At 54.8% G+C, this 51,867-nt stretch overlaps 1 protein-coding gene, 2 long non-coding RNA genes and 1 other non-coding gene across 11 annotated transcripts; 2 read left to right on the top strand and 2 right to left on the bottom strand.

Moving 5' to 3' along the window:
* Positions 1–2,765: 2,765 nt before the first annotated feature.
* Positions 2,766–11,931, bottom strand: LOC140641101 (uncharacterized). 2 transcript variants are annotated; one of them, XR_012037620.1, is made up of 3 exons: positions 10,803–11,931; positions 7,414–7,528; positions 2,766–5,665 (listed from the first exon to the last, which is right to left on the bottom strand). It is a non-coding gene; the product is annotated as an uncharacterized lncRNA (long non-coding RNA). The 2 variants fall into 2 exon arrangements; XR_012037621.1 differs by lacking the exon at positions 10,803–11,931 and adding an exon at positions 7,654–7,917.
* TRNAK-UUU (transfer RNA lysine (anticodon UUU)) lies at positions 4,642–4,714 on the top strand. Its single transcript has one exon. It is a non-coding gene; the product is annotated as a tRNA-Lys (tRNA).
* On the top strand, positions 8,213–47,748 carry FLT4 (fms related receptor tyrosine kinase 4). Of its 2 annotated transcripts, XM_072840415.1 has the most exons (31): positions 8,213–8,342; positions 21,615–21,711; positions 22,276–22,520; positions 22,724–22,836; positions 22,954–23,116; positions 23,312–23,451; positions 23,772–23,940; positions 24,208–24,325; positions 27,001–27,155; positions 27,242–27,404; positions 28,958–29,084; positions 30,146–30,254; positions 31,237–31,599; positions 31,892–32,038; positions 32,139–32,270; positions 32,437–32,543; positions 32,841–32,976; positions 33,428–33,532; positions 33,816–33,929; positions 34,086–34,174; positions 34,317–34,467; positions 34,980–35,074; positions 35,438–35,560; positions 36,601–36,712; positions 37,996–38,095; positions 38,440–38,545; positions 39,096–39,241; positions 40,345–40,465; positions 41,527–41,612; positions 45,863–45,976; positions 46,699–47,748. In XM_072840415.1, exons 1-31 carry the CDS (start codon positions 8,276–8,278, stop codon positions 46,802–46,804), a joined length of 4,119 nt encoding a protein of 1,372 aa, XP_072696516.1. In that variant the 5' UTR covers positions 8,213–8,275; the 3' UTR covers positions 46,805–47,748. The 2 variants fall into 2 exon arrangements, with proteins under 2 accessions (XP_072696516.1, XP_072696517.1); XM_072840416.1 differs by having other exon boundaries at positions 45,863–47,748.
* On the bottom strand, positions 28,162–33,945 carry LOC140641100 (uncharacterized). 6 transcript variants are annotated; one of them, XR_012037615.1, is made up of 5 exons: positions 33,402–33,945; positions 32,406–32,610; positions 31,930–32,220; positions 28,956–31,586; positions 28,162–28,742 (listed from the first exon to the last, which is right to left on the bottom strand). It is a non-coding gene; the product is annotated as an uncharacterized lncRNA (long non-coding RNA). The 6 variants fall into 6 exon arrangements; XR_012037616.1 differs by lacking the exon at positions 28,162–28,742 and having other exon boundaries at positions 30,831–31,586; positions 32,303–32,610; positions 33,402–33,942; XR_012037619.1 differs by lacking the exon at positions 28,162–28,742 and having other exon boundaries at positions 30,831–31,586; positions 32,418–32,610; positions 33,402–33,937.
* Positions 47,749–51,867: the final 4,119 nt, after the last annotated feature.

Here is a 51,867-nt window from a genome sequence, read left to right on the forward strand (position 1 = left end):
CATTTAATGTTGTTATTAATATGATGGGTTTATTTATTTGCCATTTCAATTTCCTGTTTTCTATATATCTCATGTCTTTTTTGTTCTTCTATTTTCTTCTATTTCTCTTCTATTCTTTTACTATTTCTTTTTCTATTCTCTTTATTTTCTTTTTTAAAATGTTTATTTATTTTAGGGAGAGAAAGGGAGAGAGAGAGAGATCATGAGTGGGAAGGACAGAGGGAAGGAGAGAGAATCTGAAACAGACTCTGCACTGAGTGCAGAGCCTGACTAAGGGCTTGATCTCACAACCCTGAGACTGCTACTTGAGCTAAAACCAAGAGTCGGACACTTAACTGACTGTGCCACCCAGGTGCCTGTAAGTGAATATTTTCTTATCTAACATTTTAATTCCTTTAATGAGTTGTCAAACTACTTTTTTGTTATTTCCTTCGTTATTGCTCTTGGGCTTACACATACATCTGAACCATCAGAATCTACTTATCTTTTTTTTTTTTTTATGATAGTCACAGAGAGAGAGAGAGAGAGGCAGAGACACAGGCAGAGGGAGAAGCAGGCTCCATGCACCGGGAGCCTGATGTGGGATTTGATCCCGGGTCTCCAGGATCGCGCCCTGGGCCAAAGGCAGGCGCCAAACCGCTGCGCCACCCAGGGATTCCTCTACTTATCTTTTTAAAAATATTTTATATTTATTTGAGAGAGAGGGAGCACAAGTGGAGGGGAGAGGAGGAAAAAAAAAAAGGAGAAATGAGCTTTCCTGATGAGCAGGGAGCCCAATGAGGGGCTCAATCTCAAGACCCTGAGATCATGACCTGAGTCAAAGGCAGACACTTAACTGACTGAGCCTTCCATATGCCCCAAATCTACTCATATTTATACAAAATTAATTCCAGTAAAATATGGGACTGTTAGTACTATATAGCTCATTTCCTTTTTCCCTCTTTTTTGTGGTATTATAGTTATACATATTTCATCCCTGTTACAAATACAATACAATGTTAAAACTTTAAAGTTTTAATTAGAACTTTACATAATTTTGTCTTTTATTTTTTAATTAAATTTTTTATTTTAATGCCAGTATAGTTAACATACAGTGTGATATTAGTTTCAGGTATACAATATAGTGATTCAACAATTCTATGCATTACTCAGTGTTCCTTATGATAAGTGCACTCCTTAATCCCCATCACTTATTTCACCCATCCTCCCATTCTTCTCCCATATGGTATAGTCATCAGTTTGTTAAGACTGTATTACTTGATTTATCTCTTTTTCCTTTTTTTCCTTTGCTCATTTGTTTTGTTTCCTAAATTCCATAATTAAATGAAATCATATGAGATTCCTCTTTCCCTGACTGGCTTATTTTACTTAGCATTGATTCTGTGTTGCTGCAAATGGCAAGATTTCATTCTTTTTTAATTATTTTTTATGGTTGAAAAATATTCCAGTGTGTGTGTGTGTGTGTGTGTGTACCACATCTTATTAATTTTATGTCTTTTAAAGAAGCTGAGATACAAAATGATATCAAATATATAGTTACAGCATCTGTCATTTTAGGTTTCTTATTTACCATTTCTGGCTCTATTTGTTACTATGGCTTTGAATTACTGTCCATAGTGATGTCTTCAACCTAATATAGCTTTGTCCACATCTCCCTCCCTTGTGCTAGTATTGAAAATACGTTACATTTCTACATGTTAAGGGATCAACAAGTAATTATATACATATCGTTTTATATAATCATTTTTAAATCTGTTAGTAGTAGAAAGGAAAAGAAATATGCATTTACACTGTCTTTTATAATTACATTTATTGGTGTTCTTTGTTTTTTTTTTCATGTGGAATTGAATTATCTGTGATCACTTGCTTCCAGTCTGGAGAAATTCTGTAGTATTTTTTTGTGAGGTGGATTTTCTAGCAATAAATTCTTTCAGATTTTGTTTATCTGGGAATGTCTTTATTATGCCTTCATTTTTTGAAAGTTTTATTGTCTATAGGATTCCTGGTTGACAAGTTTTTTTCTTTAGACACCTGAAATATGTCATCCAAGTGTCTTCTGGCATCCATTGTTTCTGCTGAGAAGTCAGCCATTAATCTTATTGGGGGGGTTCCTGTATGTGATGATTCATTTTTCTCTTGCTGCTTTAAAGATTTTCTCTTTGTCTTTGGCTTTCAGCATTTCTACTAGGATATATCTGCTTGTAGATACCTTTGTGTTTATCCTACCTATCATTTTTTAAGGTTCTCAAATGTGAAGTTTTCTTTCAAATTTGGGAGATTTTCAGCCAATTTTTCTTCAAATGTATTTCTTCCTTTCATTTCCTTCTATTCGTCTGGCATTTTTATTACACGTATATTGGCACAGTACTGGTGTCCCACATTTCTATGAGGCTCTCGTTCATTTTTCTTTATTCTTTTTTCTCTCTGTTCTTCTGATTGTATGATCTCTATCCATCTATCATCAAGATCACTGATTCTTTTGCTAGTTCAAATCTAGTGTTAAGCCTACTATAGTAAAATTATTTCAATTATACTTTTCTGCTCTAGAATTTCCATTAGATTCTTTTTAATAATTTCTACTTTTATCGATGTTCTTCATTTAATGAGACATTTGTCATGATATATCCTTTATTATAAGCATGATTTAGCTGAGTTCTTTAAAGATATTTGTGGCTACTTTGAATTTTGTTAACTCAGACATCTAGTCTTTCTCACAGAAAGTTTGTACTGCCAGCTTTTTTCTTCCGAGTCAGACTTTCCTGGTTTTTTGCATGTCTTATAAATTTTTTTTGTTGGAAACTGGACATTTCAGGGAATATATTGTAGCAACTTAAGGTACTGGTCTCCACCTTCACCTTCCCCAAGATTTGTTGTTTGTTGATTTGTTTAGCAATTAACTGGATTATTTTAGTGGCCTCCATTGTTCTCCATCAGTGTAAATGTTATATTGCTCCTTAGCAGGTACAGCCAGAACATGTACAGTTACCCTGGGATGACAGGGATTTGGGCCCTTTTGATTCTTTCGTTCCCATCCACACCCAGATGCTAAGCTCCATTATTGCTGACTGAATACTCTATTGTTTTTAACAATGCTCTGGGGCTTTAATTTTTGCACAGACTGATCAAATTAAACTTGGGCTCCTTAACAGGAATAGATTTTGAAGTCAGAAATTTGTTCTGACCTCAAAGGAGCTCTTCTTGGCCCTTATGGTTTATTTTAGACCTCTAATAAATCTATGAGTGTTCCCTTCTCTTATTTTCCCCAAAACCTCCATTGTTTTTTAAATATACCCTTAGGCTTGATCTTTCTTACTTTCTGTTGTGAATGAACTTAGTTCTTTTTGGAAGAGCTTCAAAGTATTCTATCTTACACCCACCTCTCCCTTTGGGAAAAATCTCTGATCCAGACTCTAGAGTTAAGAGTGAGAACAGTAATATGCTTCTTTCTGGGAAAAATACCTGCTTTAGGAGCTTGATGCTCCACAGAAAAGGAGGGGAAGCTGCAGCTTCTGTTCTTCTTGGTTTGCCTCTCCTATCATCGGGACCCTCACTTTACAAACTAACTGTGGTGAAGGCAATCAGGGCTCCTGGATTCTCAGTGTACCATACTTGAGGTAGATCCTCTGTCTTATGAATGGGGACTGGGTAGAATGTGGGGGCTTCACCTCTGGCTACATACACTCACCCCAAACCTAGCTTCTGCAACAGGTAACAGGTACCCAGGGGCAGGATGAGAGATGTTGATGCCCTACCCCTTCCGGAAAGAAACCATGGGCCTCTGATTGAGGGCTAGAGGGTAGGGTGCCTTATACTCTTGGCTACACATGTCTGTAGTGGAATTTCCATCACTCTGAGCTTGGGGAGGGGAGGGAATATGCAGACTGTACTTTAGCCAGAGCTCTCACTGTTTTTACTGAATTTCATACGTTTTCTTGAATAAGTGTTTCTTCGTTTTCTGTATACCCTTAGGACCATTTCCAGAGAATTGCCTTTTTAAATTTTATTTAAATTCAATTAGCATATAATGTATTATTGGTTTCAGAGGTAGAGGTCAGTGATTCGTCAGTCATATAATACCCAGTGCTCATTACATCCCATGCCCTCCTTAATGTCCATCACCCAGTTATCCTATCTCCCCATACCCCTTCCCTCTAGTGACTCTCAGTTTGTTCCTTATGATTAAGAGTCTCTTAAGATTTGTCTCCCTGTCTGATTTTGTCTTTTTTTATTTATTGACCTAATTATTATTTTACAATAATTTTCACCAGTGTCTACAGACTCCTTATGTTGCTATGCCAAAAGTAGAACCTCTGATACCATTTTTTACTAGATTCCTATCTCCTTTTCTTTTTTTATTGTGTCTGGCTGAAGTTTTTGAGTATTATGCCCCTGGTCTCATTTCCCCTCTACATTGTGGTTTTTGTTGTGAGATTTGTGTAGTCTGGTGACTTTTAGCAATGCATATGTTGAAGTAGAGAATTGATTGTAAGTTGGAAGAAAATGGATAAGAGATAGACCAACACCTACTCACCTACTAGCCAACAGAAAAAGTTGGTGTGGCTATAATAATGTCAGACCAAATAGACTTTATGTTAAGATGTATTACAAGAGATAAAAGTTATAAGTATTACATACAGGGGCACCTGGCTGGCTCAGTTGGTAGAGCATGTGACTTTTAATCTCAGGGTTGTGAGTTCAAGCCCCATGTTTGGCATGCAGCTTACTTAAAAACAAAACAAAACAAAAAACGCAAGTATTACATACAGCTAAAAAGGTCAATTTAACAGGAAGTTATAACAACCTTAAATTCACATGCCCCCAAAAATATTCCTCCAGAATACATGAAAGGAAGAGTTGCCAATCACATTGTAAAGGGCATGAATACAGAATGAAATAAAGGTGGCTATCTTTGCAACCTTCCACATTAATAGAAGAAAAAACGTAATTATAATACTTGATTAATCTATTAAAAAGGAAAAAAGCACTTCATTAACTCATAGAAAAATAAATACATAAATACATGATAATGTATATTTAAATTACATAAAGCAAAAATTAACAAAACTAAAGAGAAAATTTACAAATCCAAATTGCAGATAGAATTTTAACATATCTCTTTCAGTAACTGACTGAACAGGGCAAAACCCAAAAAGTTAAAGATACAGGAGCTCTGCATAACATAATTAATCAACTTAATTTAGGTGCCATGCTACACTAAACAACCTTTTCAAACATTATTTCCAAGTAATTATGGGCTGTTTACCAAGATAGACCACATCCTGAGCCTAAAGGAAGCTTCAGCAAATTTCATTGGATTGAACTCACTGAGAATACATTCTCTGATCAAAGAATAACCAAACTAAAAATCAAAGTTAACCTAAAAATCCCCAGATATTTATAAATTAAGTAATGTATTTCTAAATAATTCATAATTCACAGAAGAAAGCACACTGGAAACTTTAAAATGTTATGATCTGAATTATAATAAACATAGCAATCAAAACTATAAAACACTAGAGATAAAAATAAAAGATTAGATAAATGGATGGACATAGTGTATTCATGATTGAAAGTTATTAAGATGGTAATTCCTCCAAATCTATTCAATGGAATTCTGTTCAAATTTCCGGCCAATTTTTCAATTCTGAAAATTCACAAGCTGGTTCTAAAATGAACATGGAAATGCAAACAACCAATAAAAAAAGTAAGACACTCTGGAAAGGGAAGCAAGAATTTTAAGCACTGAGAATATCACATATTAAAAGTGGTCATAAAACCACTTGGTATTGGACAAGAATATGCCAGTACACAAATGATGTCCAGAGACATCTCTCCATGTAAGGTAACACGGTTTATAACAAATGTGCTTCTATGATGCAGGGGAGAAAGCTTGGTTATTTCAACAAATTATACTGAATTAATTAAATAACAATATGAAAAAAATGGAGGCATCTGGTTTCTCAGTCAGTTAAATGACCAACTCTTGGGACGCCTGGGTGGCTCAGCAGTTTAGCGCCTGCCTTCGGTCCAGGGCATGATCCTGAAGTGCTGGGATTGAGTCCCACATCAGGCTCTCTGCATGGAGTCTACTTCTCTCTCTGCATGTGTCTCTGCCTGTGTGTGTGTGTGTGTGTGTGTGTCTGTCTGTCTCATGAGTAAATAAATAAAAAAGTCTTTTTAAAAAAATGACCAACTCTTGATTTCACGTAAGATCACCATCTCAGGATTGAGAGATCAAGCCCCATATGAGGCTACTCACACACCATGGAGTCTGCTTGAGATTCTCTCTCTCCCTCTGCCTCCAACCCTCGCCCTGCACTCTCTCTCTCTCTCTCATTCTCTCTCTCAAGTCAATAAATCTGAAAAAAAAGTGCTTAACTTCAACAATAATTAGGGATAAGTTAATTAAAGCTCTAATGGGATGCCACTACAAGCCAACTGGAATGGCTAAATTAAAAAAAAAAAAATCAAAACTGACAATACCACATCTACCAGTTACACTACTGTGGAGTCCAAAATGGTACAAATAACAACAACAAAAAATAGTTGGCACTGTCACAGAAATTGAAGATACACATTCTCTGACCTAGCAGTTTCACTCCTAGACACACACCTAGAAAACAGGCACATGTACACCAAGAAACATAAAGAAGCATGTTCATAGCAGCAAAATTTGGAAACTAATAACAACTGAAACTTCCATCAACAGTAAATGGACAAATAAATTGTGGTCATCTCCACAATGATGAAAATAGTGAAGCATAGATCCTCATATTGGTACAGATGAATCTCACAAAAGATGCTGAACAAAAGAATATATAGGAGTCAATTAAAACAAAGTTAAAAAAAAACAGCACATATATTTGAGTACTAAAAAGATAAAGAAAAGCAGAGAAATTAAAGCCAGGATTTGGTGGTTAGGGAGGAGTCTGTGATGGGATATCTTGGGGGCTTCTATCTGGAATGCTGATGCCATTCTATATCAACTGATGTGGGCAGTGGAGACATAGGCTTTTAAATATATATTTATAATACATTGACCTATACTTTCCATATGTGTATTATATCTTTTTTTTAAATTTTATTTATTTATGATAGTCACACAGAGAGAGAGAGAGAGGCAGAGATAGGCAGAGGGAGAAGCAGGCTCCATGTACCGGGAGCCCGACGTGGGACTCGATCCCGGGCCAAAGGCAGGCGCTAAACCGCTGAGCCACCCAGGGATCCCTGTATTATATCTTAAAATAAGTTTTTATTTTAAAGCTAAAAATGCTGGAAGAAAATAAATATATAGCTGAGAAAAAGTCTAGCTTCATTTTTTGGGTTGTCTAGTTTCTCCAACATTATTTTTTAAGTCATCTGAACTATCCCCACTGATTTGTGATTCCAACTTAAAACATATTTAATACTTACTCGCAGTTGAGAGTCAGTAGTGGTTATCGACAATCTGGTCTTGGTTTTTGGCCGGGATGAACGGACTTTTGCGTACGGGGTGGGGCTGGAGTGTGAATAAAGTAGAATAGAATTGCTGGGGAGGGAAGATGCGATAGTTATCGTCATGGGATTTATTTTTAAATAGGAAAATTCTAGAAACAGAACTGAAAAGAGAAAGGAAGTCTGTGAGAGGGTTGCCAAGTCAGAGTAAAGTGTCACCTGATACAAGAACTTTTGAATGAGCTCAGAGTAAAACTATTTGGAGGAGATCTAAGGAAGAGGCCGGGCCTGCAGGGTGGAGGTCTGTTACCCTGGGAGCCTCGCCCAAGGGTACAACTTTCATCCGCATCAAGTGGGTGGTCGCAGAGAGCTTGCCGAATGTTCTCGGAGATTTGACACACGGCTGTTTCTTAGTCGTGTTCGCCGCTTTATTTTTTCTTCTTAAACACCGATTAAAGGAAATTACGGAACGACGCGCGCGGACACGCTGGGTCTAATCTTGGCCGCGGGGGTCGCCGCCTTCTCCGCGAGCGGCGGAGGCGGGGCTGGGGCGGGGCTGGGGCGGGGCTGGGGCGGGGCTGGGGCGCTACCTGCGGGCGCCGCCCGGGGCGGTCCCGGGGTGGGGCTCGGAAGCCGGACTCGGACCCCCTCGGGCCGCCGGCGGGGCGCACCGGGCAGGCTCCCCACGCCCGGCGGCCGGGAGGTGCGCGGGGCGGCGCCAAGGCCCGGCCCCGCCCCTGGGAGGGGTGTCGCCCAGGCCCGGCCGCCCGCGGGTCCCCGCGCCCGCACTCGGCGCCCCGGGCAGCGGCAGCGCGGGTCGGAGCGAGCGGCGCGGCCGGAGATGCAGCGGGGAGCCGCGCTGTGCCTGCGCCTGTGGCTCTGCCTCGGACTGCTCGACGGCGAGTGCGGTGAGGCCGGGCGGGGCGCGGCGGGGCGCGGCGGGGCGCGGCGGGGCGCGGCGGGGCGCGGGAGCCTCAGGCCCCGGGGGCAGGGGGCCGGTGCTGGGCGCCGGGGGCCGCGGACACCGGATGGGGCGCGGCGGAGCCGGCCAGCGGGCTGGGGAAGGGCGGGCGGAGCCTGCGGACGGGCCGGGACCGCGGCGGCTCAGCGCCTTTGGAGCCGGGCCCGGCGCCCCGCATCCCCGCTGGGCCCTTCGCTCGCGCACTACCTTCGCGGCGCCGCACGGCCCTGCCCGGAGACCCGCCCGCGAACGGGACGTAGCCGTCCCCGCCGGGCAGCCCGGGTGCGCACTTCCCGGCGCCTCGCAGTCCGCAGAGGGCGCTCCCCGCAGGTGTCCACCTCCCCGGCCGGGGATTGCGGAGGCGGGGTTCTGGGGGCCGCGGAGACCCGCGCCGCAGGGCGGACTGGGCGCAGCTGCCCGTGGGAACTTGGGGATCTTGAGTTGGCGTCGCAGGACAGCGATCGGCGTGGCGTGGCGGAAGAGGCAGGATGCCCGCGCGCCCTGCACTGGGCGGGGCAGCAGCCTTGAAGGCCAAACTCAAGAGCTTGGACTCCAAGGCAGGAGCAGCCACGGAAAGCTCATGAGCACAGGAGAGGCCGGGGTAGGGTCTGTGACAGGAATAGGACCAGAAGTTGCCCCTGTGCAGGTGGAGAAAAGGGAGTGTGGGAGATGAGAAAGGGAGCAGAGAAGTATCATTGCACAGAGATGCCAGGGCGTCGGTGAGGATAAGCTCTAGTGAGCCAGGCAATCAGAGGGTAGAGAGAGGGTCATGAGTCCCCCCCCAATGGCTGGGGAGAAAGTACTGGAAGGGCTGGGGTGGAGGGGTCCTTGCTATTTTTGAACACCGCAGATATTGAATATGGCTTGACATGCTTCCTCTTTTTTAATGATCCTCACAAGGGAGTGTTAGACCCATTTTACAGAGGAGGAAGCATAGAACAGGGACATATGTAACTTCTCCAATGCTCCCGAAGGCCAGCAATAAGAGCAGTAGTCAACCCAGGTCTGTAGGATAACAGAGCTCTCTATTCTCTATGCCTTCACAGGCTGAAGGGCAGAGGACAGGGGAGATGAAGGAGGTGTGGATGAATCTAGAGGCAGGATGGAGGAGGACATCTATCTGGCTGGGGCCTCTGAGTTGGGGCAGGTCAGAGATGAGGAGCTGCCCCTTTGCCCTTCCTTGCTCCCCTGCATCCAGCCCAGGGCCAGGCTCTCACAGATACTTAGTGTGCTTGCTAAGTGACCGAAGGAGTGTGGAGAGAGAAGTGAAGTGGGTCAGGCTGAGGAGTGGGAGAACCCCCTACACACCCCTTTGAGAAGACATCTAGCAGCCAGTTGGGTATAGTGCCTGAAGCTCAAGAGAGCCTGGGCTGGGGAGCTGGAAAAGGAGCAGAGCAGAGTCCAGGATGGGAGCTAAACGGGAAGAGGCTTTCAGGGAGACAGGGAACATTCTGCAAGGTGAGCCTGGTGTTGGGTGATCAAGAGATGGAGGAGGAAACAGGGATGAGGCTGGTCCTGTGGGGGAGTTCAGGTGGTTCTTACCTAAGTCAGACAGTGAAGAGGAGGAGAGAGGATGTTAGCTGAAGGGGCCCATGGAGGAGGGTGGCCTAACTGGACCATGGCATGGCTGGTGGGAAATGTGCCCTGCATTTGTCCTGAAGCTCCCAGCCTGATGGAGGATGCTAGAGCAGAAGCATAAACACTTTAAGTGTAACCAAGTGTCAGGGGAGCCAGAGTGGGTGGCCAGGTACTGGTAGGTGAGAATTTCAGGGATGCTGAAGCTTAACCCTCAAAGGTATGCAGTAGCCCTTAACCCTCAAAGGTATGCAGTAGCCCTACATCCAGATTTCTGTTCCAGCTCTTCCCCTAAATTCCTGGCTGTGTGGCCTGGGCCCCAACTTCCTCTCCCTGCATCTCAGTTTCCACATGCATAGCAGGGCAATGGGCAAGCACTTGAGAGGCTGTGCTTGGGCTGGACTTTATGGCTTGGGTCCTATTCTAGTTCCAAAAAGTAGTTCCTTGGCAATGTCCCTGTGGAGAGGGCAGGTGGCAGAGGACAGGCCCAAGAGGCTTTGTCTTCAGGGCTTAGTCTAAAGAGAAGCTGGGTTGCCCTGGCCTGAGGACTGGCCCTTGCTGAGGCTCGTGTGGCCAGTCATTGTGCATTCCCCTGGCTCTGTTCCTCAGCCCTGAGCTAGATTCAGGTGTGGACAGAGGTATGGGGAAGGGACGGGGCATGCCAGCCAGGGTAGGCAGGATGTGGGGGCCGCCTTACTTGGTCCTGTGGGCTGCTGGTTCCAGCTCAGTCACTGTGGCTGAAAGGCTCCCTCCCAGAAGAGGACCGTGCACAGGGCACAGTGCCCACACGACCAGGCATTAGACTGAGAATGACGTGCAACAAGAGGATTACCTGGCCAGCTTCCTGATGTTCCATTCCCAACCGGCCCCAGGCAGTGGGACCCCGACCCCAGGAAGGAGACTGCAGTTCTATGCAGGTCACAAGCCATGGTGCCTGCTCAGGGTGGCTCAGGGAGGATTTGGACCAGCTCCATCCTGCAGGGATTTCCTGAGTGCCAGACTAGCAGGAACGTAGGCATGGTATCAGACACCTGTATAGTAGGGACAAAAGTGCTCAGTGACCCCTTTGAGCCCCAGTTGGTAGCTGGGGGCTGCATAGGAAGATGGCATCACTTCTAGCTGAAGGCTTCCTGAAGGGATCTGCGGACTCTAGGGAAGGGAATTCCAAGTATCGAAAAGAACTCCTCAAAAGCGCAGTCAGGAAAGTCTAGAGGGGGCCACGGGTAGGGTTGGGGAGGTGAGGCAGCTGGAGATGGAGATGGTAGGAGCCAGCAGCACACCTAATAATGGAAAGTTCTGGGCCACGTCCCCTGAAGGCACGGTCAGAGGGGCAAACAACACAGGAGCCCACCACAAGGAAGATGAAGCAGGGGAGGAGGGGGCAGAAGGTGGAGGGATTGGGGTGTGGGGTAGGGGGATGTGTGCTAGTCTGTGGCTTAAGCCACAGAATGGGTCATGAAGGTTGTTTACTAGATGGGGACCCTGGGAGGAGGAGAGTATGTGGGGAAAGATGAGTCGCTGCCCTGGGAGGCAGGTCCTCCAAGAGATGTCCAGCAGGACTTCCCGGGAGACCCCAGTTGACCAATCTGGGCCAGATAAGGAAGGAGGACACTTGGGAGCACCTGACTGTAATAAGGCAGAGGGGAATCGGGGGATCCAGGAAAATTAAGTGGGTCTCAGCCACAAGGGCTAAGGTTCTTCTCTGGGTCTAGCCGACACTCCTCCCGCTGTCACTGGAGCGTAACCGTCCCCATTGCAGGTTTCTCCCTGCCTGTCCCCCCAGCTCTCAGGGGTGCCTCCCGGGGAGGCAGGGGTCTGGAGAGCCCCCTCACACTCCCTGCCCTAACTTCAGCCAGAGGCAGCCGACGTGTCCAGCTGGAGCCAGGGATTCCTGAGTTTCGATCCTTTTCAGACACTGGCTTCCTCTGGGATCTCAGTTTTCCGGCCAGGCCGAAGGGAGAAGTCTGGGAGCAGGAAGGTGCGGGCATTCAGGGCTGGCAGCGCCCGCCCCGCCCCCGCGCCCCAGGCCACCTCTGCCCCCACCCCTCGGGCCAGGCCCCCGATGTGGGCGGCCACGAGCAGGCGCAGGGCAGGGTGGCCAGTGGGGGAGTCCCGCCACGCGGCCAGGAGGTCAGCAGGGGTTCATGGGAAAGGACTTGCCGGCCACAGGAGAGGACATCCTGCCTGCGTTTCCCTCTTCCTGCAGCAGGAGCCCACGGCCCCGATTTAGCAGCGCTGGGGGGCCACCTCTGAGCCAGCTGGACTGTCTGATAACACCGCCCGTCCTGTCTCTGGGGAGCAGAGCCCTGACCCCAGGCAGGCCCGGGGCAGCTGCCTGGCACAGCTGGCTGCACCCACAGCTGTGCTGGGGCTGGGAGCTCAGATCTGCCAGGGTGCCCCTACCTCCAGGTCAACCTCAGGGGGTACTCAGGCAGCCCCTGCTCCCACTCAGCCCCCACCTCCCTCTCTGCTTCCAGAAATTGCCTCCAAGGTGCCCCAGCGGGACATCTCTAAAACACAGGTCTGATCTTTCAGTGGCACCCCCATTGATAAGCACCAGCTTCTTCTGGGGTCCCAAGGGCAACCCTAACCAGTCCACGTAGCCTGCCCCACCACACACCCCAGACCTTAGCACATGACCTTTCACCTGCTCTAGAGACACCCTGCCTCTCACCCTGCCCTTGGGGAGGCTGCCAAGAACTCCAGGCAGAGGATGGTGCTGCTTCAAGTGGGTGGGTGAGAGGGGGTTCCATTCCCACTTACTGTGTGCCCCCAGAGCATGGAATGTGGGCTTTCAGGAGGGATTAGAGGAAGCTCTTATCCTTCCCCAACTTAAAGCACCATCCTTAGAGCTACTGTAAGTTCTACCAAACAGAGATTCATTCATATTAAGCAGCACACACGCACCCACAGATGCATATTTGAAGTGTCTAGCAGTGGAGCCTCCCCTCAGTGTAAAATGGTTAATTAAACCATTTTACCCTAGGGTTTGTGAAGGCTTTAGCTCCATATCACAGGCTTATTGTGTCCATTTTGGAGATTAGGAGTTAAGGCCAGAGGGATGAAATGGCTCACAAGGTGCTAGAGAAGCTTTGTAGGAATGTCAGGCATCAGCTATCTGGTCTCAGATGGCATGGGGGCCCAGGGGTTTGAAGGGACAGGTGGCTGTCCACATTCCCCAAGGAAGAGTCTGGGTGGGGGAGGCAGGTGCAGTCCTAAATTTCTGACCACCTCTTGGACATTTTTACCTTGATTGCTCCAGAGACCTTTCAAAAGCAGCATGCCCCACAGACACGTTGCCTTTCCCCAAGTCCACCCCTGACCAACACGCCTACCTCAGTGCCTACATCTCCACCTCTGTCCCTCACCTCCACACCTGCCCAAACACTCTGTGCTGTCCCTTTGCTCCCCAGATCCTCACGGGGAGTCGGGACAATCACAGGCCAATCTCATGCTGGGGATACCACCACGAAAGGCAAACATAAGCCCCCTTATCCTTGCACTAAGCAGTTGTCAAATGCAATGAGCCAACCACTGCGAGGGTTGAGCCCCTCCCCCCACAATGAGAGGGCCTCAACATGTGACACTAGGGTTGGAATGGTCACCAGTCATCTGTAAGGCCATGCAAAGAACACAGCTTTTGCTCCCAAGTAGCATAATGGTGTTAGGTGGGAGAGGGCCTTGTGTTCTAGAGAGAGAATCTAACCATTGGGTAAAGTCTGAACCAGTGAGGAGAGACTGGTGTGGGGAGACACTGGCGTGGCAAGCCAGGGGATGGACGTTGAGGCAGGCCAAACAGTGGGTTGGAGAGGCGGGGTCTGGAGTGGGGCTGTCCCAGGATCTGGCTCTCTGGGTGGAAGGCGTCCACTGCTAGGTGTCTGAGCGCTAGAAGTACAAAGCACTTTGCCAGAGGGGCAGGGAGAGAAGAGGGGTAAGCCTGGAGCTCCCAGCTACCCCGCCTTTGGTGCTGCCTCTGAGAATGGATATGACTTCGTGACCAGTTAATTGCCTGTGGGGGATGAGTGGCGTCAGGAACGCTTAACAGATGACCGCCAGCCGCTAAGATGGCAAACCTAGCAAAAGGGAGAGCCAGTGCTTCCAGGACTGGTGGAGAAAAGGTGGTTCGATCAGCTTATGGCCTTTACATTCCATAAACTGCAGAAATGCAAGGAATGCAGACACGTAGAGTCAGGAGTTGCTTCCCATAATCCTGTCCCCTGAAGATCATCTCTGTGCCTTTGTCTTCTCAATTTCAAAATGACAAGAATAGCACCCACCTCAGGGGGCATTAGAAGGGTGTGGTGTGCACAGGTGCAAAGCCTGGGCTGACACACAGAAAGTGCTAAATCCATGTTTGCTATTATTATCCTAACAGGATGTATGGGGGAAGCAGAATTTGGGAGTCAAGGAGTATAAGCATTCTTCTATCACTGTGAGCGCCTGTTTGCCTATTTGCCCACACCCTTGCCAACATGGGAATTCTCTATCCTTGAAACACTTGCTCATCTTGTAGGGTGGAGAGTTGTGTGTGCCCTGTGGCTCCAGGTGTCCTGCTCAGTGGTGGGTGTGGTGCGGTCTGAGGGGTGGAGGTTCCCTGCCAAGAGACATTTTGGAAGCCAGGTGCCCCTCAGGACTAGGGCTCAGGAAAGCGACCCAGAGAGGGTGGAATAGCTCAAAAGTAGAGGTGGAGCCCTGGAGGCTGCCATCACCAGGAGAAGGGAGCACACCAGTGAGCAAGGCCAAGAGCCTCTGGCTGGCCTGTGACCCAGGACCCTTTGCTGTGGCCTCATTGCCCCACATCTGTTCCATCTACCTGACAGCTCCAGGTCACCCATATTCCAGCCTTGCACATTCCTTCTGCCCTGTGTGTTCTCCTGAGCCAGCGAGCTCCTACTCAGTCCACAAAGCACTTTTCAGCTCCTCCTACCAGCAAGGCTTTCTCTGACCCCACACTGCCCCCTCCCCACTGCAGCCTGCTGTGACATACAAAACACTCAGCAGGCAGTGACAGCCAAGGGCCCAGTATGCATTTGTTCTTGACGTAGTATTATGTTGTTTGTGTTCCTGATAATTCTGGGGACGATTCTCATTTTGCAAGTGGGAAAACCGGGGCTTGGAAAGAGCAAGTCAGAGAGTGGCATCATGGAGCACACAGTCAGGCTCAGGGGGCCCCAAGCACATCCTGGGAATGAACAACCCCTCTTATCTCAGCCTTCTCAGTCTTGTAGGGTCAGGGGACTGTGGCCTCTTGGCCCTCACCCTTGACCTCTGGAGGCACAGAAGTTAGCTGCCAGGTATGGGGGGACTCTAGGACCGAACACCCTTGTGATTCTCCCTCTAAGAGTGAAGGGAGAGCAACCTGGAGCAGGTCTCCCCAAAACTGCCCGGCTCTCAGACAGATGCATAGAGGCCCCAGGCCCAGCCTCGCCTGGCCAGCTGTTCCCCATGTTCCTTCTTGGGCTCACCTCCGTCCTCCTGGGCACAGCTGTGAAGGAGAGTTCAGATGAGACTGGCATGACTGCCACATAGTCCCCATCCCCCACAAGGTGACCATGGCAGTTGTCTGCAGTAAGAAACTGTCAGCATGTGGAGGGATACCCCTGAGCTCACAGACCATCCCAACTTCATCCCTGGGTTGGCCATCCATGCTGGACCTGAGGACAGAGCAGTGACCAATGACGGGGCTGGGGCAAGGACAAGGCACTCAGCCTTAGGTCTCCCAGTGAGTAGCAGTAGCCATCATCTAAGCACTGGGCACTGAGAGCAGGAAAGAATAAAGGACACAACGTGAGGCCTGCAGGGAGGTGGGCAAGGCTGGCAAGGATGTGGTAGATGCTGGATGTGGCAGGTGCACTGGAGGTTGAAGCCGGCCAGGAAGGTGGAGCCTGTTGGGATGGACTTCACCCTGGAGGCCAGGCCAAGGGCATGCACAGTTCCCAAGGGCCACAGGGACCCGGTGAATGTGTCTTCAGGCCATGACGCCCCTCTGGGCCGAGGGACCAATTGGAGGCCAAAAGGGAGGCTGCTGAGGAATAGAGAGGCAGGTAGTTCTGGGAGAGTAGCGGCCAGAGATGTGAGGACTGGGACCTGGGCAGGGACAGGCCCAGACTCGGCCAGACATGAGCTCCTGCACAGCTGCCAGCCCACTGCCTCCGTGAGTCCTGGGGCCTCAGTTTCCTCATTGCCAACTGGCCTCGGATTCTTCCCTTCCTCCTGGGCTGTGTGAGGAGCAAAGGAAGCAACGACTGCAAGGCTATGGTCGACTGCAAGGCTATGGTCGGTGCCTCATATTCAGGACTTCCCACACCCCCGCCCCCTGCCACTTGCCCCTCACCCAGGATCCCAGTGTGCTGCTCTCACAGCCGGCTGCCTGTGGCTGACGCCAAGGTCCCCACCGCCCAAGGCTGCTGACAGCACAGAGAAGAGAAGGTGTGCACTCTGGCCTCTCCGACCTCTGCCCGGCGCCTGCCCCGACTGCTCTGTTGCAAGCTGGGGTCCAGGGCCGCTGGCCAGGGGAAGGAAGAAGCCAGTTCCTGGGCCAGGAACAGGAAGGCAGGGGGAGTGCAGCAGAGGCCAGGATGACAGCGCTTCCTGCTGCGGGAAAGGAAGGACAGTGGGGACAGACAACAGCCAGTCAGGAAGGATGCATCTTCTTTGGGGTTGCAGGTGGGGGCTGGGCAGCGTGGAACCTCTGGGCAAGGCAGTCATTGGGTCAAACCTGTCTTAGCTGCTGAGCATTCTAGGGTACACGTGGTCACCAGGGAGCTTGGTCTATAAAAATGGAAACAGGGTCTAATCTAGTTCCAACATAAAGGACAACCTGAGGTTTAGCCAGCCAGTCAGCCATTCACCTATCCTTCTATCCACTCACCCATCCATGCATGCATGCATCCATTCATCCTTACATCCATCCATCCATCCATCCATCCACTCCTCCTTCTATCTATCCATCCACCTATCCATCTATACGTCTATCTGGCTACCCCCCCTTCCATCCTTTCATCCATCTTTCCATCCATTCATCCACCCACTCACCTACCTGCCCATCCATCCATCTGCCTGTCCATCTATTCTTCTTCTAGCCTTCCTTCCATCTTTTCATCCATATATCCATCCATCCATCCACCCACCCTTCTATTCCTCTATCTGTCCATCTAACAATACAGCTAGCCATCTTTCCATCCACTTATTCATTCATCCATCTATCCATCCACTCATCCACTTTTTCATTCAACAAGTATTTATAGAGTCTTAGTTCTGTGCCAGGTACTGTGCTAAACATGCGGTGGGGTTAAAAAAAAAAAAAAAAAAAGAGAAGCACATCCTACAGCTGCTCCCATATGGGGAGATGGGAGCTATCAAGGAGAAGCCTTGGGAGGGGTGAAGAGGGTGTGGGTCTGATGTTCAGCATCAGAAATGTGGGACCCAGGATGTCTGGAGGGTGTCCAAGTGCAACAGCGACTGGGTACTTCAGGCTGGAGGTGAGAGGACAGGCCGTAGAGACTCTGGAGGTATCTAGACACTTAAGGGAGAGATCTACAGAAAAGAGACTGAGGTGCTGGGCAGAGAGAAAGGAGGAAGACAAGGCAACAGTGAGCTCACAGAAGGTAGCAGAGGAGGTGGTAGCCCTATTCCCTGCCTGGAGTGCCCACTGGTCCTGCAGCATGGAGATCATGGGATGCCTTGACTCCATAAAGCATCTGCACCCCAGAGGGAGGATGAGCAAATATGAGAGGAGGGGACAGCAATGAAGGGGAATAGGAAAGGGGGCAGGGCTGGAAGGGAATAGAGGATCAAGGAATTTGGGAGGGGAAGGGTTAGGTATTTATAGGATGGGAGATGGAAGGCTTGGCTTTGGGGAGTATCAGAAGGTTTCCAGGGCCCAGGCAGGGTGTGTGGAGTTTGGATGTGGGAAGATCTCCATCTAATGGCTTTATTTCATTAATGCTGAGAGTGAGGGAGGAGAGAACACCCTGTGCTTCAGTCCAAGGGCCCATTTAGGATCTGCCTATAGGACAAGAAAGGAGGGGTGGGGTAGCAGCATAGGGCTCTGGCTTTGCACTGCATGCTGAGCCACTGAGGGCCATGGTGGTGCCACAGGGTTGGAATGGAAGGTGAAAAACAAGGAAACAATCCGATTAGTGGACCAAGGGCCATAATGTGCCAGGACAGGGATGAGGCCAGGAGAGGGTATCTATGGAGAGGAGTCCCTGGACTGGGAATTTTGATGAGGCTGAAGGACTTAGCGGTGGTAGGACAAGGGCACCTAACAAGAGGCAGATGAGATGGGGAAAGCAGCGCAGGAAGGCAGGAACTTGGTGGTGGTGTAGCTTCTGATAAGGACCAGGTCCAGGGTGTGCCCAGGAAGTGAGTGGCTGACAGGAGGAGGGAGGACAGTGGAGATGAGGACCACAAAGGCCAGCATGCTGGTGAGTCATCTGTGTGGATGTTGAAATCATGGGGAACAGGATGGCCTGAGTTGGGGTGATGGGAGCTGGAGAGGCAGGAACAGAGAATGAGGGGAAGTAACAGGACTGCAGCTGCTGACAGCCTTAGTGGGGAGCAGGTGGTACCATTAGAGAAAGGAGATGACCGCAAGGAGCTTCCACTGCCAGGCATGTGCAGGGGAGAGCACTACTACCTCTGGGGCAGGAGTCCTTAGGAAAGTGAGGTTTCAATTAAGCAGAAGGGATGGAGGAGGACAGTCAGGTCCACAGCAAAGTCTGCTGATCATTCAGGGCCTGGTGGACGTGAGTGAAGACAGGGGCACTGGGACAAGAAAAGAGAGACTTGTACAGGTGGATAAAGGGTTGCCAAGGACAATGGATGGTCTCTCTGTTTAGTATAGTGATATGGACGCTTCCTTTGGTAATATGATAGCCTCTGGGAAGGGAGATCCTACAGGCCCCATTCCCTATCCATCAGCCCACTCTAGCATCCACCCTTCCATCCACAATCCACCCATCCATCCATTCCTATCCACCCACAGTCCAACCATTCAGACCCTATCAACCCATCCACCTACCACCCTTTCGTTTACCCATCCACTATCCACCCATCCACCATTGATTCATCATTCCATCCATCCACTATCCATCTACCCACCATCAATCTACCCACCTATCCACCCACCCATTTATTCATCTGATCATCCATCACCCATTCTACCATTATTGAATCTTCCATCTTCGGTGTGTATCTTCTCTGTACTGAATTTAGGAATGTGAAGAAAACATAGCCTCTCCCCAATGTGAGCAGAAAACCATAATTCAGTCTGAGAAGTGTTCTAACAGTAGGGGCCCAGGGAGCCAAAGCTGCTTGAGTAACACTGATTGCCCCACCAGGGGAAGAGATGTATGAATTGGGCCCAGCGCGGGGGGGGGGGGGGGGGGGGGGGGGGGCTCCCATTAGGAAAGGAAATACAAATGTCCAGGGATAAAAGACAGGTGAAGACAAGACTTCAAGATATGAAAAGTCTGGCACTTTGGGACAAAGGTGAGAGCTCTGTACCTCTCAGAAATGTATCCGGAGATGAAGCTGGAGAGAAGGGCAGTGGGCAGAGTCCTGGCATCCCCCTACTTTATCCGGAAGCAAAAGGGAGCTGCCCAAGGAAGTGGGGCTGGCATCTGCCACAGCTGCATGGCCAGGGGTGCCAGGTGTGTGCCTTGGATGTGTACCCCAGGGGACCATGGGCCTCCCTGGGTGTCCCAGGGCAGTGCTGCAGGCCTCACCATGGGCATGCACAGGCCTGGGGCAGGTGGGTGCTGGCAACCATGCCTCTCCTCTGGTGCCCACACACTAGCCTCAGGCCTGACCCCCAACTGGTCCACTGGGAGGGCCCATTCTCTCATCCCCTGCAGGTCCAGACCCAAGCCCACTGTCCCTCCTCTTCTATAGCTCAGAGGCCAGTTGTCTGCTTGCTGTGGCTTTATTCACCTTCCATTCCCTGGAAAATCCTATTTTTCCTTCAACACCCAGGCCCTAACTCCTAGAGGGGAGCTTTCCCTTTGCAGAGCACCCCCTTCCCAGTAGCCTTGCCTGGAGGTGTGCAGTGGAGGCTGGTGTGCATGGAGGGCTAACACTCACCCTAGGGAGGATGAATCTGGTGGCAGAGCCCCCTGGCCTGACTGCCAGGAAGGGGTGCACTGGGTTCAGGCTGGGTCAACAGTGGCCAGGTGAGTGGCCTTCTGAGGGTGGTGGTGCAGCCCAGTAAGAGGGCCTCGTTTTCCCTGTCTGTACAATGAGACTAGATGTTCAGTGAAGACCTTCTCCTTCTGACCTGCGTGGTGGGGTGCCTAGAAAGTTTTGGCCAGCAGGAGGCATGGAAGGGAGGGGCGAGCCAGGCCCTGGCCAGTGGCCATCCTGTCCATGTGATCTGAAATGAGATCTTGGTGTACACAGCATGCCGTCCTGGTGCTGCCTCCTAGGGCAGGTCAGGGTCAGGGTGGTGTAAAGCCAACTAGGTGGAGGGTCCCTGGGATCCACGTTCTGCAATTAGCTGTCAGGGTGGGACAATGCTGCATCAGGGAGCTGGGCCAGAGAGGACAAAGGAGCTGGATCTGTGGGACTGGAGAGGATGGCAGGCTGGGGCCAGTAGTGGTCAGTGCCCCCCAGGAGGACAGGGACACAGGGGGAGGGACAGGACACAGCCCTGGGCCTCCAGCCACACAGTCCTCTCTTCCTGTTGTCTCAGGATGGTCCTGGCAGGATGCATCTGCCAGAGTTCCATGTCCAGACCTCCCCCAAGGCTTGCTCCTACCCCTACCGGGATCGCACGCACACACACACACACACACACACACACACACACACACGCCCATGGGCACGCACACACTGACATGCCAAAGACATGCATACACATCCACTCCATAGGCACACATATCCACACCCACAAGTACAGACACATACATACACACACGCACACGTGCGCACGGACCCTCACCTATCAACATGCACACAGGCGGGGGCACACACTGCCCTGCCAGGAGGAGGATGGTGGGCAAGAAACTACATGGGCAGCAGGGCAGCAGGAGGGTTTTCAACCAGGCGAAGCAGTTAATTGTGCGATTGGGGCCAAGCCCTGGGAGGGGCTTGGAGGAGTGGGAGGAATGAAGGAACAAGGCCAGGGATTAGGGGGGAGCTAGGGTAGCTGGAGGGGGCTGCAAGGGTGAACAGAAGCATATGGAGCCAAGGACATGAGGTAAAGTCCACAGGACCTGGGAAAGAGTGAGGTCATAGGCAGAATTTTGGGGGAAGGCCGAGGCCCTTGGTTCTGGGCATCTGGGGAGGGTCTGCACTGTAACACCAGTACAAGCAGTGGCTGTGCATCTGAGGTTCAGGAAGGAGGGGCCTCAGGCAGACATGTGAGGGTCACAATGCCAAGGTGACACATTCCAGGTCTCCCCCAGTGTAGGATCAGGCCTGCAGTCTCCCCAGTCGACTTCATGCTGACAGCTCAGCTTATGTGGGGCCAGAGATTGGGGTTGGGTAGGTCAGGGCTCACTGGGGTCTGGGACCTGTCTGCTGCCAGGGCCAGGAGCTGGGGCAGTCTCTGCCCCAGGAAAAAGTATACTCTTAGTACTGGATTGACGTCACCATGTGAACTCACGACCCAGCACCACACTAACCCTGTCTTCCACCCCAGGCCTGGCAAGGGGCTACTCCATGACCCCCCCAACTCTAAACATCACGGAGGAGACACACATCATTGACTCCGGTGACAGCCTATCCATCTCCTGCAGGTACTCAGACCTCAGCCAGAGAAATGGGCCTGGGTCCCCACCCCAGGCCAAGGGGACCGGAGAAGGCCAAAGCAGGAGGTAGTAGAGGAGAGCCCAGAAGGCAGCCCCTCCCCGAGGCAAAGGGACCTCAATGCTTAGTGGGGCTCCCTGGTCACCTGGGGGTGGGCACCCGAAGGCATGGACCATCCTTGGCCCTGCAGACACCTTGCAGCCACTCCCACCTTGCCCACACTCGCACCTGGGACACTTCTTGCCTACCTCCCAGGTCACCCTGCATGGACCCCAGATCCCCTACATCCACCCCAGCCACCCTCCACTGGCACCAGGCCCACCCACCCAGACTGGCCCCGTTACAGTCCCTGTAGCCCCAGGGATGATCAGCAGGCTTCTCTTCAGGCCAGCCTACCTCATGCAGGCCTAGGAGCCAGTGAGCCCCAAAATTGGGCTGATCTGATCTCTGGATGAGATGGGCTGCAGGCAAGGCATGGCCCCAGGAAGGGTCCCAGGGACTGTGCCCTGGGACCACAGCTGGGGCCTCTGTTATGCTCTCGTGTCCTCTGCCAGGGGGCAGCACCCCCTTGAGTGGTCCTGGCCAGGGGCTCAGGAGATGCCAGCCACCAGGGAGAAGGATGGCGAGGACATGGGAGTTGTGCAAGACTGCGAGGGCACGGACACCAGACCCTACTGCAAGGTGCTGCTGCTGCCCGAGGCACACGCCAACAACACAGGCAGCTACCGCTGCTACTACAAGTACATCAAGGCCCGCATCGAGGGCACCACAGCCGCCAGCACCTACGTGTTTGTGAGAGGTGAGGGGACCCAGGCTGCCTGGCCCCGCAGCTGCCCAGGAGACATGGGCCAGGGGCTTGGATCCTGGAGCGGTAATCTGCACTTGCACCCCCCGGCCCCATCCTGCAGACCCTGGAGGGAAGGGATGCCCGACTGCCCCTCACCTGAGTGGAGGACCCCCGAGCCCCGCCTTCCCCTCTCACAACCTGCTCCCTCTCCCCAGACTTGGAGCAGCCATTCATCAACAAGCCAGACACGCTCCTGGTCAACAGGAAGGATTCCATGTGGGTGCCCTGCCTGGTGTCTTTCCCCGGCCTCAACATCACGCTGAGATCGGTACAGCCCTTATCCCCAGTCCCAGCCCAGGATCCAGCCATCCTGTCCCATCCCGGGGAAAGGTGCCCACTGGTCTGGCTGGGAGAAAGAGTACTGACGGCCACCGTGTCCCTGCAGCAAAACTTAGCACTGCAGCCTGATGGGCAGGAGCTGGTGTGGGACGACCGCCGGGGCATGCGGGTGCCCACGCCACTGCTGCGCGATGCACTGTACCTGCAGTGCGAGACCACCTGGGGTGGCCAGGCCTTCCTCTCCAATCCCTTCCTCGTGCATATCACAGGTAGGGGCCGCCCGCACTGCAGGGCCCTCCCCCAGTGACCACTGCCCACGTCCCAGGAGAACTGCAGGAGGAGGACGGGGGATCCCCCAAATCCCAGTGGTGGGGCCGGCCATAGGTGCCACCACTGATCTTGGTGGGCGCCCTGCGCATGCCATCCCATGAGGAGCATGGGGGTCACTGTGCATGTATCACCAGGCAATGAGCTCTATGACATCCAGCTGTTCCCCAAGAAGTCGCTGGAGCTGCTGGTCGGGGAGAAGCTGGTCCTGAACTGCACAGTGTGGGCTGAATTCAACTCGGGTGTCACCTTCGACTGGGACTACCCAGGGAAGCAGGTGAAGCCGACGGCCCCACCACGGGCCATACTGGAACCATCCCCAAAAGTCCTTGTCACTGCCTACACCTGCCCTATGCCTGCACTGTCCCCAGGGGGTCCCCATCACTGGCCACGCCCTCCTAGCCTCTGAATGGAAGAGGTGTGGACCCAGTCCCGCCTCAGAAGCCCCTGTCTGATGAAAGGGGCTACCCCAAGGAAAATTCTAGGTCTGGGCCTAAGGCTTCCAGGCCCACTTCTGGGCTGGGGTATGTGCCCTGGGCATTCAGTTCTGCCAGAGGCCACCTGCTCTGACCCTGGGCTTCCCCTGGCTGTGGGTAGGCAGAGCGGGGTAAGTGGGTGCCAGAGCGGCGCTCCCAGCAGACTCACACAGAGCTGTCCAGCATCCTGACCATCTACAACGTCAGTCAGAATGACCTGGGCCCCTATGTGTGTGAGGCCAACAATGGCATCCAGCGATTCCGGGAGAGCACCGAGGTCATCGTGCATGGTATGGCTTGCGGCTGGCTCAGGTGTCAGTCATCAGGCCTGGGGCCCCGGGGTACTTGTGCAGTGGGGGCAGGGGCAGAGGTCAGGGTGCACCTGAGCAGTGTGGAGTCTAGCCAGAGGGAAGGGAGGGCAATGAGTAGACCCCAGGAGGGCCCGATCTGCAGGCGTCTGGCCCCTGGGCGTGCTGGATCGTGGCTGAGAGCCCCTGAGCAGTGGTGGGTCAGTGCCTTCAGGCCCCGACTTTACACTGATGCCTCCCATCTGGCAGAAAAGCCCTTCATCAGCGTCGAATGGCTCAAGGGTCCTGTCCTGGAGGCCACGGCAGGAGATGAGCTGGTGAAGCTGCCTGTGAAGCTAGCGGCATACCCTCTACCGGAGTTCCAATGGTACCAGCCCTGGTCCCCTGCCTCTCGCTACCCACCAGGTCCAGCAGGAGAACAGACCACCGGGCAAGAAGTGCAGCATCCCCCTCCCATTAGGGTCTTTGCCCTGAGACCCTGACAGGGACTTGCCTCTGAAGACACTCTAAGGAGTGTGCACCTAATACAATAATTAAGCCAGAGGGAAAGTTATCTTGCTACGAAACTGGGCAAGCTTGCACCTACGGGGCTGCTCTATGTGTGGGTGCAGTGGGCACAGTGCAGAGCTTTAGCTTACTGGTTCCTGCACCTGCTCAGTGTATTGGAGGGCCCTGCCAGTGGGAGGGTGTTACAGAGCTCTGGCCTGCCCAGCAGAGTAGCTTTGGGTTTCCCAGGCCTCCCTGGACAGATTTGTCTCCCCGAGGACCCTCCTACCAGAAGCTGAGATGCCACAAGGGTTCCACAAACTGTTGTAGAGAAAGGCTCAGGGCCAGGCCGGAGCTGTGTGGCAGTAATCAAGAGTTTCCAGGAGGCCCACAGGCTCCATTGTCCCAGCTCTGGTCTGTGAACTGAGAGTAAGACCTCTCCTATGGGATGTATCAAAGGTCAGTGAGGCAGTGAGGGAGTCCCTTAGTGATGGTCCACCCTTGCTAGGTGCTCCCAGAGAGCTCCCTAAGAGCTCAAGTTGGCATAGCATCCCTACACACACCCTTGGGTCATCTGAGCAGTCCGTGTGGCCCAATGCTGGAAGGTCACACTCTAGCCTGACCCCCCCATGGTACAGACAGGAAACAGGTGGGGGAGGGGACAGGGCATTCCTACCTGAGTACTGAGTCCCCTGGGAGGGTTCTGCTTCATCCTTTCCCCGATGGCCAAAGGAGCCCTGCCCTTCCCAGCGTGGGGCACCTCCCTCCAGGCAGGATAACCTTTTCTGAAAGCCTGGGGCTGAACAAGCAGAGGCCCCAGACATTGTCAGCTGGGATCTCACTGTGCTGGCCGTGGGCTTACAGCAGGCTTCTCCTAGGAGGGCCCCAGGATGGCCTGGGCCTGGTATAACCCTACATCTGAGGCCACAGGCTCTGGGCTCCATTGCAGGGGTACCTAATATAGGACCAGCATTTGGGGGGCAGGGCACAGCCTGGAGCCTCCTTCATATATCAGCCTCCTAGAGACACCTGGAGCTCTGCCCTCTGCCCCCGAAGGCCAGCAGGACTGCTCCTGCTCTGAGAGGGAAGCCCAGCTCTTCATTCAGGGTCTGGCTGCTTCTCACCATTCCCACTACATCTGGTTTTTCTTCTCTCGCTTGACCAACATCTGCCTCCAAGAAGCACTCAGCTGGGCCCACTGTCCACTGAGACACCTGCCCCGGGACCCTGTAGCACACAGGGGCCCACTCTACTAGGTTGTCAGGCGATGATTATGAGTACGTGAATGGATGGAAATCTAGTGGACAGATAGGCAGGCCGGTCCTCCACTCCCGAAGCACTCTGTGTCTGGGGCAGTGCTGACACGAAATGCCGTAACTCCGTTCAACCTCGCGACCCCTGCAAGAAAGTGCATTGTTTCCCCAGTTTTCAGATGAGGACACTGGGTGCCCAGGCCCATGAGAGGGCTTTCCCCTGATCATAGATACAGCAGGTGGCAGACTCGGGATTTTGCACCAGAGCCTGGCAGACCACATGGCCTCGGGTCTGTTCTGCCCTGCCCTGCTATGTGACCCCAGATGAGTCATGTCCCCTGCTTTCATCCCCCTTCACTGTTGCTGACCAAGGATGTGCCTCGGCCACAGCTCTGTGGCTGAATACCAGGTCAAGGCACCTTCCCCAGGCCTGAGGGAGGACCATTTCCACGGAAAGCATGGGTTGCAGAGTGGCCACCCTGCAAGTACTCCCAGCTCAGGCCTGGGGAAGAGCCACCCTGTGGGGTGTGAGGCATCTGCTTACTCGCATATGCATTTATTTGCATATGAATATGCACTGAATGCCTGCTTCTACCGCTCTATTTGTGAGGGACATAGCAGTCCAGGGAGGACGGTGTCCACATGGCTTAGTGGGGGAGATGGATGGTCAATAGATACGTGTGTGAAAATCAGTATGCTCATGAGCAAGCAGGTACAGAGCAGAGGGCAGGAGCTGGTTCATAGGGCGGTAGGATGAATGGGTATTTATAAATGGGAGAGAGGGAGCCATACAGGTGTGTAGAGCATTGAGCATCCAAGCAAGGAGGGGACAGCGAGTGCCAAGGCCCCAAGTGGGAGTGTGGGAATGACCAAAAGTTCCTGTATCTGAAAAGTTCCAAAAGGGCAGAGCTGGGGGTCAGAAAGTGGTGATGGTCTGGGCAGTGCTTCTAGGGGACTATACCTCCGATCCTTCCCAGCACACCCCACTGAAGCCTGTGAGAAATGGGGCACTCTGGGCACTGTAGTTGCCTCTGGGCCCGCAGATGTGAGACCTACCATCCCCATAGCCCTGAGGCCACCTGCTCTCCATCCCAAGTCACTGTCCCAGCCCGAGCCCCTGACACCCTTCCCTGAAGCCTTCTGGTCAGGTCTAGGAGGGGCCTTCTGCTCCAGCCAGGCCCATTAGGACTCTGGCACCAGCCTCCTCCCGCCTCCCCAGACAGTGTACGCTGTTGGTGGAGCCTGGGTGTGGCGGGGCTGGAGCGGGATCCATGCAGTCCCCTGAACTCCCTTCCTGGGCCAGGTACAAGGACAAGAAGTCAGTGTCTGGGCGCCACAGTCCACATGCCCTGGTGCTCAAGGAGGTGACGGAGGCCAGCGCGGGCATCTACACCCTCGCCCTGTGGAACTCTGCGGCCAGCCTGCAGCGCAACATCAGCCTGGAGCTGGTGGTGAATGGTATGGGGGCAGAGTAGGAGGGAGGACAGTGCGTGGCAGGTGTGCCGGCAGGGGCCTGCTGACCGGCCAACTGCCTGTGCCCCCAGTGCCCCCCCACATCCACGAGAAGGAGGCTTCCTCCCCCAGCACCTACTCCCGCCACAGTCGCCAGGCCCTCACCTGCACTGCCTACGGGGTGCCCCCCCCTCTCAGTGTCCAGTGGCACTGGCGGCCATGGACACCCTGCAAGACCTTCACCAAGCGCAGCCTGTGAGTGTGGCTCTGGCCTGTCCTTCCTCACTTCCCAGCCCTGTCCCCAACCTTGGCTGTGAGCCCCTTCTTACCACTGCCTGCACCCATCCCCAGAGCCCTGCTCAGAGCCCTACCACAATTCAACTAGAGCCAATCCCTGACCTCACCTCTCCTGATTGAGGTCCACATGCCCCCAGTCAGGCTGGGCTGGACACAGGAATGGCGCAGTCCCCACCCATCACCCTTGAAAGTAAAGCCCCCAGGACACAAAATTACATCATCCAGGAGGACCTAGGGACCTGGGCATCAAGTGGGTGGACCTGAGCTCATTAAAGAGCCTTGTGCTCAGCCTGGGGACATACCAACCATGCCCAGTTAGCTTTTTCTGAGCCATGCCCATGATGACCACTTACAGAAGAGGCAGCTGAGGGTAGGAGGAGGGATCTGATTTTCCCAAGGTCATGGCTGTAAGCAGCAGAGCTAGCCCGACTGCTGGGCCATGCTCCCCAGTGCCGCCAAGCTTGTGTGCCAACAAGACAGACTGCCCTAGGAGTATGCTCAGAGCAGTGACAACTCGGGACAAGCAAGAGATGGGAGGGGGCTGCCAAGCTAGCCAGTGGTCTGGAGGGCACTAAGGTGGAAGGCCACAACCTGGGGAAGGATGATGCTGGGAACCCGAGGAGGAGACAGAGTGGCTGCACCGGGAGACGGGCTGTAGCCCCCACACAGTCAGTGGAGGAGGCTCTATAGGGGTGGCCTGCTACACCCAAGGCTCATAAGAGATTCTTCTAGACCACCAGACACTTCCAAATTTGTTTCCCTCTGATACCTTCCCTCTACCCCAATCTCTGGGTCAACTGACAGAACCATGGAGTTGGGAGGACTCTTGGGTGGCTCAGCAGTTGGGGTCTGCCTTCAGCTCAGGGCATGATCCCAGAGTCCCAGGATCCAGTCCCACACAGACTCCCCGCAGGGAGCCTGCTCTTCCCTCTGCCTGTGTCTTTGCCTCTGTGTGTCTCATGAATAAATAAAATCTTTTATTTAAAAAAAAAAAAGAACCCTGGGGTTGGGGTCTTGCTGGGGGCAGATAAAAGCCTCCCCTGGGGTCCCAGACCCATATTCCAACAAAAGACCAAAGGTACTGGGGTCACATCCAGCCCAGGAAGGGGCTGCAGCTCTGGAAGGAGAGAGATGGCTTCCTGGAACAGAAGTGGTGACTTTGCTACCCCTGGGAGATCCAGGTGGACTTTGCAGGAAGAGGCACATCTCAAGTAGGGGATGGTGGGTAGAGCAGGCTAGAGATGAACCACAGGGCCACAGGTATGTGCTACTCTGAGGGCAGCAACCCTTTGCCTACTGGGGACAAGATTGTTGCAGGGCCATGAGCGTAAAGGGTGGAAGACAGTGTTCCAGGCACAAAGCCCCAATCCCTGCCCTTGCCTCAGCCTGACAGCCAGCCTTACCCACCCATGTGAGTAGGTGACCCTGAGTATGACAGCAGCTTGACCCCCACTCCCTGAGGGGCATTCTCTGCCCACACCTGCCCTGCCCTGCCCCCTCCTTGCTCACAGCAGCCGGCGGCAGCAGAGAGACCACATGCCACAGTGCCAGGACTGGCGAGAGGTGACCACCCAGGATGCCGTGAACCCCATCGAGAGCCTGGACACCTGGACCGAGTTTGTGGAGGGGAAGAATAAGGTACACGCCAGCCATGCCACTGACAGGGAAGGAGAAGGGAGGTGGGGAGGGCCATCTCCTGGCTTCCATCTCTACCAGGCCTGCAGAGTTCTGAGAGTTGGTGGTCTTTCTGCAGTGTTTCTGGGCCTCAGCTACCCTTCCTATATGTGCATTGGAGGGGAGGGACCTCTAGCTGCTTTCCAGACAGGGAAGCTTTGATGGAAGGTGGCCTGGCCAGGTCCTGGGCCCCAGCCACCCACAGGCCCTAGGGCTAGGAAGGTCAGGCCCACGGCCAGCTAGGTCCCCTCTGAAGGCAACCAAGCTGCTGGCCCAGCCTGGAGGCAGTGCCTAGAAGGGGCCAGGCGGGGGAGGGGACAAACAAAGGCACCCACTTCCTACAGTCACTTCCTGTTTTCCTGCACACCTCCAGAGCCTCTTCCTGTTCCAGGCCTGGCCAGGAAGTGCCCAGCTTGGAAGGGGGGTTGGGGGAGAGGTTGTTTGGATGGTAGGCAGGGCCTAAGGCCTTCTCTCCTCCCCCTGCCTCCAAGCTTCTTACTGCCCAGGCCAGAGGCCTTCTGGAGATCTGGGACCCATTCTCATTCCCTTCGCTGGCCACCATGCAGGGCCCTGAGAGAGGTGGTGTGAGCAGCCCCAGGACACGTGGCACATCACAAGGATCTTACACAGTGACCAGCCTTGCCCTGCCCTCCAAATCATAGCCCAGTGCTTGCTGGGTCTGTGCCCTTGCTCAACATGGCCAGAGCCCCAGCCCATCCATGCCCAGAGGTCCCTCTTGCTCAGCCTAACATTGTCCTCGGACCTCAGCCACAGCCGATGCCAGCTGTTCATAGCTATGCCCTGGACTTTCCCAGAGAGCCACCTCTGCTGTGCAAGGGCTTCACCTTCCACTCCCCACCTCACCCTTCCGGGTCCTGCCTCTGAGCTTTGGTCCTTCTCAGCTCTGGGCCTCTAGCATCCCTGATACTCAGCTGACCATGGCAGCCTCCCTGCAGGTAGGGAGGACGGTCAAGCTGGGAGGAACTTGGGCAGGACATGGATCCGTGTGCTTGTGCTCTGCTTAGACGGTGAGCAAGCTGGTGATCCAGGATGCCAACGTGTCTGCCATGTACAAGTGTGTGGTCTTCAACAAAGTGGGCCAGGACGAGCGGCTCATCTACTTCTACGTGACCAGTGAGTGACCTGGGCAGGTCTGGGTGGAGGTCAGGAACAAGAGGAAGGCGAGAAGGCCTGAGAGAGGACAGTGAGGCCAGGTCGGGCCCATTGAGTTTCTGATGAAGTGGGGTGTCCAGGAGAGATACTTAGGGCCCACTGGGCCCCTGGGTCTGAGCAGGCAGGATAGATTTGGAGGTCATGAGCCTATGGACTGGGGTGCTGATCCTCCAGGATGGAGTGGCACTCTCTGCCTCCAGCCTTGGAGGTGCCTCCCCACCGGTGCCCTTCCTCTCCCTATGGCTCCACCTCCCTCCCAGTCCCCTTCCAACAGAGCAGCTGGCTCACAGGTACACTTCCCGGGGGAAAGGTCCATAGTTTCGTCCAATTTTCAAATGTGTTAGTGACCCCAGGAAAGCTAAGAAGCCCATTAAAGGGACAGTTGCTGGGCCCAGGAGTGTAAATGAGGCACCTGGAAGGGACATGGGGCCAGAGAGAACCCTGCAGGAGGGAGGAGGGGAGAGGAGCCCACACAAGCCTGACAAGGAGTGTGGCCAGACAGACAAAAGGAATCAGGAGCGAGGCATTGCCACAAGCTAATGAAACAACAAGATAATTTCAAGGAGAGGCCAGTGGTGGAGCGTGGTCAGCAGCAAGGCAGGATGCAACGGGACCGCACCAAGTGTGCTGACAAGAACCACACGGATGACCTGGGCTCCCGGGAGTGTAGGGGCAGCAGCCAGGTTGGGGCTCAGACGGTAGAGAGCTAGAAGAAGGTGAGGCAGGAGAAGTCAGTGGGGCTGACTTCAGGGAGGGCCCCGTTGGTCAGTGCTGGGGAAAAGAGTACCCAGAAAGTCCCCAGTCCAGACTTAGGTGGTACAAGTCTTGGCTGAGGGCAGAGTGAGTTCAAAAGCAGTTGGAAAAGCGAGAGCAAGCACCAGCGTGGGCAGGTGGGTGAGCCAGCTCCGGGTGCCCGTCACAGAGGCTCCTCCTCGCTCCGCAGACATCCCCGATGGCTTCAGCATAGAATCCGAACCATCGGAGGAGCCCCTAGAGGGCCAAGAGGTGCGCCTGAGCTGCCGGGCAGACAACTACACCTACGAGCATCTGCGTTGGTACCGCCTCAACTTGTCCACGCTGCACGATGCTCATGGGAACCCGCTGCTGCTCGACTGCAAAAACGTGCACCTCTTCGCTACGCCGCTGGCAGCCCGCCTGGAGGAGGTGGCGCCAGGGGCGCGCCACACCACGCTCAGCCTGACCATCCCCAGCGTGGCACCTGAGCACGAAGGCGACTACGTATGCGAGGTGCAGGACCGTCGCAGCCACGACAAGCACTGCCACAAGAAGTACCTGTCGGTGCAGGGTGAGGCGGGCAGCGCTGCAGGGGAGGGCTGGCAGAGCCCCGCGAGGAGCCTTCCTCCCCGCCCAGAACCCTGTCTTTCCGGGAGCCTGAATCTGCAGGAGGGTCCTCCTCCCCATCCCTACGGTGGAGGTCCACAGCCCACACGACCCTGCGCTCAAATCCGATCCTTCCCAGAGCTTGGCACAATCCGTCCCCCCTCTCGGCTTCCAGCCCTGGAGGGCCCCTTCCCCGAACGCCCTCTTGTTTCCTGCAATCCCGCTTAGCTCCCCCTTGACCCCCCCCCCCCCCCCAGCCCTGGAAGCCCCGCGGCTCACGCAGAACTTGACCGACCTCCTGGTGAACGTGAGCGACTCCCTGGAGATGAGGTGCCCGGTGGCCGGGGCACACGTGCCCAGTATCTTGTGGTACAAAGACGAGAGGCTGCTGGAGGAAGAGTCCGGTAGAGTGGTGGACCCCGGGGCGAAGGGCGGGGTGCAGACGCTTACCAGGTCAAGGCCCTAGACCTACTTGAACTCGAAGCCACACACCGTCCCCTACAGGAATCGACCTGGCAGACTCGAACCAGAAGCTCAGCATACAGCGCGTGCGTGAGGAGGACGCGGGCCGCTATCTGTGCAGCGTCTGCAATGCCAAGGGCTGCGTCAACTCCTCTGCCAGCGTGGCCGTGGAAGGTCCGGCCTCCCCTTAGCGCCCTGCCACCCACCTGCCACCTGCACTTGGTGCCTTCTCATAACCACTTCCCTCAAGCCGTGCCCACTAGAAGGGGGGCTTCCTGCAGGGTTCACCCCCTTCCCCCTAACACACACACGCAGACTGGCCCCTTTTCTGCCCGCACAGGCTCCGAGGATAAAGGCAGCATGGAGATCGTGATCCTTGTCGGCACTGGGGTCATCGCTGTCTTCTTCTGGGTCCTCCTTCTCCTCATCTTCTGTAACATGAGGAGGGTGAGTGCTCCTCCCCCAACTGAGCCTCTTCACTGCTCCTGTGGGGTCTCTCTAGGCCATTCACAGCCTGTAAGATAAGGAATGGGGTCCTCCACCATCCTGGCTCACCTGGAAGTCTCACCTCCCAGGAAGCCTCTCTGACCCCTCCATGCTGGGCTCCTACACAACCAGAGATTGTCAGTCTGCCTGTCTCCTCCTTGCCTGAGAGTCCCAAAGGACATCCCACCTGTCCTGGGGAAAAGTTCACCCAAGATGGTGGAATGGCCAAATCAATTAGTTGTCCCCACCCCACCCCAGCCAGCCCACGCAGATATCAAGACGGGCTACCTGTCCATCATCATGGACCCGGGGGAGGTGCCTCTGGAGGAGCAGTGTGAATACCTGTCCTATGATGCCAGCCAGTGGGAGTTCCCCCGGGAGCGGCTGCACCTTGGTGAGGGGATCAGCCAGCACCCCTCACCCACCCATCCATCCTATCCTGCCCTTGTAGACTGCTTTCTTCTGAAGTGCTGAGATGCCTCCGTTCTCAGGCCAGAAAGTTATGCCTGGCCCCCACCTGGTCTGTCCTGCCATCTGGGCGGGCACCCCAAGAACTTGGCCAGGGCTCCAGTTCTCAGGCCCCCTAGGGTCACTTCCCACAGCTCTCAGCAGGGTGGACCCAACACACCTGCCGGGAGAGGATGCAGGCCTTCCTGTCCACTTCTCTCCTCCCTCTCTTCCCACTCCTGATCTCCCTGCTCTTCCTGTTTGGCAGAGAGGCTCCCAGGTTTCCTCCCCCTCCTGGCCTTCCTTCCTGGCCCTCCACAGGAGTTGCCCCTGCTGCCAGTCCCTCCCCACCCTTGCCCTCATACAGCTCACCTGGACCCGGCTCCCCGCTCCCACAGGGAGAGTCCTAGGCCATGGAGCCTTCGGGAAGGTGGTGGAAGCCTCGGCTTTTGGAATTCACAAGGGCAGCAGCTGTGACACCGTGGCTGTGAAAATGCTGAAAGGTGCGGGGTCAGCGACTCTGAGTGGGCTGGTGGGGCCGTGGTTCAGGAGGGGAAACCGAGGCACAGAGCCAGAGTCTACCCCGGGCTTTTCACGGAGGCGTTAGACTCAGATCTGAGCAGTCCTTCCCAATCCGGCCTGGAACTGCGGCCTCAGGAGGCGAGCGGGTCAAGCCGGGGACCCTGGCCCGCCGCGGCAGGCGCCCTAGCTGCGCCTCGTCTGGGCCGGCGGCAGGGGTGGGGGCGGCGGGCCCGGCACCGCGCGAAGCCCCCGTGTCCCCTCCAGAGGGCGCCACAGCCAGCGAGCACCGCGCCCTGATGTCGGAGCTCAAGATCCTAATCCACATCGGTAACCACCTCAACGTGGTCAACCTCTTGGGCGCGTGCACCAAGCCCAACGGTAGGGAGCTCGGCCGGGGCTGGCGGGGCTGGCGGGGCTGGCGGGGCTCCCGGGGCGGGGGGCGGGGGGCGGGGCTCGCGGGGCTCCCGGGGCGGGGGGCGGGGTCCGAGCTGCCCCGCTCGCGCTCCCAACCGCCCCGCTCCCGCGCGGCCCTAGGCCCCCTCATGGTGATCGTGGAGTTCTGCAAGTACGGCAATCTCTCCAACTTCCTGCGGGCCAAGCGGGAGGCCTTCAGCCCCTGTGCGGTACGTGGGGCCCTGCCGAAGGCCCGAGTCCTGCCGGGAGCCTGCAGGGACGCGGGGGCGGGGGCGGGCGGGGGCGGGGGGGGCGGGGCGGGGGCGCCCGGCGTGGGCGCGGAGCCCCCTCACGCCCGCTCTGCACTCGCAGGAGAAGTCCCCTGAGCAGCGAAGGCGCTTCCGCACCCTGGTGGAAGGTGCCAGAGCTGACCGGAGGAGGCCGGGAAGCAGCGAGAGGGCCCTACTGTCCCGGCTCCTCATGGGCAAGGGCGGGGCAGGGCGGGCGCCTCCGGGCCCGGGAGGTGAGAGCCTGGCTTCCCCTTGCCCAGGGAGGGGCCTTAGGCACGATCGGGGACCACGGGAGAAGCGGGCCCCAGGCCCTCCTGGAGGGGCTTGCATGGGTGAGCGTGTAATGGATTTTCCTTTGGAAGGGAGGAGGACCCCACAGGGGCAGTTTCCACAGAGACTTTTGACGTTTGGGCATCAGCACTGGCTATCTAGGCATTGGCCTTCCAGGCAAGGGTGGGAGCGGACAGGCAAAAGTAGCAGGTGCAAGGTACGAGGATGCAACAGTATTCACCTTTCTGGGAGTGGTTCGTGGGTTTGCAGAGCGCTAGATGCTGAGGGGCAGGAGAGGGGGCCCACCCGCTTGTGAGCTAGTGCCAGGAGCTTCAGGGGCCTGACCAGGAGGGATGAGGCCAGGCTTAGTGATCGAGTGCCCTCTTTGGGGAAGGGTATTGATGGGAGTCATGGAAGAGCCCCACCCCCCACTGCCCACCCCCACCAGCTGAGCCTGCCTTGCTCCTCTGTGCAGCCCAGGACTTGTGGCTGAGCCCGCTGACCATGGAAGACCTTGTCTGCTACAGCTTCCAGGTGGCCCGAGGGATGGAGTTCCTGGCCTCACGCAAGGTGACCGCCCCAGCAGGCCCCTCCAGAAGGGAGAAGGGTGCATACGCCCTGTTCATCTCACTGCACAGCGATGCTGTGGTCAGCACACGTTTCTCCCACTTTGCAGAGGAGGGAACTGTGACCAGAGTGTGCGAGTGATTTCATGATATCTCTAGCCAGTCAGTGTACAGAAGGGTTGTAGGATCTGTCCTACCCCACAGCCTCCTCTGCCTCCCCATTTCCATGAACCCTCTGCATGGAGAATTCTGGGAGAGCATGGAAACCTCTCCCAGAAAGAGCAGGGCTCAGGTGGGGGGGGAATGAGGGGGCCTCAGGGATCTGTGCTGACCACCCTCTCGCACCCCTCCCATCCTGTACCCCTAGTGTATCCACAGGGACCTGGCTGCTCGGAACATCTTGCTGTCAGAAAGCGATGTGGTGAAGATCTGTGACTTCGGCCTGGCCCGAGACATCTACAAAGACCCTGACTATGTGCGAAAGGGCAGTGTGAGTGCAGGCCACAGAGGGAGGGCCGAGAGTCAGCTGGGGGACTCAGTGCCATCTACATGGAAGGTCTGAGAACCACCTACAGGGACCTTAGTGGCCCCAACAGGGCACATGGGGCAGGGGCACAGAGATGGGAGCTGACAACTGGAGCCTGTGTTTGGCCCCATGGCTGTGCCCATTAGGTGGACACAGCTGACTGCATGTCTGCTGAGCAGGATGGCCATTGAAAAGTATATGGGTGCTGGGAGCAGCGTGTGTCTCATTGGTGGTGCTCAGAGGTGGCAAGAGGCACTTGGATGAACACTCAAAGCAAATTGGGGGTTCATCCCCAGAGGAGGAAGGAAAAGGCTTGCAGAGAGGGGGTAGTGGGCAGCGTGGGGCTAGGATGTGGTGGGTCAGCCTGCAAGGTTTTTGCCCTTCATTCTAACTCGCGAGTGGGCAGAGGCAGGTAGAGGGGAGAGTCAGGTGAAGCCCCATCTGCAGACTATGAGGAAAGAGGAGTCAGTGTGCTGGGGGTGAAGGCAGAGGCCTATCATGGGGGCCAGGACCCTCAGGGCTCCCAGGTAGAGGCCCTAGAGGTAGAGACACCGGCAGTGGATGGGGAAAGCACATCAGGAGCCACAGGACGAGGGATCAGGAGTGATGCCCAGCTTCCGGTGGGGGGCCAAGTGAACAACTGAGGGGGGATGGTGAGGGTGTGCAGGGTCCCATTTCCTCCAGAGACTGGGTCTCGGGTCTGAACGAGGAGGGGTCCCAAGTGCCCCCCCAACAGTGCACAGAGGAAGAAAGGGGCCCAGACAGACCCAGGAGAAAAGCAGCAGGGCAAAAGCCTTCAAGGAAGACACCAGGCACCTACGGGGTGGGGGCCGATTGTGACCGTCTTCTGAACACACAAGGGGTGGATTTGGCCATAGGTCTTTCTTGGGGTGTGGCTGCAGGGTTCTGGGGAGGCTACAGGTGAGAGAGGGGCTACCCAAGGGTTTGGCCTCTCCCTCTCTGCCCTCCCTCCATGGAGACATACTTCCTTCGGCCTCCCCCAGGCCCGGCTGCCACTGAAGTGGATGGCCCCTGAGAGCATCTTCGATAAGGTGTATACCACGCAGAGTGATGTATGGTCCTTTGGGGTGCTGCTCTGGGAGATCTTCTCCCTGGGTAAGTGCAGGGCAGGGTGTGGGGGAGGGGAGAGGCAGGGTCACAGGCTGCAGCCCTTCTGAATGAAGCGGGGTGGGGGCTGGTGGCCCAGAGGTGTGCACCTGGAGCAGTCATTCAATGGCAAGTGGTTCAAGAGCCCTCCCTGTCTCTCCTCTGCCTCCAGCATGGGCCACGCTGGCCCCACCCCTGGAGGGTGCTGTGCTCGAGCTTCTGATGAGGCAGAGCCTATGTTTACTACCTGGTCCCCGGGATCACCACAGGTCCCCGAGGAGCGGCCTCATGTGTTCCCCAGATCTTCACCTCCCTGAATGACCTGTCACTGGGGATGCTTCTCCTGCCTTCAAGGGCTGGGGAGCGCCCTGGAGAAGACTGGATGCTCACTCAAAGAGTGTACCTACTTATGAGAGCTCCGCATAGGGCCCTGGGCCCTTCCCCCGGGAGCAAGATGAAGCCCCCGCGCCAGGGCAGAGGCAGGCAGTGAACAAAAGGAGAAGTAAAAGCACCAAAGAGCCACTATGATGAACGCTATCGCTAAAAATGCGAGGGCCTGGAGAGCACAGGGAGGGCAGGAGCTGTGTGTGAGCTGGGGAGGGCCCAGCTGATGAAGGGGTTTTGGGTCAGGCAGGCAGGCTGGAAGACAGCAGTCCAGGGTCGGGGGTACAGGTCCCCACCTGTTGGAGGTGGGCCAGGGGTGAGCAGGGGCATCAGGAGGTGCAGCAGGCAGGAGGATGGGAGGTCCGTGTAGCCCCTGCAAGCCAGCCAGGGTGACGACCTGGACTAGGTCTCAGGGGAGCCGCTCAGGGCTTTGAGCAAGGGAGAGAGCAGTGTGACTTATCTTGCAAAGATAAGCCTGCTTCTGTGGAGACAGGCTCTTCGGGGCTGTTCTTCCTATGGTCAGAAGAGGCGAGGTGCTGTAGGGCAAGGAGGAGTTAGGTCCTGGGTATCTTGGCAAAGCCTCAAGATTTAGGAAAGGATTGGACTGAGTGGCCAGGGAGGGCGTCTCTGAAGAAGGTTCATTGTGACAGGCATGGCTCAATTGGCTCAGTGTGGCTCCCTGACCCTGGTGATCCCCCCCTGTTTTCATCCATCATCCTCTCTTAACCAAGTGGGGAACTATCATTGGGAGCAGAAGTGCCTTGGCTGCCCACCCCCCTCAACTCTGGCCTGGAAGCAGCAGGACCAGTCCCCTGCCACAGGGGGCCAGGACAGAGGCAATTTGGGGAGCTTGGCTGAGCAGGTGCTGGCTCCCCACCCACCCCTACCTCATCCTGTTCTGCCCTCAGGGGCCTCCCCCTACCCGGGGGTGCAGATCAATGAGGAGTTCTGCCAGAGGCTGAAAGAGGGCACACGGATGAGAGCCCCGGAGCTGGCCACTCCTGCCATGTGAGTCTCCCTGCTGGCTCTGCAGGTGGGGGAAGAGGGGCCAAAAGGGGGCATTGCCACAGGTGGGGGTTCTTGGATGCAGGCATAGGAAGAGCAGGATGCAGGCAAGGGGCAGCCGTGGGGAGGTGGTGCAGGCACAGGGCTGGGGTAGAGGCCTGCAGATGAAGATCTTACTCCACCCCTGACCCACCCACTGGTCCATTGAGGGCTCTCCTCCCTGCAGGCAGAAGAGACTGGGTGGGCAGAGGGGTTTGAGGGACCGAGGTCACGCAGGGGAGCCGGGGTCTGCTGGTGCAGAGTGCAGGTGCGCTCCGACCACAGGCCAGAGCCAGTTTTGCCTGCAGACGCAGCATCATGCTGAGCTGCTGGTCAGGAGACCCCAAAGAGAGGCCTGCATTCTCGGAGCTGGTGGAGATCCTGGGGGACCTGCTCCAGGGCAGGGGCCAACAGGTAAGTCCTCTGCCTGCCCCATCCAGCTGTGGCAACCTCTGGCCCCAGCCCCAGAGCCATCAAGCAGGTGGCCAGGGTCCGTCTTTGGCCACGAGTAGTCCCCAGGCTGGTCTTCAAGGGGTCTTCAAGGAGCCCCTGTGTCCCATAGAAGGATAAGGTGTTCCCCTGCCTCTTTGCACTTCCATGTCCTGCAGCCCCACCCCCCGCGCCCACCCTGACTTCTGTCTCCCTCTCACTGTGTGCCTGGGGGTGCAGGGAGCAAAGCCAGACCAGGGCTTCCCCGATGCTTTGGGGTCTAGGGGAGAGAGCAGGGACTGCCTGCAGCACTTGGAGTCCAATTCTGCCCCCAAACAGGGGCCCCCCGCTGTGCCCTCCTCCTTGTAAATGGAGGGCTATTGGGAGAATTTACCAGACAGGCTCATTTAACCCTCAGAGTGCCTGGAAGCACAGTAATTCACCAGCCAGGAGCCCCAGCAGTCCCAGGCACAGGGGTGGGGGCTGAGGAGGCACGGCAGTCTCTGATACTGGTGGCCTCTGCCATTCCTTCCAGGAGGATGAGGACTGCATGGCCCCCTGTGGCTCTCAGAGCTTGGAGGAGGGCAGCTTCTTGCAGGCGTCCACCACGGCCCTGCATGCTGCCAAGGCCGACATCGAGGACAGCCCACTGAGCCTGCACCCACACAGCCTGGCCACCAGGTCAGCCGCCCTGCCCAGATCCCAGGATTCCCTGGGGCAGGGAGAAAGCAGTTTGGACGTGGTATATTTTATTCTCACTAGTCATCAAGGAACCGCAAACTATAAGGACTTGAGAGGCCATTGTACACCAACTCAAAGAACACAGTGATTTTAAGTGACAGTACTGGGAACAGTGGCTCCCTAGAGGGCCTGCTTAGCCTTGGGGCCCCTCCAAGGCCGTGTAGCCTGCGCCTTGGCTTTTCTCTGCACCCCCTCAGACCTTCTCCCTGCCCTGCAAGCCTCCTCTGGTTCTGGTACTCCTACTCCCTGAAAGCCCCTCCCTGCAATTTGAAATCTGGGATCCTGGGAGCAGAGCAGGCCAGCCACTCACTAGTATTCAGGATTTTTTTTTTAAGATTTTATTTATTTACTTATAAGAGACACAGAGAGAGAGGCAGAGACACAGGCAGAGGGAGAAGCAGGCTCCCTGCAGGGAGCCCAGTGCAGGACTCGATCCCAGGACCCTGAGATCACAACCTGAGCCAAAGGCAGATGCTCAACCACTGAGGCACCCAGGCGTCCCTGATATTCAGGTTTTAGAATGCAGCCTAAGTTCCTGGAGTTCTGGATCTGAGGTCTCTTGCTGATGGCTATTTACACTCCAGGAAGGCTGTTCACATTCCCACTGGTGTTGCCAAGAGAAGGGCTCTGAGACCTGCCACCCTCGTGTCCCAGGACAGGAACAGCCAGCGGGCTCCCACCAGGCTCCTTCCACCAGCCACCCCAGCACACATGTGAATGTGAACATACACACACGTACACATGCACAGTCCTGCACACACCAGACTGCCTGCCTTGCCCGGAGTGGCCCGTTCTGGGGTGAAAGCCTCCCCACATCTCACCAGCTCCATGCCACACCCCTCAGCTCCCATGTCCCTCCTCTTGCACAGGAGAGGAGATAGCTCAGCACAGGGGGGACCCCGAGAGGAGCCCAGACCAGCAGTCAAATCCAGGCCCCATCCTCATAGCTCCAGCCTGGAGTCCTTCTGGGAGGAGAGGAGCAGAAGGAGAGGCAGAGAGAACTCTCTGGGGCACATTTCTTCAGCACTGTTTTCTCCCCTCAGATATTACAACTGTGTGTCTTTTCCGGGGTGCCTAGCCAGAGGGACTCAGACCCAGGGCCCCTCCAGGATGAAAACATTCGAAGAATTTCCCATGACCCTGACCACCTACAAGGCTTCCGTGGTAAGTGGGGTGGGGTGCGCCTGCACCCCCCAGATCAGGGTGGCTAAGCTTTCTCTGCCAAGAGGAACTATCAGGGACTCCCGAGTGCAGCAGGGGAAACCAGCTCAGGAAAGGGTACCAACTGCCCCTCGAAATTTCAAGCACAGATTATGCCTCGGGCATGTTGGGGTCTATGTGCCCCTGCAATGCCACCGTCTTTCTACTGCTTTCTCCTGTAACCTCACTCACACCGGGTCTCCCCTCCACACAGCAGAGAAACCCAGAGGATTGGTTGGATTATTATTGGATTAGCCCGAGGCAGGGCTTCCCTTTGGTGGCCTCCAAGCCATGTGGCCAAAGAGAAGGGGACAGTGTCCCTAGAGGAGGAAACCGGGGTATGGGGCCCAGGGCACAGCTGTGTCCTCAGATCTAGTCAAGCAGAGTGGGCCTCTCCTGGCACCATGAGGCTGGAGCCCCTGCATCCATTTCGTAAAAGGACAGATACATCCTCAGCTTGGTGCCAGTACACACAGCCTCCCTCCAGAAAGGCCTGCTCAGTGAGCGCTGGCCCCAGGCTCATGTTGCCAAGCACCACACAAAGAATGTTGGGGGGGCCCCAGCTCTGACAGGACTGCCGTTCCCCTCCATGTCATTCAAAACGAGAACCATGCCAAGTCCCTCACCATCTAAGGATTACAGAGCCCCACTAAACCTGGGATGTGTCTGCATGAGGACCATTTTTTTTACACTGGATTCTTTCTATGCACTCCCTGTTTGTCCTTGTATTCCTGCTCTGTCTGCACCCTGAGCACTTGCATGGCCACCTTGTAGGTTCCTCAGCGTGTGTGCACTATCCCAGGTTTGCCGCCTCCTGAGTACAGACCAGGCATGATCCCCGGCCTCAGTTTCCCCTCCTTGGCAGGGCTGTGTGACCCTCACTGTGCACTCCAGTGAGGAGTGGCCACCTGCTTTCCGCTCACTTTCTGCAGGACAGGTGTCAGGCCAGCATGTGGGTCCGTGCCACCCATGCCATCCTGACTGAGGGGCAGCTGCCAGCAGATGGCCTTGTTCTCTGTACACAGGATAACCAGACGGACAGTGGGATGGTGCTGGCCTCTGAGGAGTTTGAGCAGCTGGAGAGCAGGTACAGACAAGAAAGCGGGCTCAGGTAGGGCATCCAGAGCCTCTTTCCCTGCAGGGGGCCGGGAGGGGGAAGCTGGCTGGGCCTGTGTGCACCCATCACTGACTCACCTGAAACCTTTTATGGCTCCCTACTGCTTTTCTGTGTATTCAAAGCAAGCTTCCCTAGAACTCTAGGCCTTTGGCCACCAGCCCTCCCAGAGAAGCCCCCCCCTAACCATCACCATCCTGGCCCAGCACACCTGCTGCTCATCCCTACACCCCCTTCCATTTGACAGATGCTCAGATGCCACCTCTCTGTGAACCAAGTATGATCACCATGCCCACCGTACATGCACACCCCTCCACAGCTGGGGGACACCACCACCATCCCCAGGCCCCACTACGTTTAAGCTTGATGGTGCAGGAGCCAGACAGATCATGTGACCTGGAGTTGGCTGGTGTCCTATGTTGATAAGAATGCAGTCACAGAGAAACCCTCATCTAAGAAGCTAGCCCCCCCACCAAAAAAAAATCCCTGAACGTTTAATCTTTTAAAGGTATAGATGAAGTTATAGACATTATAGTTACATGTCTATCCATTCGCTCAATTAATCAACTTGCACATAGCTGTTTAAATGACAGGACCTATGGGGCACCTGACTGCCTCTGTCAGTAAAGCATGGGACTCTTGATCTGTGCCTTTGTCAGGAGCCCTTTTTTGGGTCATCTGACACAATTTTCCAGAACAAATCCTGGCCTCTGCCTATGCTGTTTATTAATCATTGTATGATGTTGTCATTAAGTATTTTACCCCAGACCCCAAGTATTTATGTGTATCACATTAGAATAGTTGATGTGATTCTTCACCTTTCTGGTAGGTGCATTTATGATCTGTGCAACTGAACCAAGTAGGGGTTCTTTTCCCAGCTGCCTACAAAGGATGTGTTTGCAAAGCTGGGGATGCTGGTGGATGTGGGGGTCACATACCCAGCCATAATTACTGCATCTGCACCATGCATCTTGACCTCCTTTTTTTGTTTCTATTGATTCTATCAGGTGATCTCTGTTAGTAACCTAGTTTATTTACTCATGAGAGACACAGAGAGAGAGGCAGAGACACAGTCAGAGGGAGAAGCAGACTCCCTGCAGGGAGCCCTATATGAGACTTGATCCCAGGCCCCGGATCATGACCTGAGCTGAAGGCAGAAGCTCAACCACTGAGCCACCCAGGCATCCCTGTTAGTAACCTAGTTTAATGCTAATTGCATTTTTGGAAATAGTTTCTGGCTAATATTTCTTTACCAAACAGTATTTTATATCTCAAAAAAAAAAAAAAACAGTAATTCCATAAAAGGGTTAGCCAGAGGATGATTGCCACTTAAATTCTAATCTCCACACATCTTCATAAAAACACTTGGAGCAAGGCCACTTAGAGCCCATGCCCATGACATAAGCAGGAGAGAGACTGGAGTTTATGTGCAAGTAGGGAACTCAGTACTGGGACCAGCAGAGCCATACCTGAGTCATGGTGGAAGGAGAGAAAGAGAAGGACTGCCCTGGGAAAGAGAAGTGTTTCAAGGTCCTTGGGACAAACCAGGGGGATGATGAAGGAGACAGAGGTCTGGTGAAGGAGAGCAGGGCTCCAGGGCAAATCTAAGGCACCAGACGCAGCCGTCTTGTAAAGGCATTGCTTCTGAACAGCCAGTGAGCAGGAAGTGAGTGCTTAGTGGTGAAGGAAGAAGAAAGTTGCAGAAAATAAGAATCCTCCAAAAGTAAGAATCCAGAAGACAAGGGAACCTGGGTGGCTCAGTGGTTGAGCGTCTGCTTTCGGCTCAGGTCGTGATCCTAGGGTCCTGAGATCAAGTCCTGCATCAGGCTCCCCACAGGGAGCCCACTTCTCCCCCTGCCTATGTCTCTGCCTCTCTCTCTCTGTGTCTCTCATGAATAAATAAAATAAAAAAGAATCCAGAAGACAGATATACACCCAAGGAAACCATTTATTACAGAAACTGCACCTACAGGAGTAGCAACAGCCCTATTGTCCACACAGGTTGCCTTGGAAACATATGACCAGCCCCTGAGAGGTGCAACAGGTCACCTGGCAGGTACATTCACGCAGGTGGAACATTCTCCAAACAGGTGCAAGGATAGAACATGCCTTGGAGGGCGCTGTAGGGGAGAAGAAGGAGGGAGTCTACCTGCCTAGTTCTTTTCCTGTCTCCTGTGAACCACTGATCAGCAACCCCTACCATGGGGTCCTCACTTCTGAGTCACTCATCTGTCCCTTTCAGTGGCCATGCAGTATAGCAGATCCACACACCCTGCAGTGTGACATTTCCTCCAAGCGTGTAGGTAAGAGGAAGACCTAGAAGCCTTGGACTTGTGGTAGGTTGGCATGGCTGCACAGTAGCAGCCAGGCAGGACCTGGCACTCCCAGCAAAGTGACTGGTTGGTCCCTGGTGGCCATACAACACAGGACATGAATAGAACCTTTGCAAAGAAGGATGCAGTTGAAGAAATTCAATGTGATATCACAGATGTGGTTCTAATGCAACACTCCTAAATGAAGAAGCTTCTGAAACCATTCACATTCCCAACCCCCTTCCATAGGATAACCAGATATTTCTAGTCCAGGAAACCTCAGCATGAATAATCATGAACAGAAAAAATAAGCTCTATCCATACATATAAGAATAAAAAGAATGAGAATGAAAACTTTTCAGTAGGTTTAAAGACAAAAAAAAAAAAAAAGCAGGGAAAAGTGGATACAATACTACAATGTGACTTAAATATATAATTAAACAAGAAGTTGCACTGGGAACTAGAAACTCCAATTAGAATGGAATTCCATTAGGATGGAAATGACCAGTGTGAAGGAAAGATATTGAAATAAAAGACAAATCCCCTCAAAAATGAGATGCCCAAGGATCAGTAGATATAATTAGGGTACCCAAGGATCGATAGGTAGGATCGATTCTTCCTTCCAGGGAAAGACACTGAGGATGAACATGAAAAGACAAAAAGAAAAGAAAACCAAAATAAATAAGGAGGTTAGGAAGATCCGAAAGTTGGTAAATGCAGTAGCTGAGTAGGAAAGATCCAGGATATGTAAAATTGGAGCCTCCAAGAAACACGATGCCAGCAGTGAAACAGAACTAATATTTTAAACTTGTAATTCAAGGGCCCCTCTTAAGTGAAAGAAGAACTGAATCTACATATCAGAAGAGGGTCTGGGAAAAATACTCCAGAGCAGTAGACTTGGATGCACATCTTCGTTGAACTGTTAGATTTTCAAAATGAACATTCTGGGAACTCAGGCAAAAAGGCTGAGTCATTTATGAAGGAAAAAAAAGTCAAATCAATGCTTAGTAGCATACAAAGGAAAATCAAAACTAGTAGCAACAAAGCCATGTGTTCAAAAATCTCAAAGAATGGGGCGCCTGGCTGGCTCAGTTGGTTAAGCATGCAACTCTTGGTTTCAGCTCAGGTCATGATCTCAGGATCCTGAGATCCAGCTCTGCATTCAGTGGGGAGTCCACTTGAGGATTCTGTCTCTCCCTCTCCTGCTACCCCTCTCCCAACTCATGCTCTATCTCTCAAGTAAATAAGTAAATGTTTTGTTTTTGTTTTTGTTTTGTTTTGTTTTGTTTTGTAATCTCAAAGAAAGAGCTAAGTAGGGAGATCCTAGGGCCCTCAGTGAGGAGGCAAGGGTGGCGGCTGGCCTTAGCAGGGCCTCCCAGGTGGGAGAAAGAAGCCCAGGGCTCATTCTGAGAGTGACGAAGAGCCATTGGAGGGCCTGTCAGGAGGAGAAGGACATTCTCCGGAGGAAGGGGTTCTGAAGCAGGGTTGGGAGAAGAGGAGATGGGCCAGGATAGTGCAGGGCATTGGAGGTGGAGCCAAGCAGGGCACGCAGAGAGGGTCTTGGGCACATTCTGGAGTCAGCACAGGCAGAACTTCCGGATTGGGTGTGAAGGGTTCGGGGATAAGGGCAGAACAAGAATGATGCCCGGGGGCCTGAGTCTCGGTGCATTTACAGAGATGGGCGAGTCTGAGAGAGAAGCGGGTCTGGGGGACGTTGTCTGTTGTCCTGCCCCTGGGTTCAGGACAGAGGAAGCTTCCGTGTTTGCCAACATTCCCGTCAGTCCCATTCGATGTGAGTCAGGTCTGTGCTCCCAAGGTCTCTGGGCTCCCTTGATGCTCCAGCTCTGTCTTGGGTGATTCCAGCCAGACCCCAACCAGGGTCTTGTCCCCATTTTCTCTTTGTCTTACTGACCGTCACCTTCCCTGTCTCCGCAGCTGTAAAGGATCGGGCCGGAATGTGGACATGACCAGGGTGCACCCCGACAGCCAGGGGTGGCGACAGCGGCCAGACCAGGGGGCGCAGGGAGGCCAGGTGTTCTACAACAGCGAGTACGGGGAGCTGGCGGGGCCACACGATGAGGGCGACTGCCCCCCGTTGGCCCGCACTCCCTTTTTCACCGACAACAGTTACTGAGTCAGTCCTGGGCAAGGCCCCCAAGACCTCAAGTCTAAGAGTTGGTGGGGGCCACGCCTGGCTGAAGGCCCAGGCTGAGAACTCTTCTCCCTCAGCTTGAACCATGAGGTGTTTCCTCCTCCCTACTTAGGAAGAGCCAAACCCAGGCTCCAGGGGCTCCCCTAGGTTCCATCACCACACGTGACCCAGGCCACCTTGTGGCTCCTCCAGGGCCTTCGTCCCTCCAGATTCAGATTCCATTCACCCCCACATCCACAGGGCATCCTGATTGCCTCCTCCCACCATGGTGGGTGGTAGCATGATCCCCATCTTCTGAGGAGGACACTGAGGGTCTGCGAGTAACAGAGGTGGGGGTGGAGCCAACATGGGCTGGGGTCTCCAGGTCCCACACCACTGTCCTGTGGAAATGGCTTTCTTGCCTCTCCGAAGCTGAGGTCAGGTGCCATATTTCCATCTCAAATAACAGATGAGGAACTGGAGGGGTAGGGTGTCCTCTCCTGAGCCTGGCCAGACAGCTCACCCTCCCGGGGGCCATGGTCTGTGCAGTGCCAGGCGTCACCATGTACCTCCACTGGGTGTTGACAGCTCTTCTTTTTTTTTTTTTTTTTTTTTTTGTTTGTTTGTTTTTTTTTGACAGCTCTTCCACAGATGATTTTTCATTAGAACTTCAGAGACTGGGCTGCTGTGAAGAGTTTCTCTTTCTAAACTTTAGTCTGAGGGGGGCCCAGGGAAGGTTTTTGTGAATTTAGATGATTCTTGCCTCTGAACCCTGCCCCAGTCAGGTGCCCACATAGCACAAGCCGCTCTGGCCTCACCTGCCTGGCCCAAAATTGGAAGAAGCACCTGATGGTCCAGAGCTGAGAAATGCCTGGTTCTTCCCCCTGGATCTGCCACCCAAGGCACCTTCCAAGCTGTGAATAGCCTTTTGAGAAGCAAACACCGTGGACCCACTGAGGAAGGTCTCTAGTGCTGGCCCAGAGGAACCAGGGACATTGCTCTGTGCCAAGAGGCTGTCAGCAGGTGTTCTTGTGGCCCTGGGGGTGCCTGCGTGCTTCCCCCCGGTCTGTGCCTGATGGTGCCCTGGCCGGCCAAGACTCTGCTCTCTCAGGGAGCAGCCCAGGGCCCTCTGGAGGCTGGAGCTGTTCTGCCCAGGTCCCCTCCCCAATGCAGCACCTACTGCCCAGTTACCCCTACTCCCAGCTGGAGACAGAGCCTTCTCCAGATAGCACCACGGAAGTGGACAGTCCCTCCACCCTCGCCATGAGGCGCTTGCAGGACAGGCGGCCGTGCAGCGAGCAGGGGCTTGCCGCAGAACCCCCCACCCCTCTGCCTGCTGTGTATTGTTCCTTTGAGATATGTCGAATGCACGTGTGACATCCTCGCTGTCTCCAGTGGCCCTCCTTCTCTGATGTCACCTGGCCAGGAGACAGGGGTCTCAGGTTTACATGGTCGACATCCCAAGGCTGTTCTTAAGCAGAAGAGCAAGGTTCATGATGCAGGTGCAGGGGCGGTGCCCTGGAACCCTCCCTCCATGCATACCACGTATGTCACCTCTCTTCCTGTCACGTAACTGCACACACAAAACTGTACTGGGAAGAAAACCGACCACAGCCTTGTAGACCGTATGTTCTGAAAATATCTAAAGTATTTAACAAAAGATAATAATAAATTTGATGCCAGTCTTTGAGTTACGGTGAATGGGTTCTCCGCTAAGTCTCAGCTGCCCGGGAAGGTTGGATTCCAGGCTCCCTCCCACAGGGTCGGCAGTCTCCGGAGGCCACCAGCAGGGGGCGCTCAGGAAGCCTTGCTCCCCCAGCCTGGCCTGCTGCAAACCTGTCCTGATGTGAAGGGCCATGGCTCTCCGTCCCTGCCTGTTAGAGCCAAATGTGGCCTCAGGCCCTGAGGACCCGTGACTCATGGCCGGGGAGCACGGCCCAGGCTGGGTCGCTGCCACCGGGCCCCTGAGTTTCACTGGGCCTAGCAGGTGCCTTCGACCACCCCCATCTGCACACAGGGACAGCCCACAGGGGTGCCACAAGCACCTGGGTCACCTCCCCAGTTAATTGTGTGCCTGGCCTCTGAGGTCAGGAAGGTCTGAGCTGGGATCCCAGCTTCAGTCACCCCCAGACTGAGGCGTTCCAGCCAGGCAGGTGTGGCAGGGCCCTCCACAGCTCTGCCCTGCTGAGCTTGTGTGATTTCCCATCACAGGCGAACGCCTGGCTTAGAGGTGGCTGCAGATTGAGGCATGACACTAGCCATATGGATGTGGCCCAGCAGCAGGGGTTCAGAAGGGAGAGCAAGCCATGTGCCCTAGACTTCGCTTCAGGCTGGACCTAGGGATGTGGAAAATAGGCAGGGGACACCTCACCCAGGGAGCAGACCCTGTGGGCAGGCCTTATGCCTGCCCTGTCCAGGCCTTTCCGATGTTGGGAAACCTTCTGGGTGCCTGCATTCCTCCTCGGGCTCTGATGCCCACTGTCCTGGCTTTATTTTTGACTCTAGTGGGAAGAGCCCCTCCCCACAAAGGCACCTGTATGGATGGGTCTGTTGTTACTTCCATAATAAGTCTTATCTAAATGTGAGTACAGAAAAGAATACACACACCAATTAGGTTTAGGCATTTCAACTTTATCACATTACGGGTTGGATGAAGCCACTTTTCCTGGAGAGATACGTCAATCCGGGTGTCAGCCATCGGGATGCCTCCCTGGTTGCCCAGAGCCTGCCCACACATGAAGGAAAGCACCACTGTGCCCTGTTCCTGGCAGGGCTGTGCTCGCATTTCTGGGCTCCTCTGTCCTACCTGGCTGAATGCTCAGGGCTGTACTCAGTGTCACAAGGTCCCAGCCCTGCCTCACTCCCCAGAGCACCAAGTGTGAATGGGAACTCAGTCCGCACTGGGGCATTGGGGCATCCCATCAGTGTGTTCCCACCTTGGGAACCTCTCTGCCCCAGCCCCACACTCCTGTGAGTCGTGGCTCACCTTCTTTAGGGGGCATGGGGCCAAGGCCCACTGGAGTGTCCCTTGATGCTGTTTGTTACATCTTGACACCCATCTGACAGCCAAGGGAGCCACACATCGTCCTAGGCCATGGGGCACACAGAGTCTCAGTCCCACAGAACTCACAGGCCAGAGTCCATGCTGTCAGGAGTGACACTGGGCAGAGCTCGGCCTGGGAGGAAGAGTGGTAGCGAGGCTCAGCTCAGAAGGAAGGTGGGGTAGGAGTGGCAGGGGCATCTCATGGGGCCTGGGAGCCCAAAATTAGGAGGAGGTGGCCTCTTATTTTAAGGCCAGAGGAAAGTTTTGAGGAAGGACTGATGTGCTCTGACTTACATTTCAGTTCTTGAAGGAGCAGAGTGGGGCCTCCTGGGAAGCAGGGCCCAGATGGGAGGAGAGATGCTGGGCTGCCCCAGGCTGGGCTCTGAGCTGGAGGAGAAGATGTTCTGGGAGACACAGGAGCAGAGGAGGAGCTCGCTGTGAGCTGGGTCCCTGATCAGATTGGTTATGCAGGAAAAGCAACAAAAAACGCTTTTCCTATGTGGTCTTCTACCAAAGTGGGTTCCCAGACCTGCTGCACCCGCATCACCGGAAGCCCAGAGCATTCCCAGCCCAGCAGCCACAGTGCCAGGGGCAAGCCAGGACACAAACCCTGACTCACACCCGAGGCTCTTCCTGGCTTCCTCAGGCCCAGGAAAGTGCCGAAACCCAGAAGGGAAAAGAAAAAGTTCAGCAGGAAAGGAGTCGCTAGTCGACATCAGGTTTACCAGACAGGGTGGGCCTTTGGGGAAGAAAACAGGCCAGGGCAGTGGGAAGTCTGTCTTGAGAAGGATTTGAGTCAAAGTGGTGTTACCAGGGGGAAGTGTAGCCCTGGCATGAGGCTGACCTGGGAGTCAGTGGGCACCCTCTGTGGATCTGCTGCTCCTTATCTAGGGAGCCCCTGGAGCCCTCCCACTGCAGGCAGCAAGTGGGCCCCATGCTGGGCCGCAGGCGGGTGCACCTCGGGCCCTTTGGAGCCAGTCTGCAGGGAGACATAGAAACCCTATTACTTTCCTGCCAGAGCTGGACCAGAGGTGGCAAAGTTTGCCATAATGCAGGTGTCGGGGGTGGGGGTAATCCTGAAGGGTGACCGCGGAGAGGGAAGTGTGGATTTGGAAGGTAAAGCAGCATCCTGGAGGGCCTCAGCTGCCCTCCGTGGGGCGCAGGCTCTAGAGAGCCAAGTGGGTGCGGCTCCCAGGGTGACATCTCTGCACTGCCCTGGACGTGGCCAGAAATCCATCAGAGATGGTTGGGTGGGGCCGCTGGGGAGACCAGTGGTTGAGCATCTGCCTTTGGCCCGGGGCGTGATCCTGGGGTCCTGGGATCGAGTCCCTCATCGGGCTCCCCACAGGGAGCCTGCTTCTCCCTCTGCCTGTGTCTCTATCTCTCTCTCTGTGTCTCTCATGAGCAGATAAATAAAATCTTAAAGAGAGAGAGAGATGGTTTGGGTGCAGCGGGCAGCCAGGCATTGCCCTCCCCCCCTTCCTAGCTGCCCTTCCCTGGGGTGCAGCCAGGTGTCATGGTCCCCCCATGGCCTCTGAGAAATGGGAGTAGCAGAAGGGGATTGCTACTAAAACCCCTTGAAGGTGTTGAATCCGCCCCTAGCAGGCCTCTCCTTGTACGGCAGCAAGTACCTCCCTGCGTCGTGGGGCGCTGCTCCGGAGGCTGGGCTGGCATACCCTGCTGCGGCCCGAGCCACCTCCCGCCCCTCGCTGGGTGCTCCCGCCGCAGCGCTGCTCGCTGGGGGACTTCCCAGTCCTGAGGGACACCTGGCATGGGGGGCGCCCAGGGAACTAGACAGACCCACCCACTGGCCAGACCTCAGAGGGGCCGCTGATGTTCTCGGGGCTGCGTTTCTTCTGACCTATGAGTGTGGTACGAGGCACCCCTTCACCCCACACCGTCCCATTCAGGGAACCACCAGCAGCAGCATTTGCGGTCCCGGGATGCTGGGGCCCCACGCCAGCCCGGCCAAATGGGAAAACGGGGCCTGGTTATACGGATGTGAGCCAGCGGCTGCGGGGCCAGCACGGCTCTCGGCGCCGCGAGCCCCCAGAGCCCGGGAACCCGGAGCTTCGGACCTGGCGTGAGCCGCGCAGGGCAGCTTTCCCACCACGGCCACTGATGCCTCCGGCCACGGCCAACGGCTGCCCCCCCCCCCCCCCCCCCCCCCGCCGCAGGGCTTGGCGGGGACGCAGCCCTGGTCAGGGAAGGGGCAGAAGGAAGCACGCGGAGAAGCCAGGTCAGTATTGCCCCGAGAGAAGGCCCCGTGGAGACAGGGACACTTCCCAGAGCCGCAAGGCGCCAGGGCCCGGACGTGCACGCTGTGACAAAGAGGAAGGGGCCCGAGGGGAGGTGGGGCCAAGGCCCAGGACACCACAGCCCTCGGGGTCGGGCTCCGCAGCCAGCCTGCTCCTCTCAAGGCCGCCCCGACACCCTGCTGGACGGCCGCGTCCCCGCTCCCAGGGGAGCCCTGGCCATGCCCCCCGTCCTCGTGGGGGCGGCTCGAGGCAGGACAGTGGGGCACTTTCGGTGGGCTGGCACGGCGGGCCCGGCCCAGGAGGGCTTCCCGGGGAGGAGACAGGATGGCCACGGCCTTTGGGGGTCTCTGAGACCAGGCTGCCGTGGGGCGGGGTGGGGTGGGGTCCCAGGACCCAGGAGCCCCTCAGCGCTGCCCATTCCTGGGTGGGAAAGGACCCCAGAAAGAATGAGAAGGGCAGCGTGGGCACCGCTTCCAGGCTTGTGTGCGCACAGGCCGCGCAGGTGCAA

This window comes from Canis lupus, chromosome 10 (genome assembly GCF_048164855.1).
Source record: "Canis lupus baileyi chromosome 10, mCanLup2.hap1, whole genome shotgun sequence".
NCBI classification, from domain to species: Eukaryota; Metazoa; Chordata; class Mammalia; order Carnivora; family Canidae; genus Canis; species Canis lupus.

Bases quoted from the DNA above. Each gene is read 5' to 3' on its own strand.
- FLT4 (XM_072840415.1), top strand. From the start codon at position 8,276: ATGCAGCGGGGAGCCGCGCTGTGCCTGCGCCTGTGGCTCTGCCTCGGA. The intron at 21,712-22,275 runs GTACTCAGACCT...GTCCTCTGCCAG, and splicing joins AGCCTATCCATCTCCTGCAG to GGGGCAGCACCCCCTTGAGT. The intron at 22,521-22,723 runs GTGAGGGGACCC...CCCTCTCCCCAG, and splicing joins CACCTACGTGTTTGTGAGAG to ACTTGGAGCAGCCATTCATC.